The following is a 72,089-nucleotide window of genomic DNA, read 5'->3' on the forward strand; positions in this document are numbered from 1 at the left end:
TCCAAGCTTAAGTGCTAGAAAAGTGTATTTTTCGACCTAGTTTTCAAATCGGGAGTCCTGTGCCCATTCGTTAAGTTTTCACAACTCAAATCGGCCCCTCCAGAGGTGTTCGAGGTGTTCCCCCGGCCTTCTCATGACTGTTACGCGATTTCGGCCCGCCGAGGCATGTTTTCAAGCTTAAATGTGAAAAAAGTACCTTTTCCGACCTAGTTTTCAAACCGCAAGTCCCACGCTAGTTCCGTAAGATTCCATAACTTAAATTGGTTTCTCCCGAGGTGTTGGAGGTGTTCCACGGGCCTTCTCGGGAATGTTACAGGATTTGTTTTCCTCCCGATGGCCTATTTTCAAACTTAAGTGTTTAGGAAGTGCGTGTTGTGACTTAGCTTCCAGACCGGGAGTCCCATGCAAGTTCCGTAAGTTTCCACAGCTCACGTTGGTCCCTCCGTAGGTGTTTGAGGTGTTCCCCGGACGTTCTCTTGGCCGTCACCCGATTTTGGCCCCCCGATGGACTATTTTCAAGCTTAGGTGCGAGAAAAGCGCCGTTTCGGACTTAGTTTTCAAACCGGGAGTCCCGTGCTAGTTCCGTAAGTTTTCACAACTTACATCGGTCGCTCCCGGGGGGCTTGACGTGTTCCCTAGGCCTTCTCGTGACTGTTACACGATTTTGGCCCCCGACCGCTTATTTTCGAGCTTAAGTGTGAAAAAAGTTTCTTTTTTTATTTAGTTCTCAAGCCGAGAGTCCCGTGCTAGTTCCGTAAGTCTCCGCAACTTACCTTGGACCCTCCCGAGGTGTTTGGGGCATTTCCCGGTCCTTCTCGTGACTGTGACACGGTTTTGGCCCCCCCCCGGTGTCCTATTTCCAAATTTAAATTTGGAAAAAGTGTCTCTTTCCAGCTTAGTTTTCAAACCGGGAGTCCCCGTGCTAGTTTCGTAAGTTTACACAACTCGCGTCTGTCACTCCCGAGGCGTTTGAGGCGTTCCGGCCGTTCTTGCGACTGTTACATGATTTTGGCCCCCCGATAGCCTACTTCCAAGCTTAAGTGCTAGAAAAGTGTATTTTTCGACCTAGTTTTCAAATCGGGAGTCCTGTGCCCATTCGTTAAGTTTTCACAACTCAAATCGGCCCCTCTAGAGGTGTTCGAGGTGTTCCCCCGGCCTTCTCATGACTGTTACGCGATTTCGGCCCGCCGAGGCATGTTTTCAAGCTTAAGTGTGAAAAAAGTACCTTTTCCGACCTAGTTTTCAAACTGCAAGTCCCACGCTAGTTCCGTAAGATTCCATAACTTAAATTGGTTTCTCCCGAGGTGTTGGAGGTGTTCCACGGGCCTTCTCGGGAATGTTACAGGATTTTTTTTTCTCCCGATGGCCTATTTTCAAACTTAAGTGTTTAGGAAGTGCGTTTTGTGACTTAGTTTCCAGACCGGGAGTCCCATGCGAGTTCCGTAAGTTTCCACAACTCACGTTGGTCCCTCCGTAGGTGTTTGAGGTGTTCACCGGACGTTCTCTTGGGCGTCACCCGATTTTGGCCCCCCGATGGACTATTTTCAAGCTTAGGTGCGAGAAAAGCGCCGTTTCGGACTTAGTTTTCAAACCGGGAGTCCCGTGCTAGTTCCGTAAGTTTTCACAACTTACATCGGTCGCTCCCGGGGTGCTTGACGTGTTCCCTAGGCCTTCTCGTGACTGTTACACGATTTTGGCCCCCGACGGCTTATTTTCGAGCTTAAGTGTGAAAAAAGTTCATTTTTTTATTTAGTTCTCAAGCCGAGAGTCCCGTGCTAGTTCCGTAAGTCTCCGCAACTTACCTTGGACCCTCCCGAGGTGTTTGGTGCATTTCCCGGTCCTTCTCGTGACTGTGACACGGTTTTGGCCCCCCCCGGTGTCCTATTTCCAAATTTAAATTTGGAAAGTGTCTCTTTCCAGCTTAGTTTTCAAACCGGGAGTCCCCATGCTAGTTTCGTAAGTTTACACAACTCGCGTCTGTCACTCCCGAGGCGTTTGAGGTGTTCTGGCCGTTCTTGCGACTGTTACATGATTTTGGCCCCCCGATGGCCTACTTCCAAGCTTAAGTGCTAGAAAAGTATATTTTTCGACCTAGTTTTCAAATCGGGAGTCCTGTGCCCATTCGTTAAGTTTTCACAACTCAAATCGGCCCCTCCTGAGGTGTTCCCCAGGCCTTTTCGTGACTGTTACGCGATTTCGGCCAGCCGAGGCATGTTTTCAAGCTTAAGTGTGAAAAAAAGTACCTTTTCCGACCTAGTTTTCAAACCGCAAGTCCCACGCTAGTTCCGTAAGATTCCATAACTTAAATTGGTTTCTCCCGAGGTGTTGTAGGTGTTCCACGGGCCTTCTCGGGACTGTTACAGGATTTTTTTTCCTCCCGATGGCCTATTTTCAAACTTAAGTGTTTAGGAAGTGCGTGTTGTGACTTAGTTTCCAGACCGGGAGTCCCATGCGAGTTCCGTAAGTTTCCACAGCTCACGTTGGTCCCTCCGTAGGTGTTTGAGGCTTTCCCCGGACGTTCTCTTGGCCGTCACCCGATTTTGGCCCCCCGATGGACTATTTTCAAGCTTAGGTGCGAGAAAAGCGCCGTTTCGGACTTAGTTTTCAAACCGGGAGTCCCGTGCTAGTTCCGTAAGTTTTCACAACTTACATCGGTCGCTCCCGGGTTGCTTGACGTGTTCCCTAGGCCTTCTCGTGACTGTTACACGATTTTAGGCCGCGACGGCTTATTTTCGTGCTTAAGTGTGAAAAAAGTTCATTTTTTTATTTAGTTCTCACGCCGAGAGTCCCGTGCTAGTTCCGTAAGTCTCCGCAACTTACCTTGGACCCTCCCGAGGTGTTTGGGGCATTTCCCGGTCCTTCTCGTGACTGTGACACGGTTTTGGCCCCCCCCTCGGTGTCCTATTTCCAAATTTAAATTTGGAAAAAGTGTCTCTTTCCAGCTTAGTTTTCAAACCGGGAGTCCCCGTGCTAGTTTCGTAAGTTTACACAACTCGCGTCTGTCACTCCCGAGGCGTTTGAGGTGTTCCGGCCATTCTTGCGACTGTTACATGATTTTGGCCCCCCGATGGCCTACTTCCAAACTTAAGTGCTAGAAAAGTGTATTTTTCGACCTAGTTTTCAAATCGGGAGTCCTGTGCCCATTCGTTAAGTTTTCACAACTCAAATCGGCCCCTCCTGAGGTGTTTGAGGTTTTTGCCCGGGACTTCTCGTGACTGTTAAGCGATTTCGGCTCGCCGAGGCATGTTTTCAAGCTTATGTGTGAAAAAAGTACCTTTTCCGACCTAGTTTTCAAACCGCAAGTCCCACGCTAGTTCCGTAAGATTCCATAACTTAAATCGGTTTCCCCCGAGGTGTTGGAGGTGTTCCACGGGCCTTCTCGGGACTGTTACAGGATTTTTTTTTCCTCCCGATGGTCTATTTTCAAACTTAAGTGTTTAGGAAATGCGTGTTGTGACTTAGTTTCCAGACCGGGAGTCCCATGCGAGTTCCGTAAGTTTCCACAGCTCACGTTGGCCCCTCCGTAGGTGTTTGAGGTGTTCCCCGGACGTTCTCTTGGCCGTCACCCGATTTTGGCCCCCCGATGGACTATTTTCAAGCTTAGGTGCGAGAAAAGCGCCGTTTCGGACTTAGTTTTCAAACCGGGAGTCCCGTGCTAGTTCCGTAAGTTTTCACAACTTACATCGGTCGCTCCCGGGTTGCTTGACGTGTTCCCTAGGCCTTCTCGTGACTGTTACACGATTTTGGCCCCCGACGGCTTATTTTCGAGCTTAAGTGTGAAAAAAGTTCATTTTTTTATTTAGTTCTCAAGCCGAGAGTCCCGTGCTAGTTCTAAGTCTTCGCAACTTACCTTGGACCCTCCCGAGGTTTTTGGTGCATTTCCCGGTCCTTCTCGTGACTGTGACACGGTTTTGGCCCCCCCCGGTGTCCTATTTCCAAATTTAAATTTGGAAAAAGTGTCTCTTTCCAGCTTAGTTTTCAAACCGAGAGTCCCCGTGCTAGTTTCGTAAGTTTACACAACTCGCGTCTGTCACTCCCGAGGCGTTTGAGGTGTTCCGGCCGTTCTTGCGACTTTTACATGATTTTGGCCCCCCGATAGCCTACTTCCAAGCTTAAATGCTAGAAAAGTGTATTTTTCGACCTAGTTTTCAAATCGGGAGTCCTGTGCCCATTCGTTAAGTTTTCACAACTCAAATCGGCCCCTCTAGAGGTGTTCGAGGTGTTCCCCCGGCCTTCTCGTGACTGTTACGCGATTTCGGCCCGCCAAGGCATGTTTTCAAGCTTAAGTGTGAAAAAAGTACCTTTTCCGACCTAGTTTTCAAACTGCAAGTCCCACGCTAGTTCCGTAAGATTCCATAACTTAAATTGGTTTCTCCCGAGGTGTTGGAGGTGTTCCACGGGTCTTCTCGGGAATGTTACAGGATTTTTTTTTCTCCCGATGTCCTATTTTCAAACTTAAGTGTTTAGGAAGTGCGTTTTGTGACTTAGTTTCCAGACCGGGAGTCCCATGCGAGTTCCGTAAGTTTCCACAACTCACGTTGGTCCCTCCGTAGGTGTTTGAGGTGTTCCCCGGACGTTCTCTTGGGCGTCACCCGATTTTGGCCCCCCGATGGACTATTTTCAAGCTTAGGTGCGAGAAAAGCACCGTTTCGGACTTAGTTTTCAAACCGGGAGTCCCGTGCTAGTTCCGTAAGTTTTCACAACTTACATCGGTCGCTCCCGGGTTGCTTGACGTGTTCCCTAGGCCTTCTCGTGACTGTTACACGATTTTGGCCCCCGACGGCTTATTTTCGAGCTTAAGTGTGAAAAAAGTTCATTTTTTTATTTAGTTCTCAAGCCGAAAGTCCCGTGCTAGTTCCGTAAGTCTCCGCAACTTACCTTGGACCCTCCCGAGGTGTTTGGGGCATTTCCCGGTCATTCTCGTGACTGTGACACGGTTTTGGCCCCCCCCGGTGTCCTATTTCCAAATTTAAATTTGGAAAAAGTGTCTCTTTCCAGCTTAATTTTCAAACCGGGAGTCCCCGTGCTAGTTTCGTAAGTTTACACAACTCGCGTCTGTCACTCCCGAGGCGTTTGAGGTGTTCCGGCCGTTCTTGCGACTGTTACATGATTTTGGCCCCCCGATAGCCTACTTCCAAGCTTAAGTGCTAGAAAAGTGTATTTTTCGACCTAGTTTTCAAATCGAGAGTCCTGTGCCCATTCGTTAAGTTTTCACAACTCAAATCGGCCCCTCCTGAGGTGTTCGAGGTGTTCCCCGGGCCTTCTCGTGACTGTTACGCGATTTCGGCCCGCCGAGGCATGTTTTCAAGCTTAAGTGTGAAAAAAGTACCTTTTCCGACCTAGTTTTCAAACCGCAAGTCCCACGCTAGTTCCGTAAAATTCCATAACTTAAATTGGTTTCTCCCGAGGTGTTGAAGGTGTTCCACGGGCCTTCTCGGGACTGTTACAGGATTTGTTTTCCTCCCGATGGCCTATTTTCAAACTTAAGTGTTTAGGAAGTGCCTGTTGTGACTTAGTTTCCAGACCGGGAGTCCCATGCAAGTTCCGTAAGTTTCCACAGCTCACGTTGGTCCCTCCGTAGGTGTTTGAGGTGTTCCCCGGACGTTCTCTTGGCCGTCACCCGATTTTGGCCCCCCGATGGACTATTTTCAAGCTTAGGTGCGAGAAAAGCGCCGTTTCGGACTTAGTTTTCAAACCGGGAGTCCCGTGCTAGTTCCGTAAGTTTTCACAACTTACATCGGTCGCTCCCGGGTTGCTTGACGTGTTCCCTAGGCCTTCTCGTGACTGTTACACGATTTTGGCCCCCGACGGCTTATTTTCGAGCTTAAGTGTGAAAAAAGTTCATTTTTTTATTTAGTTCTCAAGCCGAGAGTCCCGTGCTAGTTCCGTAAGTCTCCGCAACTTACCTTGGACCCTCCCGAGGTGTTTGGGGCATTTCCCGGTCCTTCTCGTGACTGTGACACGGTTTTGGCCCCTCCGGTCTCCTATTTCCAAGCCTAAGTGTGGAAAAAGTTTTTCTTTCCAGCTTAGTTCTCAAACCGGGAGTCCCCGTGCTAGTTCCGTTAGTTTTCACAACTCGCGTCTGTCACTCCCGAGGTGTTTGAGGTGTTCCTGGCCCTTTTTGCGACTGTTACATGATTTTGGCCCCCTGAATGGCCTACTTCCAAGCTTAAGTGTTAGAAAAGTATATTTTCCGACCTAGTTTTCGAATCGGGACCTAGTTTTCAAATCGGGAGTCCCGTGCCTGTTCGTTAAGTTTTCACAACTCAAATTGGTCCCTCCTGAGGTGTTCGAGGTGTTCCCGGGCCTTCTCGTGATTGTTACACGATTTCGGCCCGCCGAGGCCTGTTTTCAAGCTTAAGTTTGAAATAAGTACCTTTTCTGACCTAGTTTTCAAACCGGAAGTCCCGCGCTAGTTCCGTAAGTTTCCACAACTTACATTGGTTTCTCCCGAGGTGTTGGAGGTGTTCCACGGGCCTTCTCGGGACTGTTACAGGATTTGTTTTCCTCCCGGTGGCCTATTTTCAAACTTAAGTGTTTAGGAAGTGCGTGTTGTGACTTAGTTTCCAGACCGGGAGTCCCATGCGAGTTCCGTAAGTTTCCACAGCTCACGTTGGTCCCTCCGTAGGTGTTTGAGGTGTTCCCCGGACGTTCTCTTGGCCGTCACCCTATTTTGGCCCCCCGATGGACTATTTTCAAGCTTAGGTGCGAGAAAAGCGCCGTTTCGGACTTAGTTTTCAAACCGGGAGTCCCGTGCTAGTTCCGTAAGTTTTCACAACTTACATCGGTCGCTCCCGGGTTTTTGACGTGTTCCCCAGGCCTTCTCGTGACTGTTACACGATTTTGGCTCCCGACGGCTTATTTTCGAGCTTAAGTGTGAAAAATGTTCATTTTTTGATTTAGTTCTCAAACCGAGAGTCCCGTGCTAGTTCCGTAAGTCTCCGCAACTTACCTTGGACCCTCCCGAGGTGTTTTGCGCATTTCCTGGTCCTTCTCGTGACTGTGACACGGTGTTGGCCCCCTTTGGTGTCCTATTTCCAAATTTATGTGTTGAAAAAGTGTCTCTTTCCAGCTTCGTTTTCAAACTGGGAGTCCCCGTGTTAGTTTCGTAAGTTTACACAACTCGCGTCTGTCACTCTCGAGGTGTTTGAGGTGTTCCGGCCCTTCTTGCGATTGTTACATGATTTTGGCCCCCCGATGGCCTACTTTCAAGCTTAAGTGTTAGAAAAAGTGTATTTTTCGACCTAGTTTTCAAACCGGGAGTCCCGTGCCTGTTCGTTAAGTTTTCATAACTCAAATTGGTCCCTCCTGAGGTGATCGAGGTGTTCCCCGGGCCTTCTCGTGATTGTTACAAGATTTCGGCCTGCCGAGGCCTGTTTTCAAGCTTAAGTGTGAAAAAACTACCTTTTCCAACCTAATTTTCAAACCGGAAGTCCCGCGCTAGTTCCGTAAGTTTCCACAACTTACATTGGTTTCTCCCGAGGTGTTGTAGGTGTTCCACGGGCCTTCTCGGTACTGTTACAGGATTTTTTTTTCTCCCGATGGCCTATTTTCAAACTTAAGTGTTTAGGAAGTGCATTTTTTGACTTAGTTTCCTAACCGGGAGTCCCATGCGAGCTCCGTAGGTTTCCACAACTCACGTTGGTCCCTCCCTAGGTATTTGAGGTGTTCTCTGGACATTCTCTTGGCTGTCACCCGATTTTGGCCCCCCGATGGACTATTTTCAAGCTTAGGTGCGAGAAAAGCCCCGTTTTGGACTTAGTTTTCAAACCGGGAGTCCCGTGCTAGTTCTGTAAGTTTTTACAACTTACATCGGTCTCTCCCGGGGTGTTTGACGTGTTCCCTGGGCCTTCTCGTGACTGTCACACGATTTTGGCCCCCGACGGCCTATTTTCAAGCTTAAGTTTGAAAAATGTTCATTTTTTGATTTAGCTCTCAAACCGAGTTTCCCGTGCTAGTTTCGTAAGTCTCCGCAACTTACCTTTTGGACCCTCCCGAGGTGTTTACGACATTTCCCGGTCTTTCTCGTGACTGTGGCACGGTTTTGGCCCCTCCGGTCTCCTATTTCCAAGCCTAAGTGTGGAAAAAGTTTCTCTTTCCAGCTTAGTTCTCAAACCGGGAGTCCCCGTGCTAGTTCCGTTAGTTTTCACAACTCGCGTCTGTCACTCCCGAGGTGTTTGAGGTGTTCCAGGCCCTTTTTGCGACTGTTACATGATTTTGGCCCACTGAATGGCCTACTTCCAAGCTTAAGTGTTAGAAAAGTATATTTTCCGACCTAGTTTTCGAATCGGGACCTAGTTTTCAAATCGGGAGTCCCGTGCCTGTTCGTTAAGTTTTCACAACTCAAATTGGTCCCTCCTGAGGTGTTCGAGGTGTTCCCGGGCCTTCTCGTGATTGTTACACGATTTCGGCCCGCCGAGGCCTGTTTTCAAGCTTAAGTTTGAAATAAGTACCTTTTCTGACCTAGTTTTCAAACCGGAAGTCCCGCGCTAGTTCCGTAAGTTTCCACAACTTACATTGGTTTCTCCCGAGGTGTTGGAGGTGTTCCACGGGCCTTCTCGGGACTGTTACAGGATTTTTTTTCCTCCCGATGGCCTATTTTCAAACTTAAGTGTTTAGGAAGTGCGTGTTGTGACTTAGTTTCCAGACCGGGAGTCCCATGCGAGTTCCGTAAGTTTCCACAGCTCACGTTGGTCCCTCCCTAGGTGTTTGAGGTGTTCTCCGGACGTTCTCTTGGCTGTCACCTGATTTTTGCCCACCGATGGACTATTTTAAAGCTTAGGTGCGAGAAAAGCGCCGATTCGGACTTAGTTTTCAAACCGGGAGTCCCGTGCTAGTTCCGTAAGTTTTCACAACTTACATCGGTCCCTCCCGGGGTGTTTGACGTGTTCCTTGGGCCTTCTCGTGGCTTTTACAAGATTTTGGCCCCCGATGGCTTATTTTCGAGCGCAAGTGTGAAAAAAGTGCATTTTTTGATTTAGTTCTCAAACCGTGAGTCCCGTGCTAGTTCCGTAAGTCTACGCAACTTACCATGAACCCTCCCGAGGTGTTTTGCGCATTTCCTGGTCCTTCTCGTGACTGTGACACGGTTTTGGCCCCCTCGGTGTCATATTTCCAAGCTTAAGTGTGGAAAAAGTGTCTCTTTCCAACTTCGTTTTCAAACCGGGAGTCCCCGTGCTAGTTCCCTCAGTTTTTACAACTCGCGTCTGTCACTCCCGAGGTGTTTGAGGTGTTCCCGGCCCTTCTTGAGACTGTTACATGATTTTGGCCCCCCGATGGCCTACTTCCAAGTTTAAGTCTTAGAAAAGTGTATTTTCCGATCTAGTTTTCAAATCGGGAGTCCCGTGCCTGTTCGTTAAGTTTTCACAACTCAAAGTGGCCCCTCCTAAAATGTTCAAGGTGTTCCCCGGGCCTTCTCGTGATTGTTGCACGATTTCGGCTCGCTGAGGCCTGTTTTCATGCTTAAGTGTGAAAAAAATACCTTTTCTGACCTAGTTTTCTAACCGGAAGTCCCGCGCTAGTTCCGTAAGTTTTCACAACTTACATTGGTTTCTCCGGAGGTGTTGGAGGTGTTGCACGGGCCTTCTCGGTACTGTTACAGGATTTTGTTTTTTGCCCCTGATGGCCTATTTTCAAACTTAAGTGTTTGGGAAGTGCATTTTTTGACTTAGTTTCCAAACAGGGAGTCCTATGCGAGCTTCGTAAGTTTCCACAGCTCACGTTGGTCCCTCCGTAGGTGTTTGAGGTGTTCCCCGGACGTTCTCTTGGCTGTCACCCGATTTTGGCCCCCCGATGGACTATTTTCAAGCTTGGGTGCAAGAAAAGCGCCGTTTCGGACTTAGTTTTCAAACCGGGAGTCCTGTGCTTGTTCCGTAAGTTTTCACAACTTACATCGGTCCCTCCCGGGTTGTTTGACATGTTCCCCGGGCCTTCTCGTGACTATTACACGATTTTGGCCCCCGACGGCTTATTTTCGAGCTTAAGTGTGAAAAAAGTTCATTTTTTGATTTAGTTCTCAAACTGAGAGTCCCGTGCTAGTTCCGTAAGTCTTCGCAACTTACCTTGGACCCTCCTGGGGTGTTTTGCGCATTTCCTGGTCCTCGTGACTGTGACACGGTTTTGGTCCCCTCGGTGTTCTATTTCCAGGCTTAAGTGTGGAAAAACTGTCTCTTTCCAACTTCGTTTTCAAACCGGGAGTCCCCGTGCTAGTTCCTTAAGTTTTTACAACTCACGTCTGTCACTCCCGAGGTGTTTGAGGTGTTCCCGGCCCTTCTTGCGACTGTTAGATGATTTTGGCTCCCCGATGGCCTACTTCCAAGCTTAAGTGTTAAAAAAGTGTATTTTCCGACATAGTTTTCAAATCGGGAGTCCCGTGCCTGTTCGTTATGTTTTCACAACTCAAATTGGTCCCTCCTGAGATGTTCGAGGTGTTCCCCTTGCCTTCTCGTGATTGTTACACGATTTCGGCCCGCCGAGGCCTATTTTCAAGCTTAAGTGTGAAAAAAGTAACTTTTCCGACCTAGTTTTCAAACCGGAAGTCCCGCGCTAGTTCCGTAAGTTTCCACAACTTACGGAAGTCTTCCCCGGAATTGTTGGTGTTCCACGGGCCTCCTCGGGACTGTTACGGGATTTGTTGGCCCCCGATGGCCTATTTTCAAACTTAAGTGTTTAGGAAGTGCATTTTTTCACTTAGTTTTCAAACTGGGAGTCCCATGCGAGTTCCGTAAGTTTCCACAACTCACGTTAGTCCCTCCCTAGGTTTTTGAGGTGTTCCCCTGACCTTCTCTTGACTGTCACACGATTTTGGCCCGCGATGGACTATTTTCAAGCTTAGGTGCGAGAAAAGTGCCGTTTCAGACTTAGTTTTCAAACCGGGAGTCCCGTGTCCTCCCGGGGTGTTTGACGTGTTTCCCGGGCCTTCTCGTGATTGTTACACGATTTTGGCCCCCGACGGCTTATTTTTGAGCTTAAGTGTGAAAAAAGTGCATTTTTTGATTTAGTTCTCAAGCCCAAGTCCCGTGCTAGTTCCGTAAGTCTCCGCAACTTACCTTGAACCCTCCCGAGGTGTTTGGGGCATTGCCAGGCTAAAGCCTGAGGAATTTAGCTCAGCCATTCCGTTTATGAAGAATTGGTGGATAATTAGGTGGGGCACAGTCTGGTTGGCCTACGGAATTCGCAAATGAGTGGTTAGACTGAGAGCCAAAGTTCCCCCTCTACGATGGATATCACGGTAAAGGGAACAAAACCTTATTTGCCCCAAGGGGTGGTGTCTAGCTCGGCTAAGGAAAGGTGGACGTCATTCGGAATATGGTAGTCGCTTCGAAATTCAGCCATGGCACCAAGCAAGTCCACCAGAAATCGACATTTGCCCATTGGTTTAAAAATTGTTATGAACACGACAGCCTAGCTCAGCCTTGGTGTGACTTTGGATGGCTCGGCTGAGCAAACTCGCCCAACGGCAAAGTGCAAGGGTGTGCCCGGCCAACCTAGTCAAGTCTGCAAAGTGGAAATAAAAGTGTCATGCCCAGATAACTGGACCGCGCTAAGTAAATAGGCAGAGTAATATCAGCCTAGCTTGGTTACAATTGCGTTACAAACCATTTCTAATTCGGCCATGAAACAAGGCCGACTCAAGGTTTATAGCACGGTTGGTGTTCTATACATTTCTAGTTGAGTTGAGTACTATCCTAAGGGTCGCAAACAAGTTCATAGTTCGGTCACAGCACAATTTTGGATCAAAAATCATGTTCGAAACTGATTCAAAATCCAGTTGAGTGTGTCTTTAGGTTTGAGCGTGAGGTTTTTTGGGTTTATGGTATTTGCTCAAGGCTCTATTGCATATAACACGCATATATGGGAGATTAATTGCTATTCTTTAAGAAAATAAACAAAGGCGTATCAATTAAAACAGAGAAAATGGCATGAGGAACTTACAGATTAAGGGTGTGAAAGCAGAATTCAATCAAACGAGCCCCTGCGACTTGGATTGAGACTTGGCAGTAGAAGATAAGGATTTAGAGTTAAAAATGTGAGAGGTTTTCCAGAGAGCAGATGAACAGTAACAATGGACGTTTGTAGACTAAGGGAATAAATGCAAAATGGAAGTAAAAAGGCGGGACTATTCAAATTTTGGAAGTTATGATTGACGGCTGTCACAGCAGTAGAGGCAATCAAGGGGAGCCACGTATCCCAGTAAGGGCGTGGTGTCAGTAGCGTGGAAAAGCGAGCTGTACTACGTCAAAGACGGGAAAACCGAGTGGGTTTGTAGCTTGGCTAGCCAAAGTACTTCACTTTGGCTAATATCTTAGCACGGTTTGAAGGTAATAATCCCAATCATGCTTCGCAGATGGAACTAAGGGCCAATTGAGAGGATAATTTATATGCATAAACCGGGCCGAGCTAGGTCCATTTGGTTTAAGTATTAGGCCTAGCTAAGTAGACTCCACAATTCGTAAGGGCGCGCTTGCGGCCGAGCTAAGAGCTTTTATAGCTCGGTCTTGTGGTGTACAGATATCAGTCCAAGGACTGGAGCAGATTGGCTAGATGTAAACAGCAACTTGGACCGGGGTATATTTGTAGCATACTGGACTGAAGGTTATCTCAGTCGAATACCATCTTGGTTTTATCCAATGTAGAGCAGGGGCAGGCTAGCTCGATTGAGTGTACTACCGAGCTAAGGCAGGAGGTTAGAGCCGTCTCACTTGGTTGGTAGTGAGTAGGATGTTATCAAGATAGGGATTATCCTTGGGAGTGTGATTATTAGGAGGACTCGTATAAAGAGAGCTAGAGTCCTACTAAGATTGTGCCAGGTGGAATCTATAAAAGCTCATGATAGGACCTACGTACAGGTATCACAATTCTTATTCTCAAATACACAGAGCTTTTGTGTCTATAGTCTATTTGCTGATTTAGGCATCGGAAGGGTTTCCAACACACACCCATCAGCTAACTCACGTTTGTATGTTCAGGTGATAAGACGACGACGTTTGAAGGAGTGCAAACTTAATCAACAGAATTATACGAGACAAATTATTTCGTGCTCGTACAATTTTAATAAAATAAATAAAAATTCAACTTTTTAACCAACCTACCAAAATAATCTCTCTTCATCCTCTCCATCCCAGCCCCAACCCGAAGCTTCGTTTTTCCACCCTCTTCTACATATATATAAACATATAAATATATACATGGGTGAGAGGCGAGAGAGAGAGAGATATGAGGGTGGAGATTGTGGAGCCAAACACATGCATTCGGGGTTGCTGCCGGAGCGACTCAATTCCTCTGCATCTCCCACCTTCTTCCTTCTCTCTCTTAAACCCAATTGCTCGAGGTATCAATCAATATATATGTGTGTATTTGTCTTTTTGTTTCTCAATTGCAATTCAAAGAGAGAGCTTAATTTGTGGCCCTTAATTTGTACCCCTCTTTGGCTTTGCTCTCACATTGGCTTTGTTGTTGTGAATGTGAAACTGAATTGGTGTGTATTCATTTTGTTTCAGGAGCAGAAAGTGTGGTTTATGAAGCTGTTTTGGATGGAAACAAGGTTGCTGTGAAAAAACCCATTTTGTCTACCTCTGATCACATTGATAAATTCCACAAGGAATTGCAAATGCTATGGTCATTTCTACTCTCTCTCTCTCTCTCTCTCTCTCTCTCTCTCTCTCTCTCTCTCTCTGTCTCTCCATATATACATTAGCTCATTTTGTCCTATTTAGTACACAAATATTCTCCACCTTTTCTCATTTTCTATCTCTGCCTTACGTGAATTCCAAATTAGCAAATCCCCTTTTTGTGTGTATATACATGTGTGTGTGTGTCTCACTATGTAAGTAACCGACTATAGTGTGATGATCAAGGCCTGCCCTGAGTTGTTGGAGCCCTAAGCGGACTCTTGAAATTGGAGCCTTTTATATATAATCATTAAAAAAATTGCATGTAAAATAGTAAGTATTTAAATTTTATATATATATATATTTAAATTTGCTATTACCCGCACAAATTTAGCTTGCAGATATAATTACTAAAATTTACTTACACAAATTAAGACATGAGGAAAAATCATTACAAGAGCTCAAAATGATAAGAATATTGTCTTGTTAGTTTTATAATTTAACCAAATTCAGTTTACAAAAAGGTATCAGTTAAATAATACCAAATAAAAATTGAACCAACTACAACAGTGTATTAGTTAAATATTACTTTTCTCACATTTTTTAATGCAAAATTACTAATTAAGCTTGCATAATCTATAAGGACCCTTTAGTTTAGATTGTGAACTTAGATTAGTTGTACTGAATCCTTATTTTTGAGCCTACTAATGCTATAAGAGTTAAAATTAATTAGGGGCCCCTAAATTTTGTTAAAATTTGGAGGCCCTTGGTGGTCTTGCCTCAAGGTTGGGGCTGGCCATGATGCATTTGGGGGAGGAGAGGGATATTGGTTCTGGAAAAGGATGTTGAGGTGGTTTTAGGTAATTTTACCATTTTATCATTCTGTGCAAATCAAAATAGAATCCAAAGATGTTTGAGCACAGGGTAATTCAGGCATACTAAAAATCTGTCAGGGACATCAATTAAGGTGTTACCTTCTAATAATAGTATAAAATATGCGCTTATATATGAATTTGTGTGTAGATGTTTATGTATGTGTATTTGGTTTGTTCATTTGAATGTCTACATATGATATGCGGGATTCTTTTTTGACAATTTGGTTATATGATGTGATGATGAAGCAAGTTAGATCATCCAGGAATCGCCACATTGGTTGCAACACATGCAAAGCCTCCAAATTACATGTTTTTCTTCAAAGAGTCCCTAAATTTGGCAGAGAAACTACACGTGGAAGAGTGGAATCCAACTTTTGATCAAGTGCTCACCATCTCAGTCTAGTTAGGTATGTCTTTGATGATCTTGGCTTCATTTGAGTTTGTTTTAATTTTGTGAAGTAAACCTTAATTCCTTCCTCGTCATTGAAATTCTTTGTATTTTCTTTGTGATATTATGTGCAAAATTCCTCTTATTAAGGGTAAATAAGTAGTATAGATTAGGCTGAACATGACACTCATAGACTCATAGTGTTTTATTACCTGTTATGATTAGTTTAGGTAATATGAAATACTTGAGATGATTCTTATAGGTGCTTAGTTCACATTGATGACATGTTAGTAATGTGGTGTAGATTTCAGGTTTAGGTTCCTAACTACTGTAAAGTTATATAGTGAATCTTTCCATTGGTGGTTTTCTTGCTTGAAGTCTCTTTTTACTTTGAGTGTTGCTAATGGTACTACTCGTGCTCTGTCACAATTATTACAAATGATGAATTTTCGGAATTCTTGGACATTTAGTCTTTTTTGGAAAAATAATAAATAAAGAAATATAGCAAATCCTTTAAACAGAGTCTTCTATTAAACCTAAATTGTTTTCAAAGCATCTTTTCAATTCTGGACGAAAACAAAAATTTTAGCCCTAGTTTTTGTTTAGATACAATTGAAGGAGTAAAATTGTAACTTAAATCATAGATTTGTGTGAGGAGCAAAACTCCAACAACCCCTAGCAATAATAATAATAATAATAATGATAATAATAATAATATTTATCAAAAAAAATAATAATAACAATTATAAAAATTAAGCAATTAAACAATAAACACCTATGAAGTACGGTACTCCAAAAATCTTACCGGGTGCGGGTACGAGTACCGGTACGACAGCACGCGTACCGGGTACGCCGAATACATGCCGAGTACGGCAAATACATTTGGGTACGTTGTGGGTACGGCATGGGTACGACACCAGTACGGCAAAATGGTTTTTTTTTTTTTTTTTCCCTCAGATGCTAGAATTTATTGCAGCCTTTATTATTATTCTTTCAATTTTGAAAATATCAAGTAATTTATTTCCAACACTCTTTACCTATGAGTCATGGTTTTGCTCTCTTTTGTATCCTGTTTTAGACAATCAAAAAAGAAAAAAAAATAATTGTATAACTTTTTAGACAAGTTGTTCTCTTTTTAGTTTTGATATTGAAATTTTGATTTGTATGTTGGATGTTTAGCTATAAATTTTTAAAAAAATTAAAAAAAAAAAATTTGACGTAAAATTGATGTACCCAGCCGTACTAGTACCCTACTTTTTAAAGAATTTGCCATATCGGTGTACCCGTATCGTACCCGCACCCGCACCCATGCTTCATAGATAAACACTTAAGGCTGCAAATTACTATTTGACGATTGTCATCGTCTAGAGGGAAAAAAGGTAATAAAAAAATATAAAAAAAATGATATGAAAGTCAAAATGTAAATGCTTTGGTGTGTAACTTTAATTTGTTGATTAAGGTTGGATTTTTCTATTTATTCGGGAGGCTTTTATAGGAACAAATGAAATTACAATGGGCTTCATTCAATTGAAGGGTTGATATCATGTCTTTAACAAATTAGGAGCAATTGAAATAGGCGCATGCGTCGGATGCGCTTCGTTAATGTCATCTCACCTCAGGGATGGCAATGGATCGGGTTTTGAGTGTGAATTCTTGCTTTTAAACTCAATTAATTTAGTGATACAATTTTATACTTTACTTTACTATAAACCTGACAGTTTTGACCTACCTACCGCTATAGTTTACCCTACCCTGGCACAAATACAATCGGGCCGAGGAATTTTGCCATCCCTCAGGTGCACTTTATTGCACTTTGTGCCTAGGTGCGGGCCTAAGCACGCTCTTGATAGCATTGGCTTAGATTTTACACACATTCCATAAAACATACGGTGTCAATGATTAAGGATGTGCAATCTACTACCATGGTGTGTTCTTAAGTATTGTTTTTCAATTTTGAATAGATTATTCCTGATGCATCTAGAGAAGGGAACCCAAACTTAGATTAGGTTATGGACGATTGACCAAAATAAAATAAAGAGATTAACTTATTAGTAAGTTTTAGCATGTTGCACAAGATTTATAAGAATGTCTAAACATATGAGTGATGATAATGAAGTATTTATGTCACGATGGACATAATGCTCTTCAAAAATTTTGATAAATATCCTTGAATTTCTGTAAAACATGGGAATAGCTAACGTGGAATATGATTTCAATTTTTAAAACATTCATGAATAAATAATACAAATAATATTAATTTTTCTAAATTATTTCCAACATCTCACCAATTTAACCTGCATGGATAGCCTAGTAGTCAAAGGAGTGAACTCTTGGATAAGATATAAACTCAGATGTTTTGGGTTCAGCTCTTGCTGGCATCTAGACCCTGTCTTGGAGAGGTTCTTCTTCATCCAAAAGGAAAAAAACCTTGCCAATTTTAAAATTTGGTATTGCTACTCAGCATCTTAGGTAGACGTCCTAATTAGATACCTCTTTAAGTTTCAGCTGAAAATTCTTGGAATTACTTTATGGATTTAATGGTAACTACTGAACCTCTTCAAATTACTCGTCTCATTAATTTAGAAATTCCAAATTTGTTTTGGTTTTAGCTCGCGCTTCTTCTTCTCTGTTTCTTTCTCTCAACATCTTCTGCTTCGTTTGTCTCTCTCTCTCTGCATATTCTTCTCTTTTCTACATCTTCCCTAGTTCTTTCTCCTTCTCTGCATAGCTTAGCTTCGCTTCTTCTTCCTCTTCTTTACTGCTTTCTTCTTCTTCATCTTCCCAGCTGGTTTCTTCTTCCTCTCCTCTGTTGCTTTCTTTTTCTTCTTCTTCACTGATGTTGCTTCTATTCTCTGGTTCTTCTTTGAATCTATTATCTACTTCCCCACGTCTGCTACTACTCCTGCTACTGCTGATCTATTTGTTCTCTGCTGTAGCTGTTGTTTTCTCTTCTGCCTAACTGTTGTTGGATCTTTCCTCTGTCACTGATGTTTCCTTCTCTCTTTCTTCTCTGTTGCTGCTGCAGCTGATGATGATGATGATGAGGATTTCATCCGTGTCCAATTACTTAATTTGTTTACTCTTTGCTTGGGTACCACATGTGTTTTGATGGAATTCCTGTGAGAAACCAGTTTACTTGTTTGGGAGTTTGGGCTGAATGTAGTAAAGTTCTCCATTTGAGTTATATCACTTGAAATTTTTTCTAACCAAAGTACCAAACTAATCTAAATCCGAGTACATGGGAAGGAGAAACTTCGGAGCAATTTTTTGAAACGTAAACATCTCTTCAAACTCGAGATGGGTTTTCTCCGACAAGAGAGGTTTGATGTAATGTGGTCCCATAGGAAAAGATTGATTGCTGATTACTGGCATTGGATAAGCTTATTGCTGTATGTCTGTTCCTTTGTTTTGATTCTCTGTTTTATGAACGTATGATAAGGTTTATACTAAAGTTATAATGATCATGTTTCCTATTTTACAGCTAAAGCTCTGCAACATCTACATAAACTTGGGATTGTACACAGGGATGTAAAACCAGCAAATATTCTTGTAAACGCCATCACCATTTTCTGATTTGTTTTGTTTTGTTTTGTTTCTGATCTTTTTGTGGGTAAGATTTTGTGTTTCCTATTGAAGTGGTAATAATATGTTGCTGCTTCCTCTGTTTTTTTTTTTTTTTGGCAGCTTGATGAAAACCTTCGTCCACATCTAGCAGACTTTGGTTTAGCAGAATATAAGAAAGATCTTAAACGAGTTTCTATGGAGAACTGGAGATCATCTGGAAAGCCAACTGGTGGTTTCCATAAAAAGAATATGGTCGGCACACTCATTTATATGGCACCTGAAATATTTAGAAAGGAGATACATAATGAAAAGTCAGATGTATATAGTTTCGGTGCGACAATAAAGTAAGAGTTTGACATAAAATTAATGATTTTTCTATGCTCTCTGCCACTTTGAATTATAGCAAATCAAAATGTTGTTTTATCCTTTGTACCTGATGATGTGTTATGAGACAGACAAGAAGTTTTTTGAAATGCTATATGTTGATGACAAGTTAGTGATCGTATAACCATGCTTTGATACTGAAATATATAGCCTGCACTTGTGCTTGTGGACTCTGGTAGCTCCAAAAGGTTTATTGAGTTTTGCTCTACTAATTGTTGGCAGAAATTGCAGTCTTTAGTAGCTAGTACCTTGTCATTTAACATTCTTGAGAAGTTGATGACAGATCCAATGATACATGTTGGACATTTCTTCATGTTAGATGCATGTCCAAATATGTCAGTATTTTTTTAGATCCGGACACATTTTGGACACTCGGGGGACACGTGTGTCCATCACTAAGGAAAGGTGATAGGATTTTGTTAGTTAAATTAGTTATTGGACAAAATATAGTAAACGTTATTAGTGCTTACACCCTCTAAGTAGGATTAGATGATCAGACTAAGAGAGATTTTTAGGACCAAATGGATGAGGTATTACAGAAAATACCCGTATGAAAGAACCTTGTTATAGGTGAATATTTCAACAGCCATGCAGGAATAGATAAATTAGGTTATGAGAGGGTGTATGGTGGGTATGGTTTTGGTGGGTATAATAAGATTGGAGAGAATATTTTAGATTTTGCGTTGGCTTCTGACCTAGTGGTAGCCAATACTATGTATAAGAAGAGAGCCTTTAAAAGTGCGTCAATTAGGAGCCAAATAGATTGCTTTCTAGTAAGAAAAGTGGACCACTTAAAATGCAGCAACTGTAAGTTGATTCCTAGAGAGAGCCTAACGTGTCAACATAGGATTTTTGGTACCAGATTTATGCTTTAAAGGGAAACACCAAGCTAGGAAGAATATTGGGCGCTGTAGGACGAAATGGTGGGGCCTAAAAGGGGATAAACTAGAAATATTTAAGAATAGAATGGATGAAGAAAGTAATTGGGACATGGAAGAAGATGCTAACATTATGTGGAACTCAATGGCCAATTGTATGAGGAGAATCTCAAGGGAAGTCCTTAGAGAGTCGAAAGGAAAGAGATCCAACTCTATGGAAACTTTGTGGTGGAGAGATGAGGTTCAAGCAGTAGTAAAGATGAAAAAAGAGTGCTTTAAAAGTGGCAAAAGGATAGAATTGAAGAAAATCTTAAGAGTTGCAAGTTGGCTAATCAGGAGGTTAAAAAAGTAGTGAGAGAGACTAAGTTAAAAACCTATGATGACCTATACACTAAACTAGATAGTAAGGAGGGAGAGAAGAGAATATATAAACTTACTAAGATAAGAGAGAGGAAAATAAGAGATTTTAATCAGGTTAAGTGCATCAAAAGTGAGGACTCTAAGGTGTTGATAAAGGATGAAGAGATTAAGAAGAGGTGGAAGAGCTATTTTGAGAAGTTGTTAAATGAAGAACATGGAGGAAGGTCAAAAGGGGAGGAAGTAGCCAGTAATAAGGAATATCAAAACTAAGGCTTTAGGACCTTTGAAGTGGAAATTGCACTTAAGAAGATGAAATTGAATAAGGCTTTAGGATCCAATGATATCCATGTTGAAGCTTGGAAAGCTTGGAAATGTTTGGGTAAGAAGAGGGTTGCTTGGTTGAATAGATTATTTAACAAAATTTTGTTGACTAGTGGTGGAAGAGTATTTTAGTGCCAATCTATAAGAATAAAGGAGATGTCTAGAATTGTAACAACTATAGAGGAATCAAGCTGATGCGTCATATAATGAAAGTGTAGGAGAGAGTAATGGAACGTTGATTGCGAGATATAATAGAGATGTCAGATGATTAATTTGGATTTATGCTCGGTAGGTAAATAATGGAAGTGATCTATTTTTCAAGGAGAGTAATAGAAAAATATAGAGCAAAGAAAAGAGACATTTATATGTTTTTTGATCTTGAAAAAGCATATAATAGAGTCTCTCGGGATATAATCTAGTGGGTGTTAGAGAATAAAAGAGTGACAAAATGTTATATTGATGTGATTAGGGATATATATGAAGGTGTGGTGACCACTATTAGATTGTCGGCTGGAGAGACAAGTGAATTTTCAATTACTGTGAGGTTACACCAAGGATCAACCTTAAATCCTTATCTTTTTGCTTTAGTCATGGATGAGTTGACGAGAAATATTCAAGATGATGTACCATGGTATATATTTTTTTTTGCAGATGATATCGTTTTAGTGGATGAGAGTAGAGGAGTTAACACTAAGTTGAAGACTTGGAGAGAAGCATTTGAATCTAAAGGATTTAGGATAAGCAGAAATAAGACAGAGTACATGGAGTATAATTTTAGTAATAGTAACAATGGACATAGAGGAGAAATGAAGATTGAGAACCAAGAACTACCTAAGAGTGAATATTTTTATTATTTATGATCGATTATCACAACAACTAGGGAAGTTGGAGAAGATGTGGTTCATACAATTAAGACAGGGTGGCTTAAGTGGAGGAATGCGTATAGGGTACTGTGTGATAAACGAGTACCCATTAGATTAAAAGGAAAGTTCTATAGAATGACTACTAGAATAGCGATATTGTATGGAATGGAATGTTGAGCAACTAAAAAACAACATATAGATAAGATGAGTGTTGATGAGATGAGGATGCCAAGGTAGATATGTGGCAAGACTAGAAAAGACAGAGTTAGAAATGAGTATATTCGTGAGTGGGTAGGAGTTTATACCGATAGAAGGTAAGCTGAGAGAGAATAGATTAAGATGGTTTGGTCATATACAATGGAGACTAACAGAGGCAGCAGTGAAAAGATGCGATATAGTGACGGTAGAGGGAAGTGTTAGGGGAAGGGAAAAACCTAGATTGACGTGGGCTAGTATAGTAAATATAGATATGAATCTCCTTAATTTGACTAACCAAATGACTTTTGATAGACTCGAGTGGAGAAGAAGGATTCATGTAGCTGACCCTATTTGATGAGACTTAAGGCTTGGCTTGGTTTGGTTTGGTTTGGTATTAATTAAAGTATTCATATACATGACATATAATAAATATATAAAACTATTTATTTTGCAGGTGTCCTTCACGTGTTGCATCTTGCATTTTTTGAAATTTGTTGTGCTAGCGTGTCCGTGTCATATCTTTATCGTGTCTCTTGTCCATGTCCATACTTCTTAGAGTGTCTAACAATGGATTAAACACTATTTTCTTGGGCTGACTATTTTCATGTCGTACTTGTCAAAAAGCAAATAGAATGATTGGTCATCTTGATCATTCATGAATGCCTTAATTCACTTTATCTAACAAATTTCGTGGCAATGTAATAACAAGAAGGGTATGCATGTACTTTATATTGTTAGATTCGGGGATAACATTTCAATGCTAGATAGTATGTATAGACCGAGTCTTTTGCTTTGTTATCTAGGTAGCTTATTTCTCTTACAGTCCTACCTTGTCGTAGAACTTGGGATTTGATAGATCATTATCATTTGCAATGACATGTAGAAGAATTTATTTTATATAATTTCATATAAACATGAAATTTGATTTCGATGTGTTGCAATGAACTGCTTACTGGTGTTGTCCCATATACTGATCTTTGTGCAGAAGGGCAGGTTTGACTTTTTCCTTTTACTATAACTCACTGTTTACATGGCTATATGGCTGTTAAATTATCACTCTTGCGAGTGGAGGTGTAGAAATGTGTGTGCGCCAGTAATAGCATAGATGAAGTAAATGTCTGAGGAGTTTGGCACCTCCTTGATGTTGATGTTACGTGCCCCGAAAGTGCTGGTGATGTAAGGGGTGCTAACTCCTATTTATAAGAGGGGGGTCACAAGACCCATAACAAATTTCCTAGATATTTCTGGATTCCATTAGGATATGCCACAACATGTGGCTGTGTATCAATCCCTTAGGATTTGCCTTGATCCCTGAGCATCCACACAAAAGGTCCAATGGTGTGGTATCTCTCTCTCGGTAAGGCTGGCTTAAGTGGCACTCACGGGGGTGTCATAGTGATCAACACTTTAGTCTCTAGCCACCAAACCACAAAATCTTCCGAGGTGCTATATTGAATACTTCAGCATATATAAGTCCTGCCTCTTTGACTTGGCTATTGGACGAATGGCACAGTGTTTCTATCGCAGAGTTGAAGGACATGTAGTTTGACCACCATGGTGATTAAGACAAGTGGAACACTTGAATCCTGCAGTTTAACCACAGCAGTTTCAGGCAAGCGTGGCATGAACTCATTTTCTGGGACTTGGGGTATATTTCCTGCCACTGTGTTGAAGGTCATGTAGTTTGACTACCACGCTAAGCTCTCTCATTTTCAGCCACTCTGTGTTGTTCAATCTCATTTAACATCTAGTGGGATTTCTCTTCCTGCTTTCTAGATTACTTCTCATACCATTCCTCATTTTTCTTGTCATTCAGTTTATGAGCACACATGTTCATGCATATAACTGCTTATCAGGGTTCAGGTTTCCCATATAATTTTCATATTCTAAAAATTGTATTAAAAAAAAAAGGTTTCTATCGAAGTTAAGTTTCTTCTGGACGTCCAATTCTTCACAGATAATATCTTACATCTTAATCTGACTGAATGCCCCCTAATCATTTGACCCGTCAACTATGCTTTTTAACATGGTTGTGCCTCATCGGTGCATCATGTGATCTTCTTGCAGGCCCACACTGTGCTGGAAATGAACTATACTGAACAGCAACTTACAGCAGCCGTGGTGTCTGAAGGATTGCGACCTGCTCTTGCTGGTCACTGCTCGTCTGCACCAACAGGTTTCCCGTCCTTGATACAAAGATGTTGGGATGCAAATCCTCAAAATAGGCCTTCTTTTGATGATATTATTCTGGAACTTGATCCCATCTTGGAATGCAGAAAGAGAGTAGAGGAAGACGAAAAGGAAAAGGCACTTGTTGAACCTTCAATCCCTCTTGGTGCTGAGGGCATCCCGAGCCTTCTTGCTTATCAAAAAAGTATTAACTGGTTTACTGAGGGTGAAAACCTGTCAAAGGATCTTGTCTCGCAGCTGATTCTGGTGTCAGAATTTGGCCTGATCCTTTTACTGATCCTTCAGCATACCATCCAGTGTTGTCTTGGGGATCCTTCGGTACTTGTGGGAGAAGGGAGACAATGGAGGACACTCACTTTCTTATGCCCCATATGTGCGGTGAGAAGGATATCCATGTGTTTGGAATCTTTGATGGTCATCGAGGTGTGTCATAAATTAAGAGCTACTTATTTTCATCCTATTGGTGTATTTGGTACCAAACTCAAGCAACAGTGGATTTTAATGAGAACTAAAGCTCATGTGGGTGATCACAATATTAATTAATAAACAATTGCTTGGGCATCACTTAAAGTGTTTCTTAATGAAACCAGAATGACATAATGAGCATTACAAAGCCCAACTATTACAAAATGGAATTATTTTGGAAATTAGTTTTAAGAAATAAATGTTTAAATTCTTGAAGAATTCCTTTGTTTTTTCTTTTTTTTTAATAATTCTTTTTGGTTGTTTCCAAACATAGCCTATGTGTCGTGCATTAGTTGCTCTAGATTACAATAAAAATGGCAAGATCAAATGCAGGTGCAGCAGCTGCTGAGTTTTCTGCTCGAGCTCTACCAGGATTTTTGCAAAGTCTTGGTTCCATAAAAAGGTTTCTTCCATTCTATTATTCTTGTGGGCTCTTTACATTCTATAATCTATATATGAATCTATTTGATAAGAAGTACATATTTTTATTTTGTATTTGATAACAATGCAGTCCGTCCAATGGATTACTAGAAGCATTTGTCAAGACAGATGTTGCATTCAGGAATGAATTGGATTCCCATCGTAAATCTAAGGGAGTTATTCAGAAAGACTGGCATCCTGGTTGCACAGCCATTGTGGCTCTTACAGTCAGAAACAAGCTTTTTGTTGCTAATGCTGGCGATTGCAGGGCAATGCTATGCCGAGCTGGCAGTGCTTATGCTCTAAGTAAGGTGAGATCGGACTTGATTTATCAACTAAATGACTGTGTAGTTGAAACATTCTATTTGCTCTAAGTAAGGTGAGATCGGACTTGATTTATCAACTAAATGACTGTGTAGTTGAAACATTCTATTAGAATAAAACATGGACCTTTTTTAACTTATTTTATTAAAAATTGTCTCCTTTGCTTACCCAAGTGGGTTAAATTGTTCTCCAACTAATTCAACTTGACGCTGTAGGATCATGTTGCAAGTTGTCCTGAGGAGAGAGAACGTATTATCAGTGAAGGGGGACAGGTCAAATGGCAAGTTGACACGTGGAGGGTTGGGCCTGCTGCTCTCCAGGTTTTCTTCTTATCCTTTGCTTAACGATATTCTAGAAAAATGTGTAGACTATTGTCTTCTAATATGGTTGTCTATTGTGAGGAAGTATATAATATAAACTTATTTGTTTCGTCAAATTCTTTTTGCACCAAGTGTTAACATGGACCACCACTACAACCCATATCTAGGGATATCTTGAGCATTATGATTACCAAAAATACTTATGATCACTAAAACATGAGAGAAAATATAAAAGGTAAGGAGTTGGTCCTCGCATCCTACTCCAACTTCTGAGCGTAGCGAGGAGGCTCCTTGTGTCCTGCATCGGCTGGTAGTTGTATGGAGGGTTCATCAGTTGTCACCGTAAAGAGGAACATTATGCAAGTTGGGCTGAAAGCATTCAATGTGGTTGTTGACGGGGTTGATCGCAAGAAGATGCGGGTCACGAAAAAGGGTAGATCTCTGCAAAGATCCCTGATGTTGGGATTTGAAGTTCCTTGGTTGGCTCAAAAGAAGCTTCTTAATTCCTGAAGAGAGGTCTTTTGGGCAGTCTCAACCTCTCAGAGGGCGCATAGGCTTTTGGAGGTCTAGAGACTGGTGAATAGGAGTGGTTGCTCCTTGAGGTTAGGATTTTTGGGGCAAATCAGTGACAAGTTGTCACACCCCAATTTCATATTAGAAATCTAAGGCATGATGGTTAAGGGTTTAAGGCTAGTTAAGATTATTAAGTTAAAATAGTGAGATCTTCTATTGTAAGTTCATATTAGATGTGGACTGATTCAAAAGAGTAGGGTGATTGATGTATGTTTTAAAGCCCAATTTAGTGTTCAAGGGTTCAACAACAAAAATGGAAACGAATAGCAAAGCAAATGATTTAGATTTCAATAACAAGACTTGCTTAATATGTGTGTGTGTTTATAATCCTAGTGTATAAAAGTAGCACACACCGAACTCTCTTTCCTCCCTACTCAAATCCCATTACATTACACAAAAGAAATAGTACAGGTACAACTTTCAGGTATATACATTACACTTTACAATCAGCTCACAACAGTACAATAAAAAATAGGGTAAATTACATTAAACCCCCCTCAACTATGACCTATTTTTGAGTTGCCCCCTTAATGTTTTAAGGCAACACTTACCGCCCTTGAAGTATATGAATTGCAAAAGTCATTAACACTGTTAACAGAAATTATTAAGTTACCCTTTTACCCTTGAATTGTATTGCTACCAGACTACCATTATCTTCTTCAACCACTACCTAATTTCTTCCAAACTCTAATCAAATCAATTCAATCCCAAACCCTTAATTCCACAGTGTCTCCACAATTCCAATTAACAAACACAATAAATTCATTTGACAAAGGGAGTAAAGTCAGTCACTGTGAATCACCACAACAATCCCATATTTATGCAGGACCTAATGATCAACAAAGGGAGTGGAGTTTGGGGGTGGCAATGGAGATAGGGGTGTTGTTTAAGGGCTTGGGGTTTTGAACTCATTGAAGAGAGAGAGAGATGAGGGGTTGGCAGTGGCTACAATAGTTTACGGCAATGGCAATGGCGACAACGGTGGTTGAAGACAATGGCCCACCTCTCTTCATCTCACTCGCCACATGCAACTCCTCTTCCAGCCTACACCAACTCCTTTTTTTTTCTTTCTTTAACCAATGGCATCTCCTTCATTGTTCCTCCCTCCTCCCATCTCTGCACCACCACCTTATTTCCCCCACCACTCACCACCTCCCCTTTCGATTCCCACCAAGCCGAAACCCCTTCCCCACAGCCTCCCTCCCACTGATCAAACACCCCAATACACATTGAAACCCCTCAACACTAAAAGCCCTATATTAATTCAACATATGTCCACTAAAATCCCCCCCCCTAATCAACGTATCACCATCAAAACCCTCAATTCTTTTGGTGTGAAACTTTATCAAATCATAATGGCTTGGCTAATAAGGGTTCTCTAGTTGGTATTAGCCATGAGAGTTTCTGGTTATGGCTTGGCATTTCTGGCCATGTAGAGTTGCTGGTTGTGTATATATATACAATGTATGTATATATAATAAGGTTTTTTTAGTCATAAATTTTTAATTACAGTATGATACATTTATGCCAAATGACTACCGGTGTGATGACATAAGAGGTTTAGAGTTACAAAACAAAACTATAAGCGGGTTGAGTGTTGAATTTTAAACATTGATTTTTAACTTGACAATGGGTCATAGTTGAGGGGGGTTTACTGTAATTTACCCTAAAAATATATATGTTGTTAGAATAGGAAATTGGTAGAATAGGAAATAATGAATTATATTCTTATTTATTCCTTTTTTAGTTGCTCGAATTATGCCTGTAATTGATCAGAATTATCAATATAAAAAAGAATGAAGTCTAACTCATTCCCTAACTCTTTCTTTTCTCTAAACCTACATATGTGTATACATATTTATGTATGTATGTATGTATATATATTAATATAATTTACCCTAAAACATTGATTTTGGTTCTTTGTGTGGTGTAGCTAAAATTAAATACAACAATAGGTTGAGTATAGGTAGATTCATAATTCTCAACCAAACTTGCTAGCATGTCCATCAACAAAGCACACCTACAGTAGGCAAACATTTTTTCTTTAATTTATTAAAGTTATATATTCTTTTATTTTTATTTTTCCTTCCTGTCTTGTGAGGGCCTGAACCTTGCACCTTATCTTTTTGGGTATTAAGAGATAGCACTGAGCTAATAACTGATATTTTATTTATTTATTTTTTTAATTCTAAATAATGAATTAGAAACAAAAGGTTGGTTTCTATTTAATGAGGTTTCTGTAAACTAGATTTAAAAAATAAAGAAACAAGAAGAGGGTGGGTAAACAGGAACACATGGTCCCTGTCCAGCCCCACTCTTTGCCCGTGCTTCCAGTATTCAACATGATGTGAAAGCAACAAACAATAATTTGTGGTTGAATTTGAAGTTTATTAATCACATATTTTTTACAGGTTACGCGGTCTATTGGTGACGATGATCTGAAGCCTGCTGTGACTGCAGAACCTGAGATAACTGAGACCATACTGTTTGTAGAAGATGAATACTTGGTAAGGTCCTTTGATCTGATAATCTTCTGTTATCTGGGGTTTATTATTTGTGTGCTACGAGAAACTAATAAATGGATTTGTGGCTTCTAAATAGACTTTTATGTACAGTTTCCAGGGAAATCAGAAATTTTAAATAACTGCAGTCGCATCTACTTTAATCACTTCAAAAGCATTTGTTCTATATGCCATTACCAAACACAATTTTCTGTAGTGCCTGGATGATCATAGCACAATTCATGTTCTTGCAATTTGAAATTTGTAGGCCCCCAATTTAGGAGGTCCCATACTTGGAAATGTTATTAGCAAGATAATAGAATAATCCTGAGATATATTATTGAATTTTTAAATTTGTAGCCTTACAGAACAAGATTTTCTCCAAGTGTTTCCCACAAACACTCCATTAATCCCAATAGTTTAAAAACCCTTTTACGAATGATGTGGAAAAGAAGTAACACAAGGTTTTAGAACAATAAACTTGAATTTAAACAACAAAGCTCAAATGCAAAAGAATATGGAAGTTGAAGCTCAAAACTTGAAAGATCTTGATAGGTATTACATTTAATCCTTCATCCCATGTTTGTGGACATGTAAAAATCTTCTTTTTATAGCCCTTCATCTCATTTTGGTCATTCCAGTGCAGTAAATGCGCCTCTAGCAGTTGAAACGAAGTAGCTGTTGCATATTTTAGAATTTAAATTTCGTGACGAAGGAGTCAACTTATTTTGAATCTAGGTGAAATCTGAAGCTCTCAGAACTTTTCTTGAGGGATTCGATTTATTTTGTCAAGGAGTTGACTAATCCTTTTATCTGCACGACAACTGGAGTTCAGGGTCGATTCATTTATTTGAGGTCGACTCAAGAGCTTCAATGTTTTAAAAATTTCACATGTTAAGCATCTCAAACTCATCCAAAACACTTTCTAACTCCAAAATAATTTAGATAATGAACATTTAATCACAAAACAAATATCAAAGACTTATTTTGGAGCTTTTTAATCTCAATCATTACAGCAGGAAAAATGTAAAACTTTTAAAACACTTGTACTCCTTTTGTAATGAATTATTCATCAAATACTAATGACAAAATCACGTTACATTCTCATATTTCATTAAGCTATCCAATAGCTAACACCAAAGGATATTGACAATTCAGAGTACAAGTTTATCATTTGCTAGCCACTCACTAATTTTGTATTGTGAAATATCAAACATATATCACTTTAAAACACAACCAACAAAAGCATCATAGACAATATCAAAACTAAACCATAGGTCTAATTTCTCTTTCATTTGAAGCATTTTGAGGCTTCTTGAATTCAACCCTTATTCTTTTGTTATGTTTACAGTTAAAATAGAATACAAGTATCTTGGCAGACTAACCCCAAGGGGTTGGCCTAGTGGTCAAGACCTGGGCCTAGGGTGTGCTCCCCTCAAAATCTTCTAAGTGCAAACAATTTCTCAGGACCAGTTCATATGGGACTTTGCCCCGACCCCCCACTAGTGGATGGTGGGATTGGTCTTCCGGAGTAGTCGATATAGTGGGCCAGATGTTGAGTTATCAAAAAAAAAAGAAAATTATCTTGGCAGACTTGTAATTATTCTAATTTGTATTATGCTTTTCGTTTGTTAGTGCATAACACAGGTAGGCACTCAGATCAAACTTATTCAAAAGAGATCGTATACCACAATTTGAACGATTATGGTTTATGCCTTGGTTTTTCGGTTCTAAAAATAAAAAAATTCTAGCGACCTTGCCATATCTCTTCCCTCCCCATTCACACCTCATGGTTTCAAAGCATTGAAATAAGACAAAACAGGGAGGGTGTGGAGTAAGCCTAGAATAAGAGAGTGTTCTGACGATTGAACTTCCATAGAACTACATGTAAAGTGAGACAGTCCATACCTAATATTAGGAAGATAACCTCTCTAGTATATTTGGGACTGGTTAAGTTTGAGATAACATTATAGTGTTAAAGATATCAGAATATATGAAGATCCATAACTGAAGGGATTTGATTGTATCTCCCACTTTATATATATGGTGTACCATGTAATCAAGAGGATTAAGTAGTGTGACTAAAAGATGTAGCCCATAGGGCTTTGTATGTGTGGACGTAGGCCAAGATTGACTGAACCACATTAACTTTTTGTGTTCTTTCTTCTCTCTTTTCTATTTTTATTATCTCTTCATATTCAACCTTCATGTCATATTACCAATATCAACTGTTAACACCTCCCTTCACATGCTTCTCATATTTCTGAACTTGGAGTTATATTCTTAGTTTATTGATCTCTAAAAAATGATCTTTTGAAAAAAATTATAGTGGCTGAAAAGGGGGGTGGGAAGTAAAACCCTAGATAGTTTTGCGGCCTTTATGCTTTTCCCAATAATTCTTATTTAATTCAAATGCTTATGATGTATGTTTCATTTGTAATCAGACCATTTTCAAAATTTTGCTCTATTTATGACGGATGGTTGTGACTTGTTAGCATATCACATTTTTATAGAGAGAGAGTAACAATATGTGTTCGACTGTCAGGTTATGGCTAGCGATGGCTCTGAGATGTTATGAGCAACGCAAAGATTGTTTGCATAATAAAGGACACAGTGAAAGAGCCTGGGATGTGCTCAAAGAGATTGGCAACCGAGGCTGCTGAACGTGGAAGCCAAGATAATATAACTGTTATTGTCGTTTTCCTGCATCCTGTATCTACTGCAGAGAGGATTTACTAGGTTTGATGGTATTCTTATACAAATTGTTTTGTATGTATGAAATTAATTTTAGTGAGACATGGAAATGAACCAGAGGTGGTAGGAAAAGGTTTACCTCCTCGTCTTGTGGAAATTGTATGCGTACATTTATTTTTAGTGGGAAACTACACAAAGCATATGCTTGTATTATTGGATTTCAATGTGCGTATATGGAATAATATTGCTAATAGATGTTTAATGTGTTCACAGCGCGCGCGCGCACACACTCTCTCTCTCTCCAAAAAGGCATGAACACTTCATTAAAATTAAATTGTACTGCATGATTAAGGCAGGAATTTTTGATATGATAATACGATTCAAATCTACATTAATATGTATATAGCACAACTTGTTAGCACGAATATTAAATAGGTTGGATTATTGTCGAATTTGTATAGAACAAAGCTGACACGAATAATCGGTATAATGAAAAATTAGTTACATATTTAATATTATTTCTATTAAAGGGTGTTGTGACATTTTTTAATCTCTTATATAACTCCATCTAACTAAGAAAAAAGCATGTAAAATAGGATTTGAAAGCTAATAAAGGTTTTGTTTTTGTTTTCAATTGAAAATTTATTTGTCTACTATTTGAGTTAATTTAGTAAATATATATATATATATATATAAAATAAAATATTGTTTTTGTAAATTAAGAAAATCAAATTGAATTAAAATCAAATATTCTTATGAATAATTTCATTCAATATAGATTAGTTTCATAAAAATGAAGTTGTGAAGAAATTTTTTTTTATATTTTTTGTACGCTTGATATTTTTAGCTTATGGTAAAATATTTTTACATAACACGTTAATACTATACAAATCAGTAATGACATGACACAATAACACGAAATAATGTATGAGTTAGGTTATTATTAAGATAATTTTGACACATTTAAAATATCACGACACGAACACGACCCCGAAAGCATGCGAAGAAAGCAAGAAAACTTATATAATTATATTAGTAAAGTGTAGGGATATTTACTCTTCTTATTATCTTAGTATTGACCCTGAAACATTTGTACTAACCCAAATCAGATTCATTCCTTTTTTGATTTATTAACTAGAGTTTCAGGCTAGTTGATATTATTATGGCCGTGAAAGGCCTCAAATGAGAGATTTTTCTTGCTTCACTCCCAGCATTGAAAATAGGCAGCCTTATGTCAATATGAGCTCGTCCAAAGATCGTGATTTAGCTGTTGCTACCTCCTCAGCTTTCCGCTAGACCCACCCCCTAGCTGTAAAAATTAATGTCCGCCATTTATTTGTTTCATAACCATCACTACTATATCATAATCTTAGATCACAAAATTTCTAAACCAAGACAACTACTATACACAATTCTAAAAACAAAAAATAACAACCACCACTATTCGTGATAATCAAACACAACTATAAATCATTAACCAAACATTCCTAATGTTATTTTGGTTTATAAATTTGGTCACTAAGTCTCTCTTAAGGAGAAATTTTGAGTTACTCTTAGGAGTATAATAGGAGGCAAGACTTAGTGTTTTTTAGGAGAAGGTGTGAGTTCAACTCCCTTAGATGTTAATCTAATAACTAATTACTAATTTTTGCTAATAAGAAAATAAAAAATAAAAGCAGAAAAACAATGAAAAAAGAAGGGTTGAACATGGAAGAAAAAGTAAAAGGTGTGAGTTCAACTCCCTTAGATGTTAATCTAATAACTAATTACTAGTTTTTGCTAATAAGAAAATAAAAAATAAAAGCAGAAAAACAATGAAAAAAGAAGGGTTGAAGATGGAAGAAAAAGTAAAATAAATGAGAAGAGAGGGGAAGGAAATAGCGAAAATATTGTACGTAAATATATTAAAATATACATTTTTATACTTATAAAAAAAATTAAAAAAAGAATATCATTAAATTTGCAATAATTTTCCCAATCAATATTAAAATAGATGTATATTTACAAAACAAAAAATAGAAAAGAAAATAATATTATATAGATACTTTTTTCATATTATAGAACAAGTAGTGCTATATAAAAAATAAAAATAAAAAATTTGTACACAAATATTGCAATAAAAACAAAATAAGTAATGCTATATGGGTGTAATTTTTATCATTGTTACATCATTTTGAGAGTAAATTTTATATAAAAATTATGGTGACATATCATTTTTCTTGTAAAAACATTATGTTAATTTGGACCTAAACATCTAAAAATTCAAGAAATGACTAGTGTACACACCCTTTTAAAAAATAATCACACCATAAGAATCTCTAATTCTGACCCTTAAATATTTGAAAATTAATGTGTCCATTTATGTGTTTCACAACTATCACCACTATATCATAATCTAGCATCACTAAATTTAAAAACAAAGACAACCACTACACTCAAATAAAAAAATAAAAAACAAAAAAGGCAACCAATACACGTGATAATCAAGCACCACTATAAATCATTAACAAAACATTCTTATGTATTTGGGGAAGAAAAAAAGATTGGGAACTCTAAATTAAGAGTTTTAATAGTTTTAATTGGTGTGTAGGTCTCATGTGATGGATGTTTTGATTTTGGGTTTTTTTTTTTTGATTTCTCACATTATTAGTGCTCTTTTAGAACTCCCAAATTAAAGGGATGTATCATTACTGATTTGGGAAAAACCAAATCTGTACATTTAATAATGCAGAATTTTCTTTACTCTAGCAGGGCCCACAACTATAAATTTTCTTGTAATTTTATTGTGCATAGCTTTTAACTATAAATCAGCCAAATAATGTTTGCAATGCTTTTGTGATTGAAAAGAAATTGTTTGGTGTTAAAATAGTTAAAAACATATTGAAAAAAATAAAAAAGTTAAAAAATCATGTAAAAAATTTTAAAATTCCTTTTCATTTCTTTTACACATTTATTCTAAAAAAAAAAAAAAATTTGAAGTGCTTTAATTTTCCAAATACTTTAATTTTTTCACATTATATTTTAACTTAAAAAATTTACCAAAAAAATCACTTGCCAAAAGAAAATTGAAAGATGGGAAGATAAGATTAATGGTATTTGGTTGTATTTGTACCATGTCATTGGTTAAACCATTAATCTAATCAAGGAGAGGGTGTGAGTTCTCCATGGTGTTAATCTAACAATTAATCACTAACTTTTGCAAATAAATAAATAAAAGCAAAAAAAACAATTAAAAAAATTAAAATTAAAGCAAAAGCAAAATAAATAAGGAGAGGAGGAAGGGAATGAGTGTAAAAATGGTCTGCCGGCCCAATATTCGACACAACCCGACCCCCCAGTCTAGGGCTTGGTCCATGCTTTTTTGGGCTTGACCTAGCCTGAACAGCCCAACTTGAGGCCCAAACCGTCTAACGCCCAACATCACTTGCAAGCTAAACCCAAGACCAAGTCCAAACCCAGGCTTGAGGTCTGATTAACCCTAGGATTGGACTTGGGCCTAGGCCTAAATTTTTTGGAACTAGACTGGCCCCAGTCTGACCCTAATTTTTGGCAAGAGCCTGAGCAAGACCAAGCTAGACGGGCCAAGCCAGGCCGATTTTACACCCCTAGCAAAGGGTCGTTATCTATATATCTATTTCTAAGAAGCTTTTGATTACACCATCTAAATATCTCTTTCAATTCATACATAAAAGTCATTCTTTATAAGGTACAACTATGTAATGTATAAAAAAAATTAACTATCATCGTCTTTTTTTTATTGAAATAACGCAATAGTGAAATATATATATATATATATATATATATTGGTCCACAATATCTCATGTTAGTTGTCCACTTCAAAATTCTCATCTTTCTCTTTATCTTTTCTACATGACGGTCTATGAATTACAAGAGACATCACATGCAAATGCTGTTAGGGTAATGCTAAAATATGTAAACCATATGCGCTTTTGTTATATATTTTTGTGATATATATATTATATATTTTTTGCCTCAAAGTGGCCAAAAATAAAATGGGGTTTAAAAAGCACCAAATGGGCTTAAAGAGCACCGAAGCGATACTGTTTGGCCCCATAACAAATTCGATTGTGCTCAGCAGGTACCCCTTCTTCCTAAAAGTTTGGGAGATTCTATTCTATGAGGTATACAACCCATGAAAAGCAAAACTAATGGGAGCTCCATGGAGAAGAAGTGCGGGTGTTGATCATATTTCATTTCCAAACCCTCTGGCTTCCAATGACACTGCCAACACCATCCCAACAGCTAGTCTTGTTTATCATCCATGTATCATATATAATATATACACATACATACTATATATATTGCAAAAAATACATGCTTGCCTGAGACCCAACCCGACCAGGCTCAAGGCCTAACCCCCCCAAGCTAGGGCATGGGCCATGTTTTTTCTAGCCCTACTTAGCCCGAGCTGCACCCAATGACAGCTGGAAGCTATTTTGGTGAAAATAACTAAATAAATAAATCAGGCCGAACACAAGCCTATGCCCAGGCTTGTAGCCCGATTACACCTGGGCATGGGATTTGACCTAGGCCTAGATTTTTACGAACTAGACCGACTCAATCTGGCCTAATTTTTTGCAAGAGCCCAAGCAGGGCCAGGTCAAATGGGCCTGGCTGGGATGATTTTAAACTCCTACTAAAGGGTCCTTATTTGTATATCTATTTCTAAGGAGCCTTTGATTACATCATATAAATATCTATTTACATTTCAACAGTGCTAGAGACCCCCACATGGGGGTGAACCCATCACCTCCACATACACGTAGGGGTCAAAGAGTGGAGAACAAAAAATAAAAAATAAATTTTTTTTGAGCCAATCAAAAATCAGTGGTGGTGGTGGTGGTGGGGGTCTAAGTCATTTTTTATTTACATTTATATATAAAATCCTTTCTTTATAATGTACAACTATGATAATGTTTAAAGAAAATAAAAATTTAACTATCATAGCCTCTCTTTATTATTGAAATGACATAATAGTAAAATATATATACATATATATATATATTAACCCACAATATTTCATGTCAGTTACCTACTACTAAATTCTATTTCTCCTCTTTATCTTTTCTACATAATAGTCTAAAAAGGTCATGAATTGACTGAGACATCACATGCAAAAGTTGTTAGGGTAATGCTAAAAGGTGTGTACCATATACATTTTTGTCATGTATTTTTGTGAAATATAATATTTATTTTTATAGTAAATGTTACGTATTTTTAGCCCAAAGCGGTCAAAAATAAAAAATAAAAAAATCTTGAAAAGCACACCAAAGCATCACCGTTTGGCCCCATAGCAAATCTTGCTATACTCACAGGTACCCGTCCTCCCTATAAAGGTTGGGTGATTCTATTCTATGAGGCTCACAACCCATGAAAAGTAGAAGTAGTGAGAGCTCCATGGAGAAGAAGCGTGGGTGTTGGTCATTTTTCACTTGCAAAACCCTTTGACTTCAAAAGACACTTCCAACAGTATCCCAACAGTCAGTCTTGTTTATGATCTAGGTATGGTATATATTTATATTGCAAAACTGGCCTGACTAGGCCCGAGGCCCAGTCCATCCCAACCCTTTCGGACTAAAGCTTGGACCATGTTTTGGTGAAAAAAATTAAAAAAATCAAGCTCGAACGAGAAATGACCAAAGCCTGTGCCATGGCCCAAGCTGAGACCCGAAGCCTGATTATCCCTGAGCCTGGGCTTTGGTATGGGACTAGATTTTTAAGAACTAGACCTACTCGGTTCAACCCGATTTTTTGCACGAGCCCAAGAAAGGCCAGGCCATGATGATTTTATACTCCTAGGAACGGGTTGTTACCTGTATATCTATTTTCTAGGGAGTCTTTGGTTACACCATATAAATATCTATTTTCATTTATATATAAAAGCTTTTCTTCATAATGTACAACTATGATAATGTATAAAAATAAATAAATAAATAACTATTATAAAAAAATGACTTGTTAAATTTATTTAATTTTCTCCTTATGAAATATAACATAATTTTCACGAAGTTTAAGTAAGAAATTATATTCGATTAATCATATACTAAAACTAATTCAATTTTTTTTATTCACACCATGGCCCATGAACCTTTTTATAAAACTAATTCTATTCAATTTTTTTATCCATGAACCTTTGTAGATGGTAATTTGACTAATAAAAAACTCACATACAATTTATTCAATTAAATACATGAGGAGACCAGTGACCTTTGTGGACACTAATTTGACTAACAAAAAAATTGAAATAGAATTTGTTCAATTAAATACATATGGAGACCATAGATCTTTATAGACAGTAATTTGACTAACAAAAGAATTGGCATAGAATTCGTTCAATTAAGTACATATGAAGAACACGAACCTTTGTAGACAGTAATAAGACTAACAAAAAAAATTGGCATAAAATTTGTTTAATTAAATACATATGGAGTCCATGGATCTTTGTAGACGGTAATTAGACCAACAAAAAAAATTGACATAAAATTTGTTCAACTAAATACATATGGAGACCATAGATCTTTATAGACGGTAATTTGACTGACAGAAAAATTGACATAGAATTTGTGCAATTAAATACATATGGAGACCACAAACCTTTCTAGACGGTAATTTTTTATGCGACCTACAAAATATTGATATGGAATTGTTCAATTAGATGTATGCTATTAAGTATTAACCTATGTAACCCTTAGCTTGTTAATGGTTTGATAATCTATAAGGAATATGTGTAAATTTAAAGGTAATAAAAAGTTATATAATCTATCATAAGTGAAAATATTATGAGGGAAAGACCTTAACTAGGTTGCAAACGAGTAATAGTTTGTTCAACATTGGTTTGAAAACCTGTTCATTTTCAAAGCATATTCAAACTTGGTATATTTAAGTAACAAGTTTATCTCGAACAAGTTTTTAACAAGTCAAATACGAGTTGAGCTTGAGTAACTTATTTGTTTTATAGTGCACAAATATTTAATAGCGATCAAACTTGGCTTATTTACATAACAAGTTAATCTTGAACAAATTTTTAACAAGTAGTAGAACAAGAGTCAAGCTCGAGTAGTTTTTTTTAATAGTGCATTGTCGATAATAGGTTGTTTAAGATTGATTTGAAAACTTAATAAGATTTAAAATGTGTTTATAATTGGCTTGATTACATAAGGAGTTCCCGAACGAACTTTTAACGAGTCAAATACTAGTCGAGCACAAACAACTTTGTTTGTTTTACAATCCTAACTTTAATTAATATGTAATAAAAAAAATAGTTTAATTTGTTAAATCTAACTGGGAACTTTTACTTCCCTTTGGACTTGCCACTCTCCGAAACAAAAAGAGAAAGACAACTTATTTAATTTTTTAACTAAGTCCATGAAAAAGGAAAGTTACTACACCCACATAGAAAAGAAGGTGCAGAGAATACATTATAAGAATCCTAAATCTGCGAGAAAACTAAGAGCTAGTCGGAAGGAAAGAAAAGATATCCATTTGAATCCTTACTTGTGTACTCATTGACAAAGTAGAATGATAACAAAAATAATACATGTAATTGACCTTACTTAATTGAGACACAACTAAGATTAATTTGGTTAAGATATAAATTTATTTTCTTTATTGTAATATAAGTGATAAATAAGCTATAAATAAATTGGTAGATAGTACTAGCTTACCCATTACAACCCAACATTAAACATGCTACACATGTCAAATTAACCCAACACAAATTATTTATTAATTAATTAATTAGTTAAGTTGCTATTGAACTATTTTGTGTGATATATTTGTAAGTCAACATGACCCTACAAACCAGTTAATTGAACAGGCTTGACATTCCTAGACTATTCCAAATGAATCAAATAATTAAATAAATTACATATATGAAGAGTATTTTTTAAAGATACAAATTAATATTTGGTTTGAAGTATTTATTTCAAGGGAAAAGGTGTTTTGAGGTTATGCTCAGACACGTGGCATGGTATGATGCACTTAGATGTACGAATATGGTCCAAATAGGCTTTAAGTGATCTGGCATATGAGGGCGGACTCAAGAAATTAAATCAGAAAGACACTTATTAATTATTACATTAAAAACTTTTACAAAAATATTTCACATAAATTTTTACGATTGACTTCAAGAAAAATAAAAAATAAAAATAATAATGTTATTTGTAACTTGTTTATCATAGACCAAAAAAAAAAAAAAAGTCATGGATATAAGTTTTAAGATAAATTATATAATAATAAAGTAATTTTTATACCAAATATGAGTAAAAATTCAATATAATAATATTGCGTCATCATTGACATGTGATATCACCAATCAATAGTAAAGAAATACACGGAGGATGAACAACACATGTCAAAATGTAACTAACAATCCAATAAATTCCATATCTTTATTGAGATTAGTTATTTTTCATGTCAATTATAATAGACATCACCACTATATTGAAATTTTCATAAACAATAATAGGACTTATTGTAGTCTCTTTATTTTCAATCAAAATAACCATTATTGTTATCATAATTTAAAAAATGTCATTGACATTTCATTCTAAATAATATTTTTATAATTTTTTTTATTTAAAGTATTTTTTTATGTTTGTAAAAAAAAAAAAAAAAATCCAAAACTCAAGGGGGCACGTGACCCTTAGACCGTCTTTGCCTCCGCACAACTATTGACAACTACTGATGTGGTTGGGCTTGTGGGGCTTATTACTGGAGGTCATTGAGATGGTACTAAAAGGCTAATCTGGCATATCAAATTATATGTGGTTAGTTGATCCTTCTTAAGCAGAGTGTACAAATATCGTTAAAGTTGTTAGACAGTGTTCAGGAAGCTTGAAAGGCTAGCCAAAATGCCTTTGGAAGGTTCCTAAATTACTGCTGAAGAAACACCTTTGGGTTCAGATGGAGTTAAGCACGATTCTTATGATGTTAGAGAGGCATGTTTAACCCCTACCATCCTCTATTTTCATCTACGAAAGTGTACAAGTGGTCTTACACCTCAAAGAATGTGAATAATGCAGTTATTTAGGCTAAATATAACTTAATATTAACAGAATTAGCAGAAAATAGCTTGTATAGTGTATTGTTAAGGACATATGTATAGAATACGTTACTGTTGAAAACTATAATGTAGTAGTAGAGATTTTGCTGTAAAACTCTCGTAGGAACAAGGAGACTAAGTTCAAAGATTAATTCAGATATAAAACATATGCAAAAAATGGTCAAAGGCTTTGTTTTGCTCAAAAAGAACTCTGAAAGCTAAATTCATGAAGAACTGGAGCTTCTACTATGGAGATTTTCAAGAGAAAGAGCTTCCCCAATAAAGAAGAAGAAGAACCCCTTATTTATAGAGAAATAAGGCTTCTAAGAATTAGACAAATGTATAGACCAATAATTGCATATAGATACTAATATGATATATGCAAAGTTTATTTCCATAATAGGAAAAGAAATTAATCTTACCATATATAGTAAATTTCAGGAGTAATAGTTGTCTGCCACTGCTACTAAACAAATTGAAAGATGGCTGAGATTACCTAATTAGACCTCCATCAATGAGAAAGTGACACTTAAGAGGTGACTACAGACGCCTCTTTTTGACCGACCCTAATACTTGAGCGCTTTCTTTTGATTACCCGATGATAAAAATAGGAATGTATTTCTCGCATAATTCTCAGTAAGAAATATAGAATTTATGTTTTAGTTCCAACCCTAAGCCTGTTTTGGCCTAAGTGTTTAAGTCTTGTTCAAAACTCTCTTTCGAAGCCTTCTTTCCGCTCTTTGTTCCGAATATTTTCGTAGTATTTCGAGGCTCACTTTTAAACTTCAAAATGAAACTTTTTTCTGAGGAAAACGAGCAAAGAACAGTGTAGAAATAGAAGGAAAGGATGATAATTCTGTCGAAAAATCTTGTTTCGTGCAAAATAGTCAACCACGGCTAACTTTTTTGGCCGACCGGCCAATTAATTGGCCAGCCAGCCAATTAGCCAAGGTTTTTTGGCCGATTGGCTAATTTGCCCAGGAGTAGGGCAATTTCGACAGAATTCTTGTTGAAAACGTATAGGTCATGCCATTTTAGATCTTTTGTTGATACATTCATGCACGATGTACACACCCACCCCCTCTATTATCCTCATTTGGCCTTTATTGTCAAAGGGTGATTGTTTTCTTCCCAAAAGAAAACATCCAATACAACCACCCTTGTCACCCCATTATACTTGTCGCTCACCTTGTCTCCCACTTCCTTGACTTGGCCTTCCATCATTGGCTATATGGAGGATCAAAGGAATGAATGAAAGGGAAGAGGAATGAATTAAGAGAAAAAGAGAGATATATAGAGAGAAAGAGAGAAGTCTTCAACATTTGAGCTATAAGCTTCCATACACTGATATACCATCTTCCATATATCAAAACTAGCCCAGAAATTTTGTAAGAGCCATATTCTTGAGCCTTAATCGAAAAGAGAGTGAGTGTTGTTGAAATTGAGAAAAACAGAAAGTTATATAACTCCCCCCACACACACACTGTTAAACAATCCAAAAATACCATTCTAACTAGAATTTCAAATTTTCGAACTGAGAATTGAGAGCACACTTCATAAACTTGAAAAGGAAGTTTGGAAATCAAATTCTTCTTTGGAAGGTAAAATTTTACATAATTTTCATTTTCTTTTACTTTCTTGCATTTTCTTTCTTGTATTGCTTTTCTTGCTTCAATTTCATGTTATAAACCTGTTGTAAGTTAACTAGAAGTGGTTAGTTGAGCCACTTGCATATTTTTCATTTGTTTTTCTGGTGTTTGAACAAAATAGAGTTTTTGTCCTGACCTGATTGGCCGGCCGGCTAACTTTTGGTCGGCTAGCCACCTCTTCTGGACAAAACCCAACAGCCTTCCGATGTAAAGAAAAACAGTCTCCGATGGTCTCTAAGGCCCCCTGAAGCTCCTATTTTTCTTTTATTTTAATTAGAGAGAGTTGTAAGGATATTTTGCTGTAACATTTTTGTTGCTCTTCCCCCCAAATCTTATTTGTAATATTCAAAGCGTTGTAATAATTCCCTACTCCCACTTCTTTCTATCACGTTCTTTTATTTGCTTTCCCTATCTGTACATATGTAGTATATCAAGCTTGTTATCATATCCATGCTTTGCATCCATGTTTTATACCTTAAGATCTAGCTAAATTTGCATCTATGAGTTTAATCTTATTATGTGATTTTATGCGCTACCTCATGTCTTGAGATGATTCATATGTCATATATTTTAGAAGTCGGATATTTAGTTGCATTTTATGAGTGAATTGTATTAGGATCTTGTATATAAGATATTGTATATAGGATCATGCGTGTTTTATTAATTTTATTTTATAATTATTTGCAGGATGTCGGTAAATATGCAAGTTTTTGTGCTTTAGCATCCCGCTTGTGTATTTTTCTTACTATGTTTAGCATCCTACCATGTGGCTATGTGCTTATTTGATATAACTCTGTGCATGACAGTGGGTGAAGGTTGTGCTGTTTAATTTGAAATAAAATTAATTTTTATGATTGTACTATTCAAAACATTTTCAAGATAATGAAATCAAACTATTTCAAAATGGACGACACAGTCTATATTTGTTTGCTTCACATTATAAATTTTAAGATTTATTATTAATAATCAGAATATGAACATATGAAATTGATAAAATTCATCTCATGGTTTAGTTGAGGCTGATCTTTTGATCGAGTGAATGGGAGTGCTCAATTAATGACCTTTAAGGTTCCGAGCCAAGTATCTTTGGTTACGACGAACAGTGGCATTGGCACGAGTCATAGGTTTCCTATTTTCCAAAAACATTTGGTGGCAACTCTGAGATCTGATGAAACAGTCCATTTCTGGCAAAAGAATTTGTAATAAAATGAATTTTCTATAAAAGTTGTGAAATCTGGACTCTCATCTATGTTTCGCATTGCATTCGTAAGACTAGATCGAAGATAGAAGTTTCATGCGTCTTGGAAACCACCGAAAATTGGTCAACATCGGAAGATTACGTCGTTTTATCAAAAAGAAGTTAACCGTCTGGCCTAGGCGTAGCAAAACCTGTCTTGTTGCAACACTGAGAAAAGAACAAACAAGAAATATGTAGGCGACTCAACTAACCACTTCCGGGTAGCTTACAACAAAACTAATATACAACTTAAAACAAGAAAATGACTATAAGATTGAAAATGCAAGAAAATGAAAGAATTGAAAACTAACCGCTTCCAGTTAGATTACAACAAAACAATATGAAACAAAAGCAAGAAAATAAATATGAGCTAAACTAACTACTTGGATTACAACAAAACACTATGAAACAAAAGCAAGAAAATAAATATGAGCTAAACTAACTACTTGGATTACAACAAAACACTATGAAATAAAAAGTAAGAAAATAAATATGAGCTAAACTAACCACTTGGATTACAACAAAACGCTTTAAAATATGAAGTAAGAAAATAAATATGAACTAAACTAACCACTTCCAATTAGATTATAACAAAATACTATGAAATCGAAAGTAAGAAAATAATTATGAAATAGAAAATATAAAGAAAATGATAGACTTGAAATTCACCTTCCAGAGAAAGATTGAACTTCCCGATTTCCAAATTTCATCTTGATCACCCTTAATGTTGTGAATTTTGATCTCAATCCTCAATTCAAGAGCTTGGAATTTGAGCTTAGAATAATGTTTTGGACAAGTGTATGATTACTGTTTAATCTTCTTCAACTTAGCAAGACTACTCTCACTTTGGTCAAAGCTTTACGACTTGGTTCTTGAGTGGTGTTTGCAAGGAAATATAAGATGTATAGAGGCTTTATAACTTCACTAATTAGGAAAGACAACTCTCTTGCTTTCAAGGCTTTTTTTTCCTCTCAAATTCTAACTCAAATTTAGTATTCTCTCTACACTTCTCTTCTAATTCATCTCCTCAAACTCAAGACTATAGCTCTCATTATATAGGCAATGCTAGTGGAGCAACGGTGGAAGACAAAGTGGATCATTTAGAGAAGATAATGGAGCTAATGGGGCACTAAAATGGAGCATTATCCTTGTTGGCTCAAGCACTAGTCAATGAAGGATGAGTAAGCATGCATTTGGTGCAAAAATATGTAAGAAATAACATCACAAAGTGCCTCACACAGTAAAAAAAACTCGCCCAATGTGAATAGGTCGCGACCGTAGTAAGGCAAGTTGCACCTGCGATCACATTGGTCGTGCCCGCGATGGTGTTACCGGTTGATCGACTAGGGTGGATTTTGTCCCTTTTTGCTCCGGTTTGGTCTTGTTTCGCTCCGGTTTGGTCCCATTTCACTCAGAGTGTCCCACAGGGCTTAAACACTTGGCCGATATAGGCTTAGGGTTAGGAATAAAGCTCAAATTCCAAGCTCTCTTACTAATAATTTTGTGAGAAACACATTCTGATTGTCCTCATCAGGTAATCAAAAGAAGCGCCCAAGTCTTAGGGCCGGTCAAAATGGGGTGTCTACAATATTATGTGAATTTTTTTTTTCCTGTGATTAATTTTTACTATTTTTATAACTATTTATAAAATTGAAATATGCTGTGCGATTAATTTTTTTAAAACTAGTTTTAAGTTTGAAACGTAAATTGTTTGGTTGAATTTTTAAATTTTGTCTTTTATTTTTTTTTAAAAAAATTAAAAGTAGCTCGATAAAAAAAATATCGTTTTCATTTTCATATGATTCTATTTTTGTTTTTAATGAAAATAATATTTGTATGTTTGAATAATATTTTTATATTAATTGTATAATTTGAGTTAATATTTTTATTAGTCTCTACGTTTTTTTCTTCGCAGATAAAATAATATTTTTTATCTAAAAATTAATTTAAAAAAAATAATATAAAATATTAGAAATATTTTTGTAATATCTTTTTCATTTATAAATAACTCAGATGTATATATATATATTTTAAAGTACTTTGTAGGGCGCAAGTCTATTATGTGTGGGGGTACATGTTCATTATGTGTAGGTGCAAGTTTAGTATGTGTGGTGTCCAAGTTAAACCTATGTAGTGGTGCAAGTCTAGTCTGTGTTAGCATGCAAGTCGAATCTACGTGAGGGTGCAAGTTTAGTCTATGTGGTGTGCAAGTCAAATCTTTATAGTTGTGCAAGTCTAATCTGTGTTGGCGTGCAAGTCAAATCTATATGGGAGTACAAGCTTAGTCTGTGCAGGGTGCAATTAAATCTATGAAGGGTGCAAGTTGAATTTGTGTAAGGGTGCAAATCTAATTTGTGTGGGGAGCATGTTTAAGCCTCGTTTGGGAACAGGCTTTTTTAGTAATTTTTTGACTTTTTGGCTAAAATATGACATAAAAAAACTAGAATGTTTGGGATGAGTTTTTGATTTTTTTACGAAAATATGTGCAATAAGTAGAAATGAAAATGGAATCTTTGACTTTTTGGTATAAGTTGTTGGTTTTTTGATTTTTTTAGTGACTTTTTAGCTTTTTGACTAAAATCACCACTTGCCAAACGAGACCTTAGTCTATGTAGAGATGCATATTCAGTATGCGTAGGGTGTGCAAGTCAAATCTGTGTAGTAGTGCAAGTCTAGTCTGTGTTGGCGTGTATGTTGAATCTGTGTGGAGGTGAAAATTTAGTTAGTGTGAAGTGCAAGTTTAATTTGTAAGGGGTGCAAGTTGAATATTTGTAGGGATGCAAGTCTAATCTATGTAGGACACGAGTTTAATCTATGTAGGGTGTGGGGTGCAAGTCTAATATGTGTAGGGTACAAGTCTAGTCTATGTGAAGTGTAAGTTTAGTTTGCGTGGGTGCAAGTCTTACTTTGTGTGTGGGATCAAACGTGTCCACTATTTTTTTTATTATATTATTATTTTGGTTTGAGTTATTATTTGCGTGGTTTGAATTAATATATTTTTATTTACAATTGTATTATTCTAAACGTTTTCTCCTATCAATATATATATATATATATTAATTAGAAAAGTAATTTATTATTTATATTAACTTAAGTCATACAAATTATTTTAATTCTATAAATTTTTATATATTTTAGATTATTAATTTAAATTTTTATTAAATATGTGAAATATTAGTTGCATTTTAAAATTTTAAATATATTTTTAAAACAATATCAATTTTATAAAAATAGAATGTGTATATTAAATATTAAATATATTTTAATAAAATAAAATAAATTTAAAAATATAAAGATAATTTTTTTTTTGTTTTTTTTATTAAAAGAGTGAGGTGAGTGTATATGTGCTGGGATAGAACTAGGAGAAGATTATGAGGGGTTATGACCCTTCTGTCTATGTGAAAATTTTATTTTCCGTGGTACTTCTAAATATATATATATATATGTATGTATTATTTTATAAATAAAATAGCATCTTAGTATAAAAGATATATACTTCATTCTTTTTCTCATCTTTTATTCTCTGTTATTTTTCTAGAAAAAAATTATTCATTATATTAGAGATTGTTTATATGATATTTAAATTTTTTTATGTGTATATATATAATTTATGTATCATATTGTACATATATGTGTATTTGTCTATACGGTAAAAAAATATTATTTATCTTTTAACCCCTGTAGTAATAAAATCCTAATTTCATCTTTGTATGAGAGAGAGAGAGAGAGAGAGTATGTGCAAGGCATATTAGTGAGTATAAGAGTTAAGGGTAAAATCCGTTAAGTTTAATTTCATAATTATGATTTAAGTGTGAAATTGTGATTTTAAGTGTGGAGTTGTGAGTTCAGTTTTAAAAAAATAAAAATTTATTTGGTTATGAGTTTTGAAAATATTTTTGAGTTTTTGAATAATGAATTTTGAAAAGAATTTTGAGTTTTGAAAAGAGTTTTAAGTTGTATTTTGAGTTTTAAGTTTTTGAATTTTGAGTTGTATTTTGAAATTTTTTGAATTAATTTCTTTTAAATATTTAAAAATGTTTAAGAAAAAATTATTTTTCATTTTAAATATTTTATTTCATTTTTGTAAATTTTTTAAATTCAAAACATAACTCCACACTCAAATCATAAGCAAACACATAACTCCAAACTCAATTCAAAAACTATTTTTAAAACTCATAACCAAACACATAACTCAAAACTCAAAACTCAATTCAAAATTTTTTTAATCAAAATATATATTTTTTATTTTTTTATTTTATTGAAAAATATTTTTGTTATTTTTTAAGTATTGGCCAAATAATTTGTTATGGTTTAGATATATATGGCCATCCAAATTTTTTTGAAATTAAAAAAAATTAAATATTTTAAAAAATAAAATCATTATTTTAAAACATAAAATAAAAAAATATTTTTTAAAATTTTTCTTTAAATAAAATTTTAAAAAGAGTTTGATTATGAATTTTGAAAAAAAATTTAAAGTAAATTTTGAGTTACGTGTTTGATTACACATTTAGAAAAGAATTTTGAATTTTTTTTATTAGAATTACAATTTCAAAAGAATTTGGTTATTAGGATTTTTATTAGAATATTGCTTTATTCACCACCGCCCCCACCCAACGGTACATTTCTCTCACGGAGATCTTTTTATCCTCCTCTCTCCTCATTGCGATTAGACTCTCTGAATAGTCTGAATAGTTTTGGTTAGGGTTTCTCTCTCCCTCTCTCTCACCCCCAATTCAACGTCCTCTCCGTTCTCCGCCAGCCTCTTCTCCCCAACGATAGATCCAGCATCCTCCCCCGTCAAAACGGCTTCGAAGAAAGAGAGGTGAGAAGCCATGGGAGGGCAGGGAAACCCTAGAGAGAGAAACAGAGAGCGGAGAGAGAGGGGGGAATGGGGGAGGGGAGAGAGAGACGATTGGGAGGAAATCGCTTCTTCCTGCTGTGGCGGCATCCACCCGACCCGGATGTCGTCTGCGCTGATTCGGCGGCTGGGGATTGGGAGGTCACGGGGGATTTCAAGAACATGTCCATTGTCGCCACAATTGACAAGGTTAGTAATTTTACATACATAATATGTGCTATATATTTACATATATACATATTAATTGTGCCAAATTTAGTTGTTTGAATTCTCAACTTGTATCTGTAGAATTTGTGTGAAATTCTCGTAGAACATTCTGGTAATCTCTTAAATTCCCAACTCTGAAATTGATTGCACTGTGGTTTCCTTTTCATTGATTTTTTTTTTTTTTTTTCTTTCTTTCTTTCTTTGTGTCTGAAATTGATTGCAGTTTGCAAGTATCTTTTTCACCTTTATTTTGAATCCTGCAATCCCAAATCACATTCTTGTTAACCTAAGATAACACGGACATAATAAAAACGGAATAAAACCGATAGTTCATATATATACCGGAAATCTTGAATTACAGTTGTTGTTGGTGCCATTGACTGCTCAAAGTTTGACAGGTTCAGCCCTTGGATCCCCACACTGCTGTGTCTTTCTGAGAGTAGATTAACAAATTAATACACCATGGTTTTGTTTTTCCATATCAAATTCTGATAATATTCATCTTTTCAATGACAAAGCCCCAAAGGGTAATCTATCAAATAGAAAATTTTCTGTGTTTTACATCCAATTTTTGTTTACATGATGGAAACAATCAAATCACACTAAGTTAGGTAAGCTACCAAATATCATACAAACCAAGCAGATAATGAAGATTTTAGTCTTTCAGTTTAATGGGTGCGTGGCTTGCACCCATTACACAAAGATTCAATTAGAAAACTGGCCCACCAATAAATATTATATCTATATTATGTTGTGGTTTGGCAAAAAAAATTTTAATTGGCTTTTTAGAGTAGAGATTTTTTTTAGTTGGGATTAAAAAGTTTGTTTGGGTTGATTATTTTACTTTAATGGGCTTGGGGTATAGGCTTTTGAGAATCTAAAATGCTTTTGGTTTACTATGATTATCTCTTTTGTGACTTGAGAAAAAGTTGCAGACTTCAAGGATTGCATTAGGGGGACCAACCTTTCATAATTTGATTTTGGGGAATCCATTTCCTTGAAACCCTAATCTCAACCTTATGTACTTAGTACTAGTTTCCATAAATCCTAATCTCAACATTATGTCCTTTTGTTACATTATTTATTTATACAGCTGGATCTATTTAAAAATAAAAATTAAATCATGTTTCAAAAAAAAATGTATCAAAACTTGACATGGCACGATAATCAAACTTGCTCACCCTAATAATGGAAAATTTCGGTGGATACATTTGTAAATATAAGTTGGTGTTAATTTTGCAATTTCATGTTGATGGCAGTAGTTTAATAGGCCCCCATCCTTATCAATAAATATATTGGGAACATGTGAGATAATACTCAAAATTTATTATTAATGAAAATAAATTTAAAAAAAAAATTGATTGGTAAAGTTTTTAGAGTTTTTTTTTTTTAAAAATGTTCTAAAAAAATAATAATAATTTAGATAATTGACCCACTTTTCAAACTATTTGAGAATCTAACCTGCTTTTTAAAATCGCATTCACTTGCACAATACTATTGGGAATCTCTCTCTCTCTCTCTCTCTCTCTCTTGATAAATACTATTAGCAATCTCTTTCTTTTGTTCTTGATTGATTTGCCGGAAGAATTTAGCTTATGGGTTGATGTGTAGTTTGGCCTTTTTCCCTCTTATGTAATTTTTGCCCGGGATTTCTCCTTGTGTCTCGTTCTGGATTTTATCTACCCAGGAAGAGGAAAATTCTCCTTCATTATTCCCCCTTGAGATGCAACATGAACAAAATAAAGTTGGTTGTCTTAAGGCTGGTCATGTTGAATTCTCAGACTATTTAATCTTGGATTAGAAAACTTAGGCTATCATTGATTTAGTAGTACTGGAGGGCCAACATCAATCATTATATTCTCCTATGTGTTGGAGGGCTAACAAGAATTTGAATCAAATGGAAATTGATTGGATGGGATTTTGGTGTGCTGAGAAGTTGATGTACAAATGCCTAGGAGGACTAGCTCCAACCTTCAAAATCACAATTGAAGAAATAATACCTATTGGGAGCAAATATCAATCATTTTATTCCTCCTTTGTGTCTGCTTAGCAAAATCGTAGAAGAAATAATAGTACATATTGGGAGCAACTAGAATGGAAAGAACCCTCCTTGTGTGACTTGACTGCTTAGCACAATCATAGAAGAAAAAATACATATGAAAGCAAGTCAAATCCAAACAAAAGTATAAAGAAAAATCTTAGCCACAACATATCCAATTTTTTATTGGAAAACTTTTGACTTGAAGGATAGCTAAGGGACAAGCTTGAAAGAAAAAATCTTCCATTGTATGAAAATTGTGAGTTTTCAATCAACTTTGTTTCCATCTATTAAAAAACTGAGATCTCAAGTGGAAGCAGACACCCAATCTATTAAAAAACTGAGATCTCAAGTGGAAGCAGGCACCCAATCTCTAGGGATTTTCATGGCTCGAGCAGTGGCCAACGATTTTGCAAAGTCTAAGGTGGTTTTAACTTGGATTTTGGATGGGATTGGTCTTCAAGTCATCTCATTTATAAATACTCGTTCCATCCCCAACTGTTTGTCCATTTTCAGCATTCATGCCTTTTAGTAGGGTCAATAAATAATGTATTTTTTTCCCTACAAATTGAAAGAAAGAATAATTAAAAAAACATAGATGATTTTTTTGGGATGTTTGGAATAGTTAAAATGGACTAGCAATTTCGTACGGGAGGAGAATTAAACTAGTTGTAACCAAAATAAATTTGTCAAATAAGAGAAGCATCCATATTCGCTTGCACTATCAATTGATTAATATGCGTTTTACATCACTTTAATACATTTCAAGTTTGTTTTGGTGATTTTCTAGTCAATGGTGGATCGCGTTTAATTTGTGGTGAATTCACAAAGTATCATGGATGCTTGATACTCTACCAATCATTCAGGAACAAACATCACCGATTTCCAGTGGTATAAGAAACACGCTAACAAGTTGTAGGATTCAACACCTAAGGCACATGAAATGGGTTAGGGTTGGGTTGTTTCTATTTTTTTTTTTCCCCTTACTAATGGTGAATTGGTTGGCTACGGGGTCTTGTGGTTTTTGTCTGTTTTGATTTTCGACTGGAAGAAGAAGGAAAAAAGAAAAGAAAAAGGGAATCCTTTTGTGTTTCTAATTGATTATTTTATTGATTGTAGAATTGATTGGCATAAAGCAAATTCGTACTGGTTTAATTGAATAAAATGAACAATTCATAATCTCTGTCATGCTATGTTATCAATCCTAAGCAAATTCTTTTCCATTTTGAGGGCTAAATCTCCTCTAGACCTTATTCAAGTGCCAAACAACATTTTAAGTGTGAAGCATTAGCACTTTATCAGTATTAAGTATTTAAGAGCTTGTTTAGTACATGATGTACGTCGAATTCTGTTTTTTATTTTTTTAGCAAGAGAAAAAAAGCTCGAGATATATATATATATATATATTGCATGAGAAGAACAACATACTTTGTCCTCTTTTTGATAACAAAGTCTATTTATTTCATCCATGAAAGCCATTGACTTCCATTCTTAAATGAATGATCAAGTTATGTTGGCTTTTATTAGCGGGAGTTTTTAGAGGCCAACTGTTAATGGTGGACTGTGGAAGCATATGTGCCTTTGTTACTGATCTGTCTGATGTAACTTATGCTGTATTTCCATTTGCATATGAAGTTGGCAACTAAGATGTAGTGACTTGTGACTCCTCCCTCATCCTTGTGTTGTTTCATAAATAATCCCACATTTGGTACTGCAAAAGTTGCTCAGAATAGCTAATCCCACGTGACCCCTTTACCTACATATGAGGGATTATTTTGTCCTAGGGGTGGGACAGTTAAACCGGGGATAAATCTTTTGCATGTGAATGACTAAAATGCCTTTGCCTGGCTTACACATTCGGGGGCATCTTATCTGCCTAATCCAAACCAAAATCAAACATAGTCGGTGTAAAGTGGTGATTGTGCTCCTTTTTTTGGCACCTTTCTAATATATTTACTTGTCAAAAAAAAAAAGGGAAGAAGAGAGAAATGGGCCGGAGTCTTCAGTGATTTGTTTTTGGTGATGGATCTAGGAGCACAACAGGAGAATCTTTAATGGAGGCGTAGTTTTTATTTTGGAGTCGAAACATTTGATATTGAGCCCTTTTTTGGATTACTAATGTGTTATGTCTTGATATTTTGAAAATTTCCTGTGTCGGCATGTTCGTATCGTGCGTAGTTTATGGGCAATAACATGATCTTTACTGGTTTAGATAGTCTAGTTCCTTGAGTTGTTGGAGCTTCTGTATAATGGTGGCCCTAATTTTGTAGGTATCTCTTTTGAAAATGAGACTTTAAACAGTATGGTTTCAAAGCTTGGTCATATATGGCAATCGTGGACCAAAGTGATGGTCTCTATATTCATTTTAGCAGGGGAATTAGACAACGCATTTGACATCAAAGTTTCTTTGAATCCATTTTATCTGCACAGAAATGAAAATTCTCTTTGCATGGAATTAGCTGAATGTCTTTGCTTTCTAGTACAATAAAGCTTGGTTGCAAAACCAAAATGCTGATATTCATAAAAATAAACTTTTCATAAAAAACTGAAAACTGCTTGTAAAATGTTTGGGATGGTTATTATTATTATTATTTTGAATTTATTGTCGACAGTAATATAGTCTAAAAAGAACAAAAGGTTATTATTCTTTTAGCCTTATTGTTGAGTTTGTAGAACCCAAAAGCACATGCATAAAAAATTCTCGAATTTCTTTGAGAATAAGTAGATAAGGAGAAGAGGTGAACTAATATCAGAATAACTGGAAGATCTTTTGGAATATTAGTTTCTAATTGCTATGACCTTTATTTTGAATCGTTTTACTTGTGTTAAAATGTTGAGTTCATATGAAAATGTTATATTTTGTCTATGATTATTTTATAGTACAAAAGAATATCAGCTTTGAAACTGTTCTAAGTGTGCTTTTACTATAATAGCGCTGTTGGAAATTATTTTAATATGCATTAATAAATCTTCTTCTATGCTTAAAGTGTTCACCTGTCTTTCAAAGTTTTTTTTGTTATTTCCATTGCATTTGTGGCATGTTTACTAGATATTCCTTTTTCGGAGTCTTTTTAAATGTCGTGCTGCAACAAAATTTTGATCCTTGTGCATGATATTGCATTAGAAAGCATTGCAATTTTAGGCTATTTACCTTTGTGGAGATGTTTTTCTTCTTATTTTTGTGTCGATTTTTAATTAAGAATTTGGATTATCTTCTTTATTATTATTTTTTTTTATATTCTTTTCAATGATGACCAAAATTCTTTCAAACCTGATAGTCTCTTGCACAAACTTTACGAGAAAACAGGATTTTATAACAATGGAAAAAGGAAATGACAACTGCAATTTCATTTTTAACATACGGTTCCCACCATACTTATAAAAGTAGCATGTGCAACCCTTTTCAAATTCTTTTGTCGACAAAATGTTTATTTTTTTGGATGTTGTACCAGTCTTGGTTACCATCCTTGTGCTATGTCTTGATAGTCTTCTTCTTTTTTTAATCTTCTTTCCAAGAGGATGAAATAATGAATAAGCTGCATCTTTTGATTTGTCCTTTGAACTTTTTTTTTGATAAATAATTTATCCTTTGAACTTTTCATCCTTGAGATCCCACTTATCTGCTAACTGGGGGTTGAAAAGTTGCATGGCCCATGGTTAGCCAAATTCTCCCCATGATTATTCTTAGATGGATGACGGTGGCATGAATATGCAAGTGGTTATTGGATTAGGAGTTGTTTCTGGATTTTATTTTTTGTTTTGTGGAGATGCATTTTCTTTCTGTGTTTTCTTACTTGTAGAGGATGCCTCATCCTTGCCTCTTTTTTGATCTATTCAATAAAATTCTGTTTTTGCTGATCAAAAAAAAAAAAAAAAAAAAAAAAGTTCTGTCATTTGAATTCAGAGGTGGTTGATTGGTTTTGAATGGTATAATTTCTTTTTATCCTGATGTTTATTGTTTTTTACTGTCTGAGGTGCATTCTTTACAGAAAGCTGTATAGGGTACAAGCTTCAGTTCACAAGTCAAGCTCACTTATAAATGGTATAGAATTCAATTGATTTGATGAGCTTGCAAAGGCTTGGTTTGGCTTAGTAAGCCATGATTGCTTTGATGGTTTTATTTATATATTAAGTCTTTATGTGGAATTTTCTTTGTACCATTTAAGTAGGAAAAGATAGATGCTACTTTTTTGCAGTGAAGCATTGTTGGAGGATAATTTAAGAGCAACCCACCACTTGCCTTGATGAGTTTGAATCATTGAATATTAAGCAAGCTGAGTCAGTTTATTATGCTAACATGTGCTAGATGAAGGTGAAGGTTCCCACTTCATCTAGATTGTAAATGAGATGAAGCCAGCCAAGTACAAGGAGCTTGAGCTTGGTTCAGTAGCATAGGAGCTAGGCTCAATCTCAGCTTAGACTTGTTTTGACAAGTAAAATTCATACAAAACCGGTTTTTGAAGATAAGCCACTACTAATTCGATATTTCCTGGAGACGTTTCTTTGATTGACTTGAGTGTAGTTTTTGATTCTCTCTTCTTCTTCTTCTTCTTCTTCTTCTTCTTTTTTCACATTTTATTTATTTTTTTACAAGATGTAGTTAAGAAGTTAAGCTTTTCTCTGCTTCTCTTTCTTTGGCTTCTTGCTTTGCACTTCAACTTTTCAATGAGAATCTTGAGGGTCCGTTTGATTAGAGTAAAAAATATGATGGAAAACAAGTGATCGATAGTGAAGTCAAAGAAAAGGTGAAAGGAAAATTTATTTTCTCGTTTGCATTTGGTTTAATTTTTTGTGAGAAAGTTACAATAGTTGGCTACTTTAATGAGAGAAAAAAGTGACTGTATTTTTTTGTAAGAATCTAGAAGCAAAGTTGCCATTCTGGTGTGGGTTGTATAAGATATTTAACTTTGTTGTATTTTCCACCCTTCTCCTGCTAAACAAATACATGAAATTAAATAGTTGAATTTTTGTTCTCTTTCCCCATCTTCATCCTGTTCAAACTCAGTCTGAGTGATTGTATGTTGTTTCTTCAACAGTCACTTGCTTTGCTGACATCAACTGTTCGTTTGAAATTATTTTGCAGTTGTATCCTCCTGATGATTGGCTAGTGGGGTCATCCTTGCCCTCTAAATTCAGCCCAACCATTATTGAATCAACACTCAATGAGCTTACCCCAAACAATGTTAGGTGAGTTCATTGCTGCTCCGAGAAGCTTTAACTTACTATATTACTGATACATATGCTATGATTGACACTTCCTTCCCTTTATATATTTGTTTTGTCTAGGACGTACATTTAGTATCGATGATGCAAAATGTCCTTAATTTTGGCATTAGTAAACAGGCTAATGAAGTATCTGTTCAAAAACATGCTAATGAAGCATTCAGACTTCAGTTTACACAGAGCATACAAGATCACTCTGTGCATGCCTGCAATACTTGTTATACATTGCATGTTTGTTTTAGTTATTATTAGAGGTCCATTACATGCTATGAACAAATAACAGAGAAAGGAGTTTGCGCTCAGATAAATAAATGATTGTATGTTGTTCTTATATACCTACTTTATTGAAAAGACACATGGAAAATGCTTCATCTTCAGTTGGATCAGAAACTATCCAGAGAGTAATGTGACTAATAAAGTTTCTGATAGAATTGTTGTCTTTGCGAGTTAAATATCGTAAGTGTCAATATAGTCAATAACAAGACAATTTGCATGTCGCTGTGCATACAGGATCCAAATGCCATTGTTTCAAGTATACTCATAACATGTGGTTTGGCTGGCATAATATGAAAGCATGTTTAAGGTGAATGTTCATTTATTTCATCTAGAAATTTAGGATGCTAGGAACTATCCAGAAAGGATGGGAAAACTGAAATTTAGGCAATCAACAATGGCTTGCCTTGCTACTTGAAAGTTTGATTTCAGTAGAATATTCAAAAACTTGATTAACGTCTGCTAATTAGTCATTGGATTTTACAGTAATTATGGGTATTATGAGTGCTCAATTCATCTTTCCCTTCTCTCCGTTTAGTACATAGCTAGTGTATTTACTGGTAAAACTTCATTAGTACACTTGCCCAAATGGAAGGTAATGATATTGAGGACATTTCTTTCACTTGGCAATTTTGATGTTGAATAGATGTTTAGACAATAATGAATACTTGTTGGCTATGCTCTTATGTCCATTCTTGCCCAACAATTGTTGGGACACTTGCAAAAGTGTTCACCTTTATTGACTTAAGTACGTGCAGAAGTCCAAGGGCATTACTCCTCCTTGTCAAAGAATTTTTATATGGTTATTATTTTAGGTTAAGTATGCTATATAAGTGAATTCACTTTCATTATTGTACATCACATTCCATCCCACATCGTCTAGGTAGGAAAAGTTCCTGGGCTATATAAATGAGTTCATATTCTTTTCAAGTAACAACATGCTTTAAACCCTTGAGGGCCTAGCTCAAAGTGAACAATTGTTATGATTTGAGATGGGGGTGTTATAGTAGCAGAAGCTGTTAGAATATTTCCTTATTTCCTTATTTCCTTATTTAGATTAGATTGTGATTGTGATTGTGATTGAATGATTGTGATTCCTTAATCAGTCATTCAATCAATCAATACAAAACGTGATTCCTTAATCAGTGCCTTAGGGCTTCCTTTTGTAATAGTTGATTGATTAATATAAAAGGTGATGATATCATAATCATCACTCAAGCTTTGTATTCTCTTAAATTATATGGTATTAGAGACAAAACCCTAAAAACCGTCACTCACACAGCCGCTACCACCAACCAGCCATCACCTATCACCACCCATCTTGTATTGCTGGTCCCTAAGTCTCTGTCGGAACCAGCCAAGGTCCCATAGAGCTGTTTCGACTCTAGCCGAAGGCCCCTCTGGCCTAGTCGACCCTCGTGAGGGTTGTCCTAGCCTCTCTTTATGTATTTTGGCTCCTGTGGATGAGTGTTTGTGGGTTGCCCATCTTTTGTTGCCTCTGAGTCTCTGTCGGAACCAGCCAAGGTCCCACAGAGCTGTTTCGACTTCAGCCGAAGGCTCCTCTGGCCTAGTTGACCCTTGTGAGGGTTGTACTAGCCTCTCTTTATGTTTGTGGGTTGCCCATCTTCTGTTGCCTCAAGTTTCTTTCCCTCTACCTATGTTACATGGACTCTTTGGAATTTCGAAGGTACCCGTGTCGACACGACACGACACGACACGGGTACGGGTGCAGGATACGGCCGGGATACGGCTCCTTAGAAACGGATACGGCAGAAGAATCGAAAGAGAAGAGAGCAAGGAGAGAACCTGGCCTTCGACTTCAATCGGTTGTAGAGCATCGATCGATTTGTGAAGTTGATCAATTTGCGAAGCTTGATTTGCGAAGTTGATCGATCTGCGAAGTCGATGTACTGTGCTTCGTCGTCTTCCCCTTTGATCTCGATCTTGGACTCTTTTCGTCGTCTTCCCCTTCCGTCGTCTCTGCGAAGTCATTGCTCTACCAACCAATTTTCTAGGTCTTCCCCTTCCGTCGTCTCTGCGAAGCTGACACAATTTTTATTTCTATAGGTCTTTGACTTTTCTTTTTAATATAACTTGAATTATATATAATATAAATTATATTACATTATTCATATTATATAATATTATTTATTCAAAAAAATATTTTATAATATAATATATCATAAATAACATAACTTTTATGTCTAAAATTAAAATAATTTATTTTATCATATATAATATAATTTATTGTGTCTAAAATAATGTTTATAATTTTTATTTATTATTTATTTGTTATTTTTTTAATAAAATTTGTTATTTCTTAAACTTTTTAAACTCATCTTCATATAATAAATATATTTAAAAATAACTATTTAACGTATCCCCGTACCCGTACCCGTATCCTAATTTGGATACGTATCCACGTATCCTTAATTTTTAATTTTAAAGTGTCCGACCCTTAGATACACACCCGTACTCGATACCCGCACCCGAGTCTGTGTAACGTAGATTACTATTAGGAATCTCTCTCTCTCTCTCTCGATAAATACTATTAGGAATCTCTTTCTTTTGTTTCTTGATTGATTTGCCGGAAGAATTTAGCTTATGGGTTGATGTATAGTTTGGCTTTTTTCCCTCTTATGTAATTTTTGCCCGGGATTTCTCCTTGTGTCTCATTCTGGATTTTATCTACCAGGAAGAGGAAAATTCTCCTTCATTATTCCCCCTTGAGATACAACATGAACAAAATAAAGTTGGTTGTCTTTAGGCTGGTCATGTTGAATTCTCAGACTATTTAATCTTGGATTAGAAAACTTAGGCTGTCATTGATTTAGTAGTATTGGAGGGCCAACATCAATCAATATATTCTCCTATGTGTTGGAGGGCTAACAAGAATTTGAATCAAACGGAAATTGATTGGATGGGATTTTGGTGTGCTGAGAAGTTGATGTACAAATGCCTAGGAGGACTAGCTCCAACCTTCAAAATCACAATTGAAGAAATAATACCTATCGGGAGCAAATATCAATCATTTTATTCCTCCTTTGTGTCTGCGTAGCAAAATCATAGAAGAAATTATAATACATATTGGGAGCAACTAGAATGGAAAGAACCCTCCTTGTGTGACTTGACTGCTTAGCAAAATCATAGAAGAAAAAATACATATGAAAGCAAGTCAAATCCAAACAAAAATATAAAGAAAAATCTTAGCCACAACATATCCTATTTTTTATAGGAAAACTTTTGACTTGAAGGATAGCTAAGGGACAAGCTTGAAAGAAAAAATCTTCCATTGTATGAAAATTGTGAGTTTTCAATCAACTTTGTTTCCATCTATTAAAAAATTGAGATCTCAAGTGGAAGCAGGCACCCAATTTATTAAAAAACTGAGATCTCAAGTGGAAGAAGACACCCAATCTCTAGGGATTTTCATGGCTCGAGCAGTGGCCAACGATTTTGCAAAGTCTAAGGTGGTTTTAACTTGGATTTTGGATGTGATTGGTCTTCAAGTCATCTCATTTATAAATACTCGTTCCATCCCCAACTATTTGTCCATTTTCAGCATTCATGCCTTTTAGTAGGGTCAATAAATAATGTATTTTTTTCCCTACAAATTGAAAGAAAGAATAAATAAAAAAACATAGATGATTTTTTTGGGATGTTTGGAATAATTAAAATGGACTAGCAATTTCGTACGGGAGGAGAATTAAACTAGTTGTAACCAAAATAAATTTGTCAAATAAGAGAAGCATCCATATTCGCTTGCACTATCAATTGATTAATATGCGTTTTACATCACTTTAATACATTTCAAGTTTGTTTTGGTGATTTCCTAGTCAATGGTGGATCGCGTTTAATTTGTGGTGAATTCACAGAGTATCATGGATGCTTGATACTCTACCAACCATTCAGGAACAAACATCACCGATTTTCAGTGGTATAAGAAACACGCTAACAAGTTTTAGGATTCAACACCTAAGGCACATGAACTGGGTTAGGGTTGGGTTGTTTCTATTTTTTTTTTTCCCTTACTAATGGTGAATTGGTTGGCTACGGGGTCCTGTGGTTTTTGTCCGTTTTGATTTTCGACAGGAAGAAGGAAAAAAAAAAAAAAAGGGAATCCTTTTGTGTCTAATTGATTATTATATTGATTGCAGAATTGATTGGCATAAAGCAAATTCGTACTGGTTTAATTGAATAAAATGAACAATTCATAATCTCTATCATGCTATGTTATCAATCCTAAGCAAATTCTTTTCCATTTTGAGGGCAAAATCTCCTCTAGACCTTATTCAAGTGCCAAACAACATTTTAAGTGTGAAGCATTAGCACTTTATCTGAATCACTAGATCTTTAGCATTGTCAAATTAATTTTTTATTTGAAATGTTACTGCAATAGTCGTTTGACCAAAAGATGTGAAATAAAACCCTGTTTATAGATGAGGGCTTATTAGGGTTGTATTTTAAGCCTGGCTAAGAAAGATTTATACAAGTCAACTAAAATTTGGGATATACGTAGATCATGGGATATATGTAGATTTTGTTCCCTAGGAATGGCACTGTATAGTTACCAAAAAGCATGACATTTTGCATTTCAACTGTAGGAAACTTTCACCAGAGTAAATGTTCCCATAGAGTGGCTGCGATGATTTTTTCCATGGCGAAGCATGGCTGGTATTAAGGGCGATACATGTTAGATTAGCACAATGTAAGAATAGAGTTAATAATAAAGACTTCCTTTAGGAAAAACTGAATCTAGGTGTTGGTCAGCATGCAAACGGAAGGCTGTATACACTCATAAGACTTTAATCCTAAAGTATCAAAATTGATAAGACCTAAAGCACATACCTACTACATCAAGTGTTTTGGGAAGGGTGAGATTAAAAATCAGACAGAAAATTCATTTTACTTTTTTGGTTAGGTAAAATTCATTTTACTTATAGTTAAAAGAGATTGAAATTTTGAAAGTACACGTTTTCTTTTGATTTGTATCATTATCATTGTCATGATGATTGCACAAGCATGTGATTGTCATTACATTAGATAGCAGGATTGGCTGTGGTACGCCATCACTGCAGCCACTCCATCACCATCATGATTTCATCAACTATTGGAATAGTTTCTATTTACACCTTGAGATTCGTTAAATTATTGTGAACTGTAGCAGTTCAATGTCAACTTAATGTTTAACTGTGAATTGCCTCTATTTATTTCTTCATTTTATTGATTACTATTATTAGTTTTTTTTTTTTTTTTTTTTTTCTTTTCATGTAGACATGGCGTAAAACATTTGACAGGGCTTCAAAGGTCTTCTTGGAGATGCATTACAACCGGCACAACCGCTAGACAAATGATATTGCTTAGACCATGCTATTTCACACTATGGAAATTTTTATCTGACCTGGGGTGTTGGGAAGGAAGGTTTGGTCCTTGTGCACTACTAGCGTCTAACTTATATTTACTTATTCTTGTATATGTATTTTATCACCACAACAAAATAATTGTTGTATTTTGTGTTATACAAATTAAGTTTTTTGCCCTCAAAGTTGTCTTTTATGGAGCTATGTGATTTAAATTGGTAATCCAATTTTCCCATTATGATTTATAAAATCCAGTAAACATTTTGCTGTGGAAATTTTTATCTGACCTGGCGTGTGGTGGAAGGAAAGCTTGGTCCTTGTGCGCTTCTAGCATCCAACTTATATTTACTATTCTTGTATAGGTATTTTTATCACCACAACGAAATAATTGTTGTATTTTGTGTCATACAAATGAAGTTCTGCCCTCAAAGTTGTCTTTTATGGAGCTGTGTGTGACTTTAATTTGATTATCCACTTTTCCCATTCTGAATTATAAAATCCAGTAAACATTTTGTTGTTGGTAAGCAATATTGATCTTGTGACAACACTGTTAATCATTGGTTTTGAATGTTATTTAAGTGCTTTGTGTGAATTTGAATGCTTATTATGTGTTTAATATGATTTTTAGGTTCATATCTGTTAACTGTAGGAACATCTGTTGTGATTTCGGTTATAATATGAAATTGAAGGACTTAATGATGTCAGAAGTTTGATTAAAATTTGATTCAGATTAAATCAATTAAATTAAGCCTTGATTAATTAGTCTTAAGCTTTATTTAACTAACTTGATCCCTAATTAAGGCCCTAAGCTAATCTATGAGAAATGTTAATTAATCTCATTTAGACACAAAAATCTGCCGACAATCTCATTCGGACTTAGTTTCCAGACCGGGAGTCCCATGCGAGTTCCGTAAGTTTCCACAACTCACGTTGGTCCCTCCGTAGGTGTTTGAGGTGTTCCCCGGACGTTCTCTTGGCTGTCACCTGATTTTGGCCCCCCGATGGACTATTTTCAAGCTTAGGTGCGAGAAAAGCGCCGTTTAGGACTTAGTTTTCAAACTGGGAGTCCCGTGCTAGTTTCGTAAGTTTTCACAACTTACATCGGTCGCTCCCGGGGTGCTTGACGTGTTCCCTAGGCCTTCTCGTGACTGTTACACGATTTTGGCCCCCGACGGCTTATTTTCGAGCTTAAGTGCGAAAAAAGTTCATTTTTTTGTTTACTTCTCAAGCCGAGAGTCCCGTGCTAGTTCCGTAAGTCTCCGCAACTTACCTTGGACCCTCCCGAGGTGTTTGGTGCATTTCCCGGTCCTTCTCGTGACTGTGACACGGTTTTGGACCCCTCCGGTGTCCTATTTCCAAATTGAAATTTGGAAAAAGTGTCTCTTTCCGGCTTAGTTTTCAAACCGGGAGTCCCCGTGCTAGTTTCGTAAGTTTACACAACTCGCGTCTGTCACTCCCGAGGCGTTTGAGGTGATCCGGCCGTTCTTGCGACTGTTACATGATTTTGGCCCCCCGATGGCCTACTTCCAAGCTTAAGTGCTAGAAAAGTGTATTTTTCGACCTAGTTTTCAAATCGGGAGTCCTGTGCCCATTCGTTAAGTTTTCACAACTCAAATCGGCCCCTCCTGAGGTGTTCGAGGTGTTTCCCGGGCCTTCTCGTGACTGTTACGCGATTTCGGCCTGCCGAGGCATGTTTTCAAGCTTAAGTTTGTAAAATGTACCTTTTCCGACCTAGTTTTCAAACCGCAAGTCCCACGCAAGTTCCGTAAGATTCCATAACTTAAATTGGTTTCTCCCGAGGTGTTGGAGGTGTTCCACGGGCCTTCTCGGGGCTGTCGCAGGATTTTTTTTTCTCCTGATGGCCTATTTTCAAACTTAAGTGTTTAGGAAGTGCGTTTTGTGGCTTAGTTTCCAGACCGGGAGTCCCATGCGAGTTCCGTAAGTTTCCACAACTCACGTTGGTCCCTCGGTAGGTGTTTGAGGTGTTCCCCGGACGTTCTCTTGGCTGTCACCCGATTTTGGCCACCCGATGGACTATTTTCAAGCTTAGGTGCGAGAAAAGCGCCGTTTCGGACTTAGTTTTCAAATCGGGAGTCCCGTGCTAGTTCTGTAAGTTTTCACAACTTACATCGGTCGCTCCCGGGGTGCTTGACGTGTTCCCTAGGCCTTCTCGTGACTGTTACACGATTTTGGCCCCCGACGGCTTATTTTCGAGCTTAAGTGTGAAAAAAGTTCATTTTTTTTTTTAGTTCTCAAGCCGAGAGTCCCGTGCTAGTTCCGTAAGTCTCCGAAACTTACCTTGGACCCTCCAGAGGTGTTTGGTGCATTTCCCGGCCCTTCTCGTGACTGTGACACGGTTTTGGCCCCCTCCCGGTGTCCTATTTCCAAATTTAAATTTGGAAAAAGTGTCTCTTTCCGGCTTAGTTTTCAAACCGGGAGTCCCCGTGCTAGTTTCGTAAGTTTACACAACTCGCGTCTGTCACTCCCGAGGCGTTTGAGGTGTTCCGGCCGTTCTTGCGACTGTTACATGATTTTGGCCCCCCGATGGCCTACTTCCAAGCTTAAGTGCTAGAAAAGTGTATTTTTCGACCTAGTTTTCAAATCGGGAGTCCTGTGCCCATTCGTTAAGTTTTCGCAACTCAAATTGGCCCCTCCTGAGGTGTTCGAGGTGTTCCCCGGGCCTTCTCGTGACTGTTACGCGATTTCGGCCCGCCGAGGCATGTTTTCAAGCTTAAGTTTGTAAAATGTACCTTTTCCGACCTAGTTTTCAAACCGCAAGTCCCACGCTAGTTCCGTAAGATTCCATAACTTAAATTGGTTTCTCCCGAGGTGTTGGAAGTGTTCCACGAGCCTTCTCGGGGCTGTCGCAGGATTTTTTTTTCTCTCGATGGCCTATTTTCAAACTTAAGTGTTTAGGAAGTGCGTTTTGTGGCTTAGTTTCCAGACCGGGAGTCCCATGCGAGTTCCGTAAGTTTCCACAACTCACGTTGGTCCCTCCATAGGTGTTTGAGGTGTTCCCCGGACGTTCTCTTGGCTGTCACCCGATTTTGGCCCCCCGATGGACTATTTTCAAGCTTAGGTGCGAGAAAAGCGCCGTTTCGGACTTAGTTTTCAAACCGGGAGTCCCGTGCTAGTTCCGTAAGTTTTCACAACTTACATCGGTCGCTCCCGGGGTGCTTGACATGTTCCCTAGGCCTTCTCGTGACTGTTACACGATTTTGGCCCCTGACGGCTTATTTTCGAGCTTAAGTGCGAAAAAAGTTCATTTTTTTATTTACTTCTCAAGCCGAGAGTCCCGTGCTAGTTCCGTAAGTCTCCGCAACTTACCTTGGACCCTCCCGAGGTGTTTGGTGCATTTCCCGGCCCTTCTCGTGACTGTGACACGGTTTTGGCCCCCCCCCGGCGTCCTATTTCCAAATTTAAATTTGCAAAATGTGTCTCTTTCCGGCTTAGTTTTCAAACCGGGAGTCCCCGTGCTAGTTTCGTAAGTTTACACAACTCGCGTCTGTCACTCCCGAGGCGTTTGAGGTGTTCCGGCCGTTCTTGCGGCTGTTACATGATTTTGGCCCCCCGATGGCCTACTTCCAAGCTTAAGTGCTAGAAAAGTGTATTTTTCGACCTAGTTTTCAAATCAGGAGTCCTGTGCCCATTCGTTAAGTTTTCACAACTCAAATCGGCCCCTCCTGAGGTGTTCGAGGTGTTTCCCGGGCCTTCTCGTGACTGTTACGCGATTTCGGCCCGCCGAGGCATGTTTTCAAGCTTAAGTGTGAAAAAAGTACCTTTTCCGACCTAGTTTTCAAACCGCAAGTCCCACGCTAGTTTCGTAAGATTCGATAACTTAAATTGGTTTCTCCCGAGGTGTTGGAGGTGTTCCACGGGCCTTCTCGGGACTGTTACAGGATTTTTTTTTCTCCCGATGGCCTATTTTCAAACTTAAGTGTTTAGGAAGTGCGTTTTGTGGCTTAGTTTCCAGACCGGGAGTCCCATGCGAGTTCCGTAAGTTTCCACAACTCATGTTGGTCCCTCCGTAGGTGTTTGAGGTGTTCCCCGGACGTTCTCTTGGCTGTCACCCGATTTTGGCCCCCCGATGGACTATTTTCAAGCTTAGGTGCGAGAAAAGCGCCGTTTCGGACTTAGTTTTCAAACCGGGAGTCCCGTGCTAGTTCCGTAAGTTTTCACAACTTACATCGGTCGCTCCCGGGGTGCTTGACGTGTTCCCTAGGCTTTCTCGTGACTGTTACACGATTTTGGCCCCCGACGGCTTATTTTCGAGCTTAAGTGCGAAAAAAGTTCATTTTTTTATTTACTTCTCAAGCCGAGAGTCCCGTGCTAGTTCCGTAAGTCTCCGCAACTTACCTTGGACCCTCCCGAGGTGTTTGGTGCATTTCCCGGCCCTTCTCGTGACTGTCACACGGTTTTGGCCCCCCCGCCCGGCGTCCTATTTCCAAATTTAAATTTGGAAAAAGTGTCTCTTTCCGGCTTAGTTTTCAAACCGGGAGTCCCCGTGCTAGTTTCGTAAGTTTACACAACTCGCGTCTGTCACTCCCGAGGCGTTTGAGGTGTTCCGGCCGTTCTTGCGATTGTTACATGATTTTGGCCCCCCGATGGCCTACTTCCAAGCTGAAGTGCTAGAAAAGTGTATTTTTCGACCTAGCTTTCAAATCGGGAGTCCTGTGCCCATTCGTTAAGTTTTCACAACTCAAATGGGCCCCTCCTGAGGTGTTCGAGGTGTTCCCCGGGCCTTCTCGTGACTGTTACGCGATTTCTGCCCGCCGAGGCATGTTTTCAAGCTTAAGTGTGAAAAAGGTACCTTTTCCGACCTAGTTTTCAAACCGCAAGTCCCACGCTAGTTCCGTAAGATTCCATAACTTAAATTGGTTTCTCCCGAGGTGTTGGAGGTGTTCCACGGGCCTTCTCGGGACTGTTACAGGATTTTTTTTTCTCCCGATGGCCTATTTTCAAACTTAAGTGTTTAGGAAGTGCGTTTTGTGGCTTAGTTTCCAGACCGGGAGTCCCATGCGAGTTCCGTAAGTTTTCACAACTCACGTTGGTCCCTCGGTAGGTGTTTGAGGTGTTCCCCGGACGTTCTCTTGGCTGTCACCCGATTTTGGCCCCCCGATGGACTATTTTCAAGCTTAGGTGCAAGAAAAGCGCCGTTTCGGACTTAGTTTTCAAACCGGGAGTCCCGTGCTAGTTCCGTAAGTTTTCACAACTTACATCGGTCGCTCCCGGGGTGCTTGACGTGTTCCCTAGGCTTTCTCGTGACTGTTACACGATTTTGGCCCCCGACGGCTTATTTTCGAGCTTAAGTGCGAAAAAAGTTCATTTTTTTATTTACTTCTCAAGCCGAGAGTCCCGTGCTAGTTCCGTAAGTCTCCGCAACTTACCTTGGACCCTCCCGAGGTGTTTGGTGGATTTCCCGGCCCTTCTCGTGACTGTGACACGGTTTTGGCCCCCCCCCGGTGTCCTATTTCCAAACTTAAATTTGGAAAAAGTGTCTCTTTCCGGCTTAGTTTTCAAACCGGGAGTCCCCGTGCTAGTTTCGTAAGTTTACACAACTCGCGTCTGTCACTCCCGAGGCGTTTGAGGTGTTCCGGCCGTTCTTGCGACTGTTACATGATTTTGGCCCCCCGATGGCCTACTTCCAAGCTTAAGTGCTAGAAAAGTGTATTTTTCGACCTAGTCTTCAAATCGGGAGTCCTGTGCCCATTCGTTAAGTTTTCACAACTCAAATCGGCCCCTCCTGAGGTGTTCGAGGTGTTCCCCGGGCCTTCTCGTGACTGTTACGCGATTTCGGCCCGCCGAGGCATGTTTTCAAGCTTAAGTGTGAAAAAAGTACCTTTTCCGACCTAGTTTTCAAACCGCAAGTCCCACGCTAGTTCTGTAAGATTCCATAACTTAAATTGGTTTCTCCCGAGGTGTTGGAGGTGTTCCACGGGCCTTCTCGGGACTGTTACAGGATTTTGTTTTCTCCCGATGGCCTATTTTCAAACTTAAGTGTTTAGGAAGTGCGTTTTGTGGCTTAGTTTCCAGACCGGGAGTCCCATGCGAGTTCCGTAAGTTTCCACAACTCACATTGGTCCCTCCGTAGGTGTTTGAGGTGTTCCCCGGACATTCTCTTGGCTGTCTCCCGATTTTGGCCCCCCGATGGACTATTTTCAAGCTTAGGTGCGAGAAAAGCGCCGTTTCGGACTTAGTTTTCAAACCGGGAGTCCCGTGCTAGTTCCGTAAGTTTTCACAACTTACATCGGTCGCTCCCGGGGTGCTTGACGTGTTCCCTAGGCCTTCTCGTGACTGTTACACGATTTTGGCCCCCGACGGCTTATTTTCGAGCTTAAGTGCGAAAAAAGTTCATTTTTTTATTCACTTCTCAAGCCGAGAGTCCCGTGCTAGTTCCGTAAGTCTCCGCAACTTACCTTGGACCCTCCCGAGGTGTTTGGTGCATTTCCCGGCCCTTCTCGTGACTGTGACACGGTTTTGGCCCCCCCCCCCGGCGTCCTATTTCCAAATTTAAATTTGGAAAAAGTGTCTCTTTCCGGCTTAGTTTTCAAACCGGGAGTCCCCGTGCTAGTTTCGTAAGTTTACACAACTCGCGTCTGTCACTCCCGAGGCGTTTGAGGTGTTCCGGCCGTTCTTGCGACTGTTACATGATTTTGGCCCCCCGATGGCCTACTTGCAAGCTTAAGTGCTAGAAAAGTGTATTTTTCGACCTAGTCTTCAAATCGGGAGTCCTGTGCCCATTCGTTAAGTTTTCACAACTCAAATCGGCCCCTCCTGAGGTGTTCGAGGTGTTCCCCGGGCCTTCTCGTGACTGTTACGCGATTTCGGCCCGCCGAGGCATGTTTTCAAGCTTAAGTGTGAAAAAAGTACCTTTTCCGACCTAGTTTTCAAACCGCAAGTCCCACGCTAGTTCCGTAAGATTCCATAACTTAAATTGGTTTCTCCCGAGGTGTTGGAGGTGTTCCACGGGCCTTCTCGGGACTGTTACAGGATTTTTTTTTCTCCCGATGGCCTATTTTCAAACTTAAGTGTTTAGGAAGTGCGTTTTGTGGCTTAGTTTCCAGACCGGGAGTCCCATGCGAGTTCCGTAAGTTTCCACAACTCACGTTGGTCCCTCCGTAGGTGTTTGAGGTGTTCCCCGGACGTTCTCTTTGCTGTCACCCGATTTTGGCCCCCCGATGGACTATTTTCAAGCTTAGGTGCGAGAAAAGCGCCGTTTCGGACTTAGTTTTCAAACCGGGAGTCCCGTGCTAGTTCCGTAAGTTTTCACAACTTACATCGGTCGCTCCCGGGGTGCTTGACGTGTTCCCTAGGCCTTCTCGTGACTGTTACACGATTTTGGCCCCCGACGGCTTATTTTCGAGCTTAAGTGCGAAAAAAGTTCATTTTTTTATTCACTTCTCAAGCCGGGAGTCCCGTGCTAGTTCCGTAAGTCTCCGCAACTTACCTTGGACCCTCCCGAGGTGTTTGGTGCATTTCCCGGCCCTTCTCGTGACTGTGACACGGTTTTGGCCCCCCCCGGGGTCCTATTTCCAAATTTAAATTTGGATCCAAATTTAAATTTGGAAAAAGTGTCTCTTTCCGGCTTAGTTTTCAAACTGGGAGTCCCCGTGCTAGTTTCGTAAGTTTACACAACTCGCGTCTGTCACTCCCGAGGCGTTTGAGGTGTTCCGGCCGTTCTTGCGACTGTTACATGATTTTGGCCCCCCGATGGCCTACTTCCAAGCTTAAGTGATATAAAAGTGTATTTTTCGACCTAGTCTTCAAATCGGGAGTCCTGTGCCCATTCGTTAAGTTTTCACAACTCAAATCGGCCCCTCCTGAGGTATTCGAGGTGTTCCCCGGGCCTTCTCGTGACTGTTACGCGATTTCGGCCCGCCGAGGCATGTTTTCAAACTTAAGTGTGAAAAAAGTACCTTTTCCGACCTAGTTTTCAAACCGCAAGTCCCACGCTAGTTCCGTAAGATTCCATAACTTAAATTGGTTTCTCCCGAGGTGTTGGAGGTGTTCCACGGGCCTTCTCGGGACTGTTACAGGATTTTTTTTTCTCCCGATGGCCTATTTTCAAACTTAAGTGTTTAGGAAGTGCGTTTTGTGACTTAGTTTCCAGACCGGGAGTCCCATGCGAGTTCCGTAAGTTTCCACAACTCACGTTGGACCCTCCGTAGGTGTTTGAGGTGTTCCCCGGACGTTCTCTTTGCTGTCACCCGATTTTGGCCCCCCGATGGACTATTTTCAAGCTTAGGTGCGAGAAAAGCGCCGTTTCGGACCTAGTTTTCAAACCGGGAGTCCCGTGCTAGTTCCGTAAGTTTTCACAACTTACATCGGTCGCTCCCGGGGTGCTTGACGTGTTCTCTAGGCCTTCTCGTGACTGTTACACGATTTTGGCCCCCGACGGCTTATTTTCGAGCTTAAGTGCGAAAAAAGTTCATTTTTTTATTCACTTCTCAAGCCGAGAGTCCCGTGCTAGTTCCGTAAGTCTCCGCAACTTACCTTGGACCCTCCCGAGGTGTTTGGTGCATTTCCCGGCCCTTCTCGTGACTGTGACACGGTTTTGGCCCCCCCGCCCGGCGTCCTATTTCCAAATTTAAATTTGGAAAAAGTGTCTCTTTCCGGCTTAGTTTTCAAACCGGGAGTCCCCGTGCTAGTTTCGTAAGTTTACACAACTCGCGTCTGTCACTCCCGAGGCGTTTGAGGTGTTCCGGCCGTTCTTGCGACTGTTACATGATTTTGGCCCCCCGATGGCCTACTTCCAAGCTTAAGTGCTAGAAAAGTGTATTTTTCGACCTAGTCTTCAAATCGGGAGTCCTGTGCCCATTCGTTAAGTTTTCACAACTCAAATCGGCCCCTCCTGAGGTATTCGAGGTGTTCCCCGGGCCTTCTCGTGACTGTTACGCGATTTCGGCCCCCCGAGGCATGTTTTCAAACTTAAGTGTGAAAAAAGTACCTTTTCCGACCTAGTTTTCAAACCGCAAGTCCCACGCTTGTTCCGTAAGATTCCATAACTTAAATTGGTTTCTCCCGAGGTGTTGGAGGTGTTCCACGGGCCTTCTCGGGACTGTTACAGGATTTTTTTTTCTCCCGATGGCCTATTTTCAAACTTAAGTGTTTAGGAAGTGCGTTTTGTGACTTAGTTTCCAGACCGGGAGTCCCATGCGAGTTCCGTAAGTTTCCACAACTCACGTTGGTCCCTCCGTAGGTGTTTGAGGTGTTCCCCGGATGTTCTCTTTGCTGTCACCCGATTTTGGCCCCCCGATGGACTATTTTCAAGCTTAGGTGCGAGAAAAGCGCCGTTTCGGACCTAGTTTTCAAACCGGGAGTCCCGTGCTAGTTCCGTAAGTTTTCACAACTTACATCGGTCGCTCCCGGGGTGCTTGACGTGTTCCCTAGGCCTTCTCGTGACTGTTACACGATTTTGGCCCCCGACGGCTTATTTTCGAGCTTAAGTGCGAAAAAAGTTCATTTTTTTATTCACTTCTCAAGCCGAGAGTCCCGTGCTAGTTCCGTAAGTCTCCGCAACTTACCTTGGACCCTCCCGAGGTGTTTGGTGCATTTCCCGGCCTTTCTCGTGACTGTGACACGGTTTTGGCCCCCGCCCGGCGTCCTATTTCCAAATTTAAATTTGGAAAAAGTCTCTCTTTCCGGCTTAGTTTTCAAACCGGGAGTCCCCGTGCTAGTTTCGTAAGTTTACAAAACTCGCGTCTGTCACTCCCGAGGCGTTTGAGGTGTTCCGGCCGTTCTTGCGACTGTTACATGATTTTGGCCCCCCGATGGCCTACTTTCAAGCTTAAGTGCTAGAAAAGTGTATTTTTCGACCTAGTCTTCAAATCGGGAGTCCTGTGCCCATTCGTTAAGTTTTCGAAACTCAAATCGGCCCCTCCTGAGGTGTTCGAGGTGTTCCCCGGCCTTCTCGTGACTGTTACGCGATTTCGGCCCGCCGAGGCATGTTTTCAAGCTTAAGTGTGAAAAAAGTACCTTTTCCGACCTAGTTTTCAAACCGCAAGTCCCACGCTAGTTCCGTAAGATTCCATAACTTAAATTGGTTTCTCCCGAGGTGTTGGAGGTGTTCCACGGGCCTTCTCGGGACTGTTACAGGATTTTTTTTCTCCCGATGGCCTATTTTCAAACTTAAGTGTTTAGGAAGTGCGTTTTGTGGCTTAGTTTCCAGACCGGGAGTCCCACGCGAGTTCCGTAAGTTTCCACAACTCACGTTGGTCCCTCCGTAGGTGTTTGAGGTGTTCCCCGGACGTTCTCTTGGCTGTCACCCGATTTTGGCCCCCTGATGGACTATTTTCAAGCTTAGGTGCGAGAAAAGCGCCGTTTCGGACTTAGTTTTCAAACCGGGAGTCCCGTGCTAGTTCCGTAAGTTTTCACAACTTACATCGGTCGCTCCCGGGGTGCTTGACGCATTCCCTAGGCCTTCTCGTGACTGTTACACGATTTTGGCCCCCGACGGCTTATTTTCGAGCTTAAGTTGAAAAAAGTTCATTTTTTTATTCACTTTTCAAGCCGAGAGTCCCGTGCTAGTTCCGTAAGTCTCCGCAACTTACCTTGGACCCTCCCGAGGTGTTTGGTGCATTTCCCGGCCCTTCTCGTGACTGTGACACGGTTTTGGCCCCCCCCCGGGGTCCTATTTCCAAATTTAAATTTGGATCCAAATTTAAATTTGGAAAAAGTGTCTCTTTCCGGCTTAGTTTTCAAACCGGGAGTCCCCGTGCTAGTTTCGTAAGTTTACACAACTCGCGTCTGTCACTCCCGAGGCGTTTGAGGTGTTCCGGCCGTTCTTGCGACTGTTACATGATTTTGGCCCCCCGATGGCCTACTTGCAAGCTTAAGTGCTAGAAAAGTGTATTTTTCGACCTAGTCTTCAAATCGGGAGTCCTGTGCCCATTCGTTAAGTTTTCACAACTCAAATCGGCCCCTCCTGAGGTGTTCGAGGTGTTCCCCGGGCCTTCTCGTGACTGTTACGCGATTTCGGCCCGCCGAGGCATGTTTTCAAGCTTAAGTGTGAAAAAAGTACCTTTTCCGACCTAGTTTTCAAACCGCAAGTCCCACGCTAGTTCCGTAAGATTCCATAACTTAAATTGGTTTCTCCCGAGGTGTTGGAGGTGTTCCACGGGCCTTCTCGGGACTGTTACAGGATTTTTTTTTCTCCCGATGGCCTATTTTCAAACTTAAGTGTTTAGGAAGTGCGTTTTGTGGCTTAGTTTCCAGACCGGGAGTCCCATGCGAGTTCCGTAAGTTTCCAC

The 72,089-nt window shown here is 38.5% G+C and overlaps 1 pseudogene across 1 annotated transcript; it reads left to right on the plus strand.

The window, feature by feature from the left end:
* Window positions 1-13,181: 13,181 nt before the first annotated feature.
* LOC114278953 (protein kinase and PP2C-like domain-containing protein) lies at window positions 13,182-31,190 on the plus strand (annotated as a pseudogene). The gene is made up of 12 exons (XR_014340135.1): window positions 13,182-13,330; window positions 13,500-13,617; window positions 14,732-14,892; window positions 18,355-18,422; window positions 18,558-18,778; window positions 22,380-22,434; window positions 23,509-24,054; window positions 24,430-24,499; window positions 24,608-24,827; window positions 25,056-25,160; window positions 28,145-28,240; window positions 30,780-31,190. The product of XR_014340135.1 is annotated as a protein kinase and PP2C-like domain-containing protein (transcript).
* Window positions 31,191-72,089: the final 40,899 nt, after the last annotated feature.

The sequence above is a fragment of the Camellia sinensis genome, chromosome 9 (assembly GCF_055761805.1).
Source record: "Camellia sinensis isolate YWXY chromosome 9, ASM5576180v1, whole genome shotgun sequence".
NCBI lineage: Eukaryota > Viridiplantae > Streptophyta > Magnoliopsida > Ericales > Theaceae > Camellia > Camellia sinensis.